The sequence below is a fragment of the Anoplopoma fimbria genome, chromosome 15 (genome assembly GCF_027596085.1).
Source record: "Anoplopoma fimbria isolate UVic2021 breed Golden Eagle Sablefish chromosome 15, Afim_UVic_2022, whole genome shotgun sequence".
NCBI lineage: Eukaryota > Metazoa > Chordata > Actinopteri > Perciformes > Anoplopomatidae > Anoplopoma > Anoplopoma fimbria.
Window position 1 is genome coordinate 16,697,574 of NC_072463.1, and position 69,880 is coordinate 16,767,453.

The 69,880-nt window shown below is 41.8% G+C and overlaps 6 protein-coding genes across 9 annotated transcripts; 2 read left to right on the top strand and 4 right to left on the bottom strand.

Moving 5' to 3' along the window:
* Nucleotides 1-3,943: 3,943 nt before the first annotated feature.
* ldlrap1b (low density lipoprotein receptor adaptor protein 1b) lies at nt 3,944-34,382 on the bottom strand. Of its 2 annotated transcripts, none has more exons than XM_054613807.1 (9): nt 34,146-34,382; nt 19,970-20,112; nt 18,876-18,988; nt 16,199-16,313; nt 14,991-15,063; nt 11,159-11,254; nt 8,101-8,195; nt 7,600-7,634; nt 3,944-5,245 (listed from the first exon to the last, which is right to left on the bottom strand). In XM_054613807.1, the coding sequence occupies exons 1-9, from the start codon at nt 34,228-34,230 to the stop codon at nt 5,107-5,109; spliced, it is 894 nt and encodes a 297-aa protein (XP_054469782.1). In that variant the 5' UTR covers nt 34,231-34,382; the 3' UTR covers nt 3,944-5,106. The 2 variants fall into 2 exon arrangements, with proteins under 2 accessions (XP_054469782.1, XP_054469781.1); XM_054613806.1 differs by having other exon boundaries at nt 8,062-8,195.
* Nucleotides 34,383-38,635: 4,253 nt separating this feature from the next.
* On the bottom strand, nt 38,636-51,400 carry maco1b (macoilin 1b). 2 transcript variants are annotated; one of them, XM_054613605.1, is made up of 11 exons: nt 51,098-51,400; nt 49,717-49,858; nt 48,111-48,237; nt 45,811-45,934; nt 45,117-45,295; nt 43,913-44,489; nt 42,642-42,800; nt 42,109-42,291; nt 41,848-41,968; nt 41,119-41,293; nt 38,636-40,999 (listed from the first exon to the last, which is right to left on the bottom strand). In XM_054613605.1, the coding sequence occupies exons 1-11, from the start codon at nt 51,175-51,177 to the stop codon at nt 40,797-40,799; spliced, it is 2,070 nt and encodes a 689-aa protein (XP_054469580.1). In that variant the 5' UTR covers nt 51,178-51,400; the 3' UTR covers nt 38,636-40,796. The 2 variants fall into 2 exon arrangements, with proteins under 2 accessions (XP_054469580.1, XP_054469579.1); XM_054613604.1 differs by having other exon boundaries at nt 43,913-44,492.
* Nucleotides 51,401-52,485: 1,085 nt separating this feature from the next.
* On the top strand, nt 52,486-55,560 carry rhd (Rh blood group, D antigen). The gene is made up of 10 exons (XM_054613335.1): nt 52,486-52,659; nt 53,004-53,190; nt 53,392-53,542; nt 53,662-53,809; nt 53,970-54,142; nt 54,330-54,467; nt 54,541-54,668; nt 54,759-54,838; nt 55,137-55,210; nt 55,406-55,560. Exons 1-10 carry the CDS (start codon nt 52,509-52,511, stop codon nt 55,430-55,432), a joined length of 1,257 nt encoding a protein of 418 aa, XP_054469310.1. The 5' UTR covers nt 52,486-52,508; the 3' UTR covers nt 55,433-55,560.
* An 83-nt stretch (nt 55,561-55,643) lies between these two features.
* Nucleotides 55,644-58,704, bottom strand: tmem50a (transmembrane protein 50A). Of its 2 annotated transcripts, XM_054613337.1 has the most exons (7): nt 58,598-58,704; nt 58,148-58,251; nt 57,863-57,975; nt 57,215-57,282; nt 56,873-56,965; nt 56,526-56,586; nt 55,645-56,416 (listed from the first exon to the last, which is right to left on the bottom strand). In XM_054613337.1, the coding sequence occupies exons 2-7, from the start codon at nt 58,247-58,249 to the stop codon at nt 56,371-56,373; spliced, it is 483 nt and encodes a 160-aa protein (XP_054469312.1). In that variant the 5' UTR covers nt 58,250-58,251; nt 58,598-58,704; the 3' UTR covers nt 55,645-56,370. The 2 variants fall into 2 exon arrangements, with proteins under 2 accessions (XP_054469311.1, XP_054469312.1); XM_054613336.1 differs by lacking the exon at nt 58,598-58,704 and having other exon boundaries at nt 55,644-56,416; nt 58,148-58,272.
* A 1,977-nt stretch (nt 58,705-60,681) lies between these two features.
* Nucleotides 60,682-62,587, bottom strand: mgst3b (microsomal glutathione S-transferase 3b). Its single transcript, XM_054614055.1, has 4 exons — nt 62,370-62,587; nt 61,921-62,043; nt 61,565-61,637; nt 60,682-61,012 (listed from the first exon to the last, which is right to left on the bottom strand). The coding sequence occupies exons 1-4, from the start codon at nt 62,493-62,495 to the stop codon at nt 60,912-60,914; spliced, it is 423 nt and encodes a 140-aa protein (XP_054470030.1). The 5' UTR covers nt 62,496-62,587; the 3' UTR covers nt 60,682-60,911.
* Nucleotides 62,588-63,725: 1,138 nt separating this feature from the next.
* Nucleotides 63,726-67,274, top strand: rsrp1 (arginine/serine-rich protein 1). Its single transcript, XM_054614028.1, has 5 exons — nt 63,726-63,980; nt 64,730-65,257; nt 65,351-65,517; nt 66,719-66,796; nt 66,937-67,274. The coding sequence occupies exons 2-5, from the start codon at nt 64,750-64,752 to the stop codon at nt 67,093-67,095; spliced, it is 912 nt and encodes a 303-aa protein (XP_054470003.1). The 5' UTR covers nt 63,726-63,980; nt 64,730-64,749; the 3' UTR covers nt 67,096-67,274.
* The last annotated feature ends 2,606 nt before the right edge of the window (nt 67,275-69,880 follow it).

Sequence of the window (69,880 nt, forward strand, 5' to 3'; positions counted from 1 at the left end):
TAAGTGGGTATACGCAAATCCTGGTGCGTTCCTAGTGGGCATACGGCGTATACCTGCGTATCACGTAGACTACACCACTGAAAACACGTATAACACAAACACCTCGTCTTCCATAGACGTTTTCTTGCCATATGACAGGTAAAATAATCAGAGCATATAATCAGAGAATATTAAAAAACAACAGCGTTAAATCATATTGATCTCTATGACACGGTTCTTTAGTAGTCCATGTCACGGCTTATTAGATCCGCACCGAGAGACTCCAACTTCAACCACTACTAAAGTCAGAAGTTATAAAAAAGTGATCAGACAAACGTTGAACATCTTTGCTTATTTTGATGAGCAGGTCACAGGTTTTTGGTTTTAATCAAATTAAGCTTTAAAAACTACTCACAGGCACAGAAGCAGCACACCGCGGGCTGCATCCTCTCCGCTGCTGCTGGTTTGTATCAGACAGCCGATGTGAGACGAGACAGTAGAGCGTTTAACAGCGTTTAACAGTGTTTAACAGTGTTTAACAGCGTTTAACAGCGTTTAACAGTGTTTAACAGTGTGATATGTGTGATATGTGTGATAGGATGTGATATGTGTGATAGGTGTGATAGGCTGTCTTCGCCCAACAGCTGAGATCGGCTCCACCCCCCACAGGGAACAGGTTACTGAAAATGAATGAATGACGTCTCCCATCAGGACCTGATGGGAGTTACGTTGTCAAGGTATTATAAATAATCATACGCAACGTGCGTAGTGTGCGTATTGAAAGAACCGGTACTGGACACATTACATAGGTGGAACTGTGGAGAAGTTTGTATTGTATCAAATACAAATCAAAGCTACTGGAGCATGTTCAGTCATTACGTTAACATAATGCAGTGTAAGAAATCAGGTTGGAATGGATTATTGCCGGTAAACACTGCTAAAGTCATTTAAACTGAGATGAAGTCATCCCATGTTTTTGTTTTGTTTTTTGTTCATTTTTGTGAAGTTTTCTGCTGGTGACCTTATTCCAATGACTCAGCTACAGAAGGGAATGGCTTTAAAATAATACAAATAATATTTGTATTGTTGTTAGAATAAAGCAGATATAATGCTTTTATAACACTTTGGCAATATTCCGTCCGAAAATATGAATTTCCCCTTGTTCACACACGTATTACTATCCAACACTGGCGTGTAATTTCTAACAATTCAATTAAGTTCAGTTCATATACTGAGATGTATCAAATTAGACACTGTTAAGGATAACATTAGAAGAATGACATAAATGGTAATTTAATAAGGATTAAAAGGAACATTTCTGATGACCCGCCTGCTCTTTCTTTTATAATCTTTTTTTTGAAGATTTTTTTACTTTCTTTTTAAGAAAACATAGAAGTGGAAATGTTTGAATATTCTCAGTAAGTCGTATTTTTTTCTTTTTTTATAGAATCAATTATATGAAGCCTAAGATGCTCCCCCAAGGTGCTTTGCAGCAGCCCACTGCTCCTAATGCTTAGGATGGGTTAAATGCAGAGCCCCAATTTCTATAAATGAAATAAATTACAGACATCGAGGGGCAATCTGTATTGTTGTGACCAGTCAATCAAATGTTATGATGTGTTAATGGTAAATTGCCTTAAAAATAAACTAAAAACATGTATTTAAGTCAAACTAATTAACTTTAGGTCCATGTTTTCCAAACTCCAGAGGACAGAAAACATGAGCACACCATGTTGGCTTATTCCTCAATACATGAGCAACAGGAGGTCCATTGCATCTCCACGGCCAGCAGATGGCAGTGCAGGATCACACATTGCAACAAAAATCTGTCCCACCTTCAACATAGAAATTGATTTCCTGCGAATCTAAGTTTAAAAGGCTTATTGAAGTTCACATAAATTTCAAAGGAACATAGCCTCACTCACCCATCACAGTATCCATCCTTGCAGGGTTTTTTTATTCGCTGGGGTCTTCAGTCTCTTGCCGTCGCCCCCAATACAATGGAGCTAAATGAAACCTGCAGTGATCACAGTATGGACGAATTACAACTTAAAAAACTCATAAACAGCAGCATCTCTATGAAAAGTCCTACAGAAAGTTGTCTCAGAGGGGTTTTCTGGTGCTCCAGTGGTTCATACCTTGATTTGCAGCTGGATTCTCCTTCATACATCTGGTGAGAGAGGGCACATGCAGATGTTTACAACTGTTCTAGTCCACCTCTGTTCGGGATTACTGTCCTGGAACAGAAAACATTTGAATACAAATAAATTTATCTCATTTTAAGTCATTCAAATCTTCAGTCAGCCCCATAGATTTACATGCTGTAGGACAGTGTATGTGAAACTATGTCCAAATAAATATGACCCATTTACTGGTGAACCCACAAAAGACAAGATGTCCATGGTATTTCTAATATGGTGATACTGTGACTCATGGCACTTTCGATTGTAGTGCCAAGTAGTTAAAACCACAAGTAATACAGGATTCGATGGAGGATTGAGGATTGCTTAGCTTCCGTGAACCTCCTGAAATGTCTCAACATCTGGAAACTGAACAGAGGATCACCAGCTGTCAGCCAATATATAGCTAGGAGTGGTCCAGTCGAGGAGACAACAGGCCACTGACGGGTCACCTGATGAGGGTGCAGAGTGAAGAAGATCCAGTTGAAGAGGTAATTAGTACTGTGTTTGGAATAAAGAAGATAAATTGAATAAAAGAACGCAACTTTTTGAGCTGATGTCAATAAACAAATTCACTTTTTTTCCTGCATGTAACACCATGACTGCCTGATTCTTTCAATTACAATATACAGTACCAGTCAAAAGTTTGGACACACCTTCTCATTCAACTACTTTGAAGAATCTAAAATATAAAACATATTCTGGTTTGTTGAGCATTTGTTTGTTTACCACATAATTCCATATGTGTTCCTTCATAGTTTGGATGTCTTCAATATTAATCTACAATGTAGAAAAAAATAAAGAAAGAAATAAAGAAAAACCATTGAATGAGAAGGTGTGTGCAAACTTTTGTCTGGTACTGTAATACTAATGAACCTTAAACTCTGCATTGTCTTTCGCCCCTACGTGAAGCATTTAAACAACAATAATAAACAAAATATAAACAAAAAAACCAACAACATGAACAGGCCTGGGTCACATCTGGTGGGAAATCCACTGGAGAGGGCTGCTGTTCTTCCAGCACAAACTGAGCTGAAGATTTCAGAGTTTGTCAATGGTAGAAGATAAAAATAAGAAAAATGTCTGTTTGAATTCTTCAGTGAAACCTAAGAGTTTTTTGTTTTTTTTACTGAAGAAGGAACATTTCCATCGCGGCAGGAAACAGAAAGGGTAGTTGTAATAATAGTGTACAGGTATGGATCCTTTCAACTAGAGCTGCTACTAACTATTTGTTTTCATTAACAATGGATCTGCCAATCGCAGTGCAAAGGCCACAGGTATCGATCCCAAATATCAAACAGGAAAAGCAGCAAACCCTCACACTGGAGAAGTTGGATAATACAACGTTTCACATTTCACTTGAAAAATGAATCGATCAATCGATTTTTGATTGTTTGAATACACTTGCTACAAAGCCAAAAAATGTATGTGTTGTTTTTTAAGTCTTGAGCAAATGTCAAAATCTTTTCTGTCAGACAGGCTTCTGTATGATATTCTCACATGCAACATGCTGAATGGATTTTGTGTGACGTTTTACATGGTGCGACACCACCAGTATAATGCTAGCAGCTTCAAACCAAAAGTGTCTGCTTGTCTAGATACACTTCAGAACAAACTTTGACTGCCAACATTTTTTGTTTCCAAGCTCACACACTGGTTGAATGGAGACTAAAGATGCATTAAAAAAATATCACACATAAACAGTTTTACTTTTATTGAATTTTATGTAAATTAATGAATTAAATTAAATTCATACATAAACAAATGCAAAAAAAAAAAAAAAAAAAAAAGAATACTGGGAAACCTCCTCAGAAACAAAACAAAAGTAAACAAGTCAATGCAACAATATAATTTAACATATAGTGGTAGAGTGCCGATAAAACAAATTCAAACCCTTGGACATCATGTTTCATCTTTTAAACGATGAATCACAGATGACAAATGCGACTAACGCTAGCTGACATCGAAGCCCAGTCCATGAGCCTGAGTGGAATTATGACTATTTGACGTTTCGCAGTTTTCCTACAATTTCCTACAAAAACAAAAGAAATCCACTGTGATTCAAAGTTAAAACAATGAAACATGAAAAGAGTGACTATAGGCACTGAATATAAGCTTGAATGATGGGTTTGATGCTTATTGACATTATATTCCCTTACATTAAATATGTGCTTTTAAAAGTGGATGAATGCTGAGTGCGAAAATAGATTTTGCATTAGAAAAAAAAGGGGGATTGTCATTTGGTTCTCATCCATATTTTTTTTTTCACACACTCTTACTAGAACATACACTCTTTTTTTTTTTCTTTTTTTTTTTTTAAAGCTTTTGTTGCTCAACCAAAGGCTGAATCTTTGCAGCACATAGGTAGTAACTTTGTTTAGTCCAATACTGGAACTGGTGCATTGGTGTCCTTCAACCAGTGACCTTTCCCTCTAATCCAGTTACATCTCTAGGTAAATAAAATATAACACAGCACCCTTGATGACCTTAACCTCATGTATCGACCTGTTTAAACCTCAACACATCACATTCCTCATAGCTCACTGTGTACATTAACATACTGTACATCCACACACACACACACACACGTTCTTTAAAGCAATGCACACAAGCACATACCACAGACACATTACTAACAGTGAATGGGTAGTCAGACACAAAAAAAGGAAGTAATACACTGACTGTAACAAACATTAAATGACTGCATGGTTTTTTATTTTAGAAAAGGGATTAATTGGTTTGTATTGCTTTGGCCTGTTCTGTGAGCAGCCTGCTCTTGTTGTCCTTTTCTGGTCGAGGAGATGCAGAAGCATCAGAGAGCCACTGGACTGGACCACCGAGAGGTATGACAGCAGGGAGACATCTGGGAAACCTGACTGATGTCTCAAAATAACGTCTGTTTCTCCTCATGTCCCCCCTCCCCGTTTCCCCCTTCCCTTAAGTTCCTTCAGAACATGTCTTTCTGTGTGGGGAAGTCCGTGTCCTCTTGTTCCCATTTGCCTGGGGACAGGCACTCTTCAGTGTTGAAGTCCTGAGGGTTTACCCCAATGTCCAGGACCTGGGGGTTAGTGCGAGACTCAGCGAGTCTGGAGGAACAGAGGAAAACACACATTTTATTAGCTGCTACGATGAAACTGGAGTAGTGATCAAAATTGCTGTTATGAATAATGACAATTCATTGAATTCAAAAAGTACAGCTTGTACACAAGGTACAGACATAAGGATGCATCTATTTGTTATGAAAATAATCATATTTAAAAAAAAATAAAAAACAAAACCACTGGTGAACTAATCATGGCAATCACATGACCGAACATACAACATTTTTAACACAATCGTGTTGGACCGACATGTGAGCACACGCCGTTTCCATTCATCCTGACATCACTCATGTGCAAAGCTGATGGATGTGAGGCGGAGACACATAAAAACACGTGTGATGAGAAGACGCGGACAGAGTGGCACACATCATCAGGTTCTGTGGCAGTGAAGCTGGTCTTATGAAGCTCAGGGATGGAGCAAACTGTGGGGTGACGATGAGGAGGTTTTTTTTTTTTGGGGGGTTTTTTCTCTAATTATAATCACACAAATCTTGTTAATGGTAGATGGCCGTAAAAAGAAAGTGTGAAATCTACATGAGTCTTAATCAATCTGATATCCGGACAGATGACAGTTGACTAGGGGAGAATGAGGTGGAAGTCACTAGATCCAGTGATTGACGTCGTTACCTGAGTAGGATTCAAAGCTATCCAGACTGCGGCTGGGGGGGTTGCAAAGGAAACATCACAAGTCAGGCAACAATTTAACTATCCTGGACAGCCTCATCATAAAGTAAGTAGATACATTTATGTGGCCACAGTGTGACTTTATGCTTTGACACTATCTGCCGGACAGAAAACATGAGCTGGCGTTTTTCTCACTATGATCAACCGGCACTTAAGAGGCTTTAACATCTACAACAGTGGATCCAGCAGATGGCAGTGCAGTCTCTCAAACAGCAATACAATCTGTCTCAACACATGAATTATCTGCAGCTCATTGCAAAAAGTAAAGTGGATAAAAGTGCTCATCTAAGGGAATTTAAATGACAGAATTAAAACTTTGGTGTTGCAGTAAGAGAGCAGATGTTGCTGCCTTTTACATGATTTTAGATTTTGTGAGAAGGAAGAGGAGTCCCTGGTGCTCGTGATGTTTACATGTACTTTGATACGTTTTAAAGATAGCTCATAAAGTAACTATATATGGTGAATGTGTTTCTCAAGCTTAACATTACATAAATCTGCTATTTTTATTTGAAATAACATTATGGAGGAGCTTCCTCAGAGGCACATATATGTTACACAACTAGCTCATTTCAATTCTCACACACAACTGTATGTGCCACACCTCGACTAATCAGTAATCATCCTTTTAACCATTGTTTTGTAATATTCTCATTCACAGAATCATGAATTCTCTCCTCCCTTTTTTACCCCAACATCACCCCGTACAATCAGGTTCTCATGGTGGACCAAGATGTCAACCTTGACCTCGGGCCAGGCTTGTGCTGGAATTTGGACCTTCAATTACAGAAATCTACATGAAGATGTGTCTGCGCTTTTGCTGGGAGCATCCTCATTAGTCGCAGAGTGGGAGATTAACGGCGTCAGGGTGTAATTACAGTGCGCGCAGAGACAAATAATCATCTGATAACGGGGCTAAAATGGCCTCTAAGCGCTTGATTACAGCGTCTGTGGAGCCCGTTCTCCCTTTCACTGGAATATTAGTGAGAGAATAAGAAGCCCACTGACCAATTAGCAGCGGGAATGAAAGGGCAGGGTCAAAAGGAAATGATTGCACTAATAAAGTGTCGAATTAGTCCAAAACAAATGGCTGTAAACGCTTTGCACCGTGCAGAGACACACCAGCTTATTGGAAAGTGCTGCTGATTCAGACTAAATTAAAAACATTCATCACAGTGGGCTCCTTTCAGATTAGTTTGTTGACGGCGTAGACAGAGTTTAAGGAATTCCAATAAGCGCAGACAAATGGACTTTCTTGTCAACCTTCAAATACTATGAGCTGATCTTTTTCCCCCAGAGTAATTCAGCTTGTGCTTTTATTCAACTGTAACACTCAAAAGAGTACTACACGGCAGAATAAGTTACTTTCCTGTGGCTTTGTGATATAAATACCAAGCAGGCTTTCAGAGCTCATACTAAAATCGGTGTGTGGGCCTGAGACGATGGTTAATGGCGCCTACAAAAGCAGCATACGTCAGTAAGCTCGTCTCCTGCCCATGGGAGAGCACCAGGGCTGAACCGCAAGCAGAGGGAGAGGCAGTGTTCATTGCGAGAGCAGCCAAAACCGCATGTGGCTATTTCCAGAACAGCTGCCCGTGTGGCTGTTTAGCTGAGCCCGGGGGCCTTTAGGGAAAACCCAAACCCACACTGGTTCTCACCTTGAGAAAGCCTCGTCCAGACCGTCCTCCAACTCCTGCCGCACAGAACATACAGGCATTGGTTAAAAATAAAGTTCACGTCTCTTGAGATGTCAAGTAAACAGAGCTTATTCATGACATGTTAATACATTAACAATACATTTACTCACACAGTCCCCTCTTGCCACTTTTCTCTAGCCTCACATAGTTTTAAGAGGTCAATCATGCTACTTGCAGCCCACACCCTCTTCAGCTATGTGACCATACGATAAGGCCGGTTCTGTTCAATAGGCTATTGTCTGACTCTGGGTAGCAGCTGTGCAACTGTAGACTCCTCTCCTTTCCATACAACAGGTACAGTTTATCACCAGGCACTTTGGCTAATTAATCAGTGTTCTCTGCATGGCATTCTTCTCTTCCCATCTTATCAATCCTGAACAGCTCAGGCTCGGCCTTGACTGACCAGCCTGACTCTTGTCTTACCCATACAGTATTGTTGTTCTCTGTTGCGTGATTATGCACCATAAAGGGGTCTGATTCCGTCTGCTTTGTTCCTGAGTGGACCAGCGCCACGTTGGCTCCCTCTGCCAAATCCAGAAGTTTTCCTGTGGCTACATCTGTAACACAAAACAAAACATGGATAAATTCAAAAAAAGGCAGAAAGAGTAGGATTTTCCTTAAAAAACTATTTATAAACCCTGCCCTCTGCATGTATTTTCTTATTTTTCTGTGTCCAGGACATTTCTGGGGATCAAACTGTGTTATAACGTAGCGACCAGCTGCCAGACAGTAAGCAAGCATCCAACAGGAAGCTAGGAAACAAATCTGGAGTCGACATTCACCCTCTGGCCAGCACCCTAAACCTACCCTCACTCAGGGAGAGTGCCTGTGAGGTGTAATTGAAACAACAAACCCCACTCATTCTGCCTTTAACCATTTGACAGGATTCTGTGATTATCACACACAGCATGCACTGATGATTCACTATTGGTTAAAGACTACTTTTTGTTATTATGCCTCTAATGGAGCTCACGGATGCAGCCATCTGTGGATTGTCACATATGATAAGTGAGCATGGAGTAACCTCCTGACTTGCACGTCCAACTAAGGTGACACCACTGATCTGTAATGAGATTGTTTTTAAATGGCTTTTCCTGATGACTAATGTGTGTCAATAATGTGTGTCAACATTCATTTCTGTCTAGTCTAGAGACTAATGTTATCCCTGTAGTGAAAGCTCAACGACTCTTCTTATGCTAGCACAACTTAACTCTACTATGCTGAAAGCTAAATTCCTTAAAATAAAGGTCTCCCTATTTTTTATGTTCCTCAAAAAAAAAGCTCACATACATGTGAGTCATTGTGCAATCCCCATTCCCTTCGACTTGTTCTCTCTGTCAACGCTGGCTCAGAGGCATTTTGAGTAATCTGCTGTTATGAAGAAGGTAATATTGTGAGGCTGTCATTCATGGGGAAAGAGATCAGGACTCATCTGGTGGTAAAACCCCTGAGTTAACAGCTTAGGTGTCTGCTCCCAGAGCCTCACTTCCACCATAACAAAACACCCAGCTGGCACATTTAACTACAGCTACACCATCAGTCAATTAATCGATTGAAAGGAAATTAAAGCAGCAACTATTTTGAGAACTGGTCAAATGATTCAGTATTTTTTTCAAGGAAAAATGACAAATATTTGGTGGTTTCAGCTTTTTTTCCCTTTTCTTTTTCATTTATGAGAGTTAATTTAATGTCTTTCCATTTTTTTTAACTGCTGGTCGGACTAAAAAAGAAATATCAAGACGTCACTTTGAGCATTTTATAGACTAAATGATGAATCACTTGGGAAAATAAACAGATAAAGCGATAATGAAAATGATTAGCTAGTTGCAGCCCTCCATTTAACCTCTTGAAGAGGAGAAGACTGAGATGGGCGATCATTATCAAGCAAGCACTTAGAAGTGACATTTGTATTTTGTAGCCACTGTGAGAGGCCCGGCGCAGGGAGAAAGAAGAGGCTATCATGTCTCATGAATAAAGCTGACTCACCTCTTATAACACCAGTGATCCCGAGAGTCTCTCTGACACAGTGGCGTGCCATCTGATCACACCAGAGTGAAGGGTACATTAGCGTAACCTTCTGATAGCTCTAAAGCTCTGCTGTCCCCAATCGCTGCTTTAGGGCTGGGCGCTGAAAAACCTCTGGCAGGACAGAAATGCTCAGCCTGTTTCAAAAGGCACTCAGAGGCTTCTACTCTGCCGTACAATTACACCAATTTGCTTTACAGAAATAAAGTGCGCTGGCAGCCAAACGACCTGGCGAAGGGTCAGTGGGATGATGTCGGTCCCAAAACGCACACTGAGCCTCTCTGTTCCCAGAATCTGTTTCCAAGTCCTACTTTGTTGACTCTTCTCACTAGGGATCATCCTTTAAACCCGTTTCGGCCATAAAATGCTACAGCCTCAAATAAAGTGTCAGTAAACGGATTAAGAGAGATCTCTCTCTGGCTGGAGGCCACCTAGCTGGGCACTGGGGGTAGTTCAGTACAAAGCTGATGTTTTCAGAGCTGCCTGCTAAAGAATAAATAAAAAACTGCCTCCGTTCGAAACTTTAACCTCCAGTGCCAAATGGATCGGAGTGCAGATGACGCTCACAAAGTGTGACAGGAAAAAGGCACGCACAAAAACAGAGTAACAAAGAGAAAGCGTGATGAGGAATAAGTGTACAGCCATTGTGCCGCTGGCAACAGGATGCTCCTCATCTCATTGTATCTCGGCTGTGGACAATACGTGGAGCTAATAATGCCTGAAGGTAATTTGTCTCACTGGAAGTCAACAGCGCGTTAAGAAGCCATGACGTGTGTCTTGAGTCCTGGAATCTTAGTAAATCTGATGGAACAATGGGGGGGTCACAGAAAACGTAGGCCTCTTTCATGCTCTTCGTACAAACAGGACTGTAATTGTGTTTCCAGAGTGAGACAGAATATGTCTGTTTGTCCATGAGCAGTCCTCTATTATGTGTTGTTTTTAATGGATCTACAACACGGCAAGGGGGGGCTTAATGATCATCATCGTCATTACCATCATACACCATCACCTAAAAATGTCATTTGCCGTTCATTGTAACGGTGCTAGCTCTAAACAATAACGGAGATTGTTGTCAGCTGAGTTGCAGCCTCAATGTAAGCCAACCCTGGACAAGTGGCTGAATACTCTTCTCATCTCCCCCCCGAGGCTACGATTACTGTGACAAAGAGGGCGTGTGGGGGGAGAGAGAGAGAGAGAGAGAGAGAGAGAGAGAGAGAGAGAGAGACGTGCTCTTTCAGCCATCAGCTGATTCTGCCAAAGAGCAGGATGGAGCGCTTCAGACGCTCATTTGTGCCCACTGCCATCAGACTGTATAACAACAGCGGAGACCACATTTTTTTTTTTTTTTATTCTTATTTCTGTTCTATCTTTATTTTGTTGTATAGTATGTGTATTTATTGTCTGTGTCTGTGTAGTTGAGCTGCTGCAACACTCGAATTTCCCCCATGGGGATCAATAAAGGAATATAATAATAATGATGAGTGACATGACTCACCTCCTGCCTTCAGGCTGCCCAGGCTGGCCGAGCTGTCCGACTGGGAGTTGCTGGCTCCTTCTCCGTCTGAACCCGACTTCACTCGCTTCTCTTTCTCTGTGGGGGGGGGGGGGGGACCAAACAAGATTCAGGATATTGTAACCACGGGGTGAGTTAATAGAGGACCTGTTTACTTTTCTAGCTGCTGAAACTGTCTCCCTAACCAAGCATATAATGAGTGTAAACAAATCAGCAGCAGTAAAATTGGCAGATAAGGTGAAAGCCATTACTCAAGCCATCTGCCAGCTGAAACCTAGAGGGCCTGGGCTTCAAAGATTGTAGCGCGCATACTTCATACGGCGGTTAATACAGTCACTGCAGCTTCTGAATTGAGTGGGCATGGCTTCTGGGTCAGATGGATAACAGGCTCTGCTCTCTCCAAACATCCTCACCTGCAGAGATGAAGGTTTTCCACAAAGGGCCCATCCCCACGGGCAACTGATAACAACGCTGACTGTATTTGATGCACAGCGCGGCTCTCTTAAAATCAGGCCGTGTTTCTCAGTTAGTTAAGAACTGGAACTGCACTCAAATTAGACACACTTGAGTCTAATCTATGAAGCCTCTCCATTAAAAAACATTAAATCTTCTCCTCCCCTTTCCAATTCACCTTACAACTTCACCCTTTGTTAGCTTAAGTATCTTACAACTATTCCTGAAATGTCACAGACTCAATATGACCACAGTACAATGTAATGGGGTATCTTCTTCTTTCAAATATTATAGCTGCACTATTATTTGAAATAGCCTGACTAAAAAAAATGATATAAGGGTCTATAAAGATGTTTTACCTGTTGTAATTAAGTTAGGTCCGCTCTCACCGAGGCCCCTTCCTCATCCTGCACATTATGAGGCACATGAGTGCCATTAAAAGTTTGATTCATTGCTTCTGATTAAACTTATTCTATACTTGGTTTGGAGTTAGTCATCACTGTTGTGCAGCGGTATTTTCCTCGTTCACGATACAGTGCAACATTGTGAGGATGTCAGTTTCTGCAGGGACAGCATGTTTACTTCCTGTTCATCACGCACAAAGTCAGTCTTATTCTCATAAAGTACCCTCTTCCCACAGAATATATCTGCTTAAATGATTAAATCTGCTGGCAACTTCCACTGGAGAAGAGATAGGGGTAAATTAATAAGTAAACAAAAAGGTAATAAAATGCTTTTAATCCTGGTCTGAAAAGTAGAATCCAAAATTGCGTCACCCTGAGAAATGATATCCTGCTTTGAGAGGCTTTATAAACACGGGCCCAGTCTACTCACAAACGCATACAAAAACATCCAACTGTGCCTTCTAGCTAGAATATCACCATTTCCCAGGATGTGAAGGTTAAGCGGATGCTCAAACAAATCACAAGGCCTTCTGAACAAGTGTGAATTCCCCGAGGGGCCAAGACGCTGACTCACTGTAACTCAAGCCTTCAATACCATGGCTATGGATTAAATGTCCATTCCTGTCTAACAAGCCCTGCTTACAGCAAGTGGGTGTTTTTATTTCATCATCATCCTTGATCTAAAAGAAAGAACATCCCATTTCCCATGAGCCCAGGTAGCTTAGTGATGGCAGAGTTACAAAACTTTCCCATGGGCACATGTTTTCCCCCATTGCCTCTCCAGTGCAGAGTTTTTCAGTCCCGCTAAACATGGAAGCAACTTTAAAAGATATGCCAGTTCAAAGCTAGCTGTAGTGTTTACAGTGAATATTCTATGAGCACAGATTTATGTACAGGGATGGGATAAACAGAGGGAATGTGTGTCAGGAATGTGTGGTGGGCTCTGCACCACATGGGTGGTGGAGGAGATTTTTGTAAGAAGCAGAAGCAGCACACTAGACAGACATACAGTAGATACCCCCCTCTCTTCCTGCACGGATCCTCGGGGGTCTTGTAACTTTAATGAAACAGACTCAAAAGGATTTCTTTCCCACTCTCTCCCTACCTCCCTTTCTTTCTTCTCTGCCACAGAAGAACACCAATACTTCTTTTTGAAACGCACTAGAAGAGAGCCACTCGGCAAATTAAACGGCTTATTAGGAGAGGTGAAGAAAAAGGGTGAGAGGAGGAAAGCACAAGCTAGACTATGAATTAAAAATAAAGAAATGTGGGAGACAAAATGTAAAAGGTGAAAGAGTGAGGAGGCAGCTGATTTAATATTCAAGTCTAAAAAGATACAAACATCCAAGTAAGGAGGCGCGAGGCTAGGAGCCCGTGGCCTTGATGTTGGGGGGGGAAATGGAAATGTGCCCACATTAAAACATTCGCACTCAAACCACAGCAGAAGAAGAAGGGGAGACAAATGTGGGGTAAATAAAAAGAGGCTGCTATACAGTGCGGGTGTGTGTGTGTGTGTCTCTAAAGGACTGAATAAATAAGCTTGCCTTGGCGTGAGACAGGATCAATGGCAGTGACACTGAATCTGTCAGGGGGTTGATCTCCCACTGGCACACACTCACAATCATTTTCCTTTCTCTCTAACACGCTCCCCACCCCAACAGCCCCTCCTTCACCCCGCCTTTCATGCTCGCTTGCCCTCTTCTCCTCATCCCCCATCCCCCTCTTCTTCTTCTTCTTCCCCCGTCTCCCTCCTTATAATAAGCAGAAGCGAGCGCCGCGAAGGGGGGGAGAGAGAAAAAGAAAATAACTCGACTGGGATGGATGGGGTTGGGTGGGGTCAAGGTGCCAGGTGCAAAACAAGACAAGACAGCAACAAAGGATAATCACAAAATTCAAAAGGGTGATTACATGGCCACACACACACACACACACACACACACACACACACACACACACACACACACACACACACACACACACACACACACACACACACACACACACACACACACACACACACACACACACACACACACACACACACACACACACACACACACACACACACACACACACACACACACACACACACACACACACACACGGAGCGATGGAGAAGATTGTAGGGGGTTGCGATGCACAAACCGACATTATGTGGCAAGAGCTGCTCATTTACTCTGGAGTCACACATGCAGTAAATTACACGCGTGTTCTGCTGAGCTGTACAAAAGGATGCGTGTGACACCACCCTTACACAGCACTTTGATTGCTCGCTGTGTGCGAGTTGGCGCCTGAACAAGCACTGTCTGCTCATCTCCTCAGTGCGGGCTACTATTTAAAAAGAGGTTGAATGCTTTCCAAGTTTGACATAAAATGGACAAAAGAGGTAATGGAACATTGTAAGCAGTAAATATGAAACATATGCAGGGAAAATCACAAGTCCGTAAGACTTTAAAAAGGTAACTGAGAAGATTTACCTCCAGTCAGCTCACCTCTGCCCTACTCTAACCTTAACTCCTCCCCACCACTCCGCATGTCGATACCTAGATGAGTCTTTAACCACGAATGAGCTGTCTGTAATAAAGAGGCGTCACCAAACCGAAAAAAGGTCTCTCTGCTCTACGGGTGATGATTTAACCACTGTGTGGGGGGAAACTGGTTCAATCAATGAGGACATTACTCTACTGTATGAGTTTGTTTGTTTGTCACATGACCCCGGTAGAGGGTGTCAAGGCCATGACCAGGAAGACGCAATCAAATTTATGTTTCTACGTTGCTCAGGGAAACTTCAGGATTAAATACAGGGGCATTGTTTGGCCATTAAGAAGGAAGATAAAGGATGTGTACAGTAAATGGGGAGGATGACAACAGCAGGGGGGGAGGTGAAGGAATAAGAGAGGAGGATTTTCCCTCATCCGTCACACTCCCGTGGACCTCGTGGGGGCGACCATGCGTACCTTCTTTGGCAGCCTGCCAGAATTCAAACGCCACTCTGAAAGCCTGGGCCACTGTTAGGGTGACCGCCTGGGCCTGTTGGAGGGAAGCAGAGAGACCAAGGGTGAGACAGGGGGAGAGTGTGAAAGAATGAGAAATACTCATTGGATCTCATCCACATGAGGGGGGGGAAAAAAACAGGAAGTGACCACCGACAGAAGAGGCTCGTTCAGAGACACTTGAGCAGGAGGAAGAGAAACCCGAGGGCTCCATGACAAGTTGTTTATGTAACTGGGAGGATACGTGGCCTTTTGGCCAGAACTAAATTGGTGAGGGGAAGGAAAAGGAGGGAGTGGCTGCAAACCTCCAGGGATGGAGAGAATGCTAGAGAGGGATGGCAGCCTCTCCGCCCTTCATGTTCTCTCTCTCCGCGTCTTCCTCCTTCACTTATTACTTGGGCATTCGCATACATACACGTTTAAAAAAACAAAAAACAGTGGAGGTGCAGTTGTTCTGAGTTGGTCTCCTTGCATCTTACTGTATCTGCATAAAGCGCTTTCCCAGGATTGCCGGGAGCAAAAGCTGAATGGAATACCTGAATGCAGAATCCTGCACCATAAAGAATCGACTGCCTGCATTTGCAGCTAAAGCCTGCAGGTTATTTCACTATACAGTTATGTTTATATAAAAACTGGCATTAATGCCATTGATTTTGGCCAATTTGTTGAAAATATCAACATCACTCTAGGTCTATATTCTGAATATGAAGCCGTCATCAGCAGCTGAATAGCTTAGTTATGCAATAAGACTGGAAACCGAAGGAAAGAGATAGCATGGCTATTTCCTTTGCTGAGAAAACCACCTACCAAAACCTCTATAGCTCACTAATTTACATGTCATTTGTGTTTCTTTATTCTGTACAAAAAATGAAATGTAATTACAACAAGTTGTGGTTTTATGAAGGGGATATATGCAGGAAGATTTCTTGGTCAGGCTGGTAACTGTCAATAACAATAAGTGATATTATAGATTTTGACTTGCAGATTTAGTTGACTTCGGACAGAGCTAGGCCAACTCTTTTCCCATTACATCGTATATTTTGATTCTATTAGTTGCAAACTCTTAGTGTACACTTACAGAAGGGGCGCATGTGAAACTGAACTTACTGGATAAACAGCCTACAGTGGAAAACAGTTTTGCAACACGTACTTGCACAGACTCATTTACGTACCATTTTTCTCTTCGTGCAGAGGAAGGCATGACACTCCAGAGTCTCATTGTGCTGGCTCTGGACGATGTAGGCAAACACTTTGTCGTGCATCTTGTCCGCCGTGCAATACGATATTCTGAAGAAAAAAAACACAGAAGCACACGCTTTAAAACTCAGTGTGCAACTTCATCTACACTAAACCCCTTAAGCTGATCCAGCAATCTGACTAAAACTGTTCAATCTAGCATTTCTCTAAACTGCTATGAAAAAAAAAAAAAAAAAAAAAAAAAATCCCCACCGTTCTTGAATCCAGCTGCGCTCACAATCTCGCTACTCTGCAACTGATTAAATACACACCCCAGCTGTGTGCAGGTACAGAGCTGAACAATGTCATGTATTTGAACTGAACATGTGTGCAGACATCTGTACTGTTTTGCCAACTGCCGTTCCTTTCTGCTTTCTTCAAACACGTTATTACATCACACTCCCACTGTGTCCACCTGCTTTACAACCATGGCACATTTTTAATTGGGTCTGGTCTCTGTAAGGTACATAAAACGAATCATACAGACAGAGGTGACTGTTCCTGTCTTGTTCTGCACTGAGCTTTGTCTGTGTCGCATGTGAGGAAGGCATCAGTCTGGCTTGTCCGTCTCAGGTGTAGAGTAGAGATTGGATTTAAGGCTGTAATGCTCCAGAAATAGCTTTTCTCCACTATCTGATCATCAGGTTATTACCCTATTACCAAAGTGACGGTAACACTGTCAAATTTGGGAGCCAGAACCAAAACGATGGAGGAAGGCAATAATGAATGTCAGCCATCTGTCCTTCCTTTCCACTCCAAGCATCAACGCTGTGCTCAGACTTCACTGTGGGGGAGCCACACAGTCGGTTAACTAATGAGTAAGGAATATAAGGTGTGGATATAATAAATTAATAAATAAAAGCAAGGGAGAAAAGAAGTTTGGAGAGGCTCAAGAATTGCAGCTGCAGTCTGCTCAACACAAGATTTATGGGGAAATGTTTTGGAGGAAGAGCGTGAAAATTAGGTGTCTGGGCAAATCCATTTCTTTTATTGGCCGTCCATCTTCTCAGCAGATGTGCTGGGGAGGAGAGCTCCAGTGGGGTGCGAGAGACAACCAGCTGCTTTATGTCTCCACACCATCCTGAGGTCACAGCTGGACCCAACTTAGGGAGTCAGGCTTTTAATTGCTGTAGTATTTACCTCATGTTCTTCAAATGAGAGGATACGTTCATGCATTTCACTGATATCTGTGATGAAGACGTGTAGTGAAAGATACAGGTGTTGCAGCTGCAGCTGCAACACCTGTATCTTTCAAGTAGTTTCGGTATTTTTTTCTCAGAGCAGAAACTCAGTCAAATCTGTACACACAGACAGGATACACAGATTTGATATCATCTTGCATTGCAAGTAAATATCCATGAATATGCTCAGAAATGTTAAAAAAAAAAAAGGCACTTTTAATTCCAGAACTTTTGAAGCTTTCTTCAAAATCAACTAATTCAGCCATAGTTATCTGCAAATCCATGTGCATATTGCAAACAGTATTTGATAATGGCTCATTTGTAATTGATGCTAACCAACTGTGGAACATTGTCAGACTTTGAAGGCCCAATTAATCAATAGACTGAAAATGTATCAGCAATTTTGATGAGCAACTAATCATTCAAGTCATTTTTTTCAAGCAAAAATGCCAAAGATCTCTGTTTCCTGCCTTTTAAAATGCCAAGATTAGGTACAGCTACTAGATTAGCTAAATAATTGTTGGTGAAGACCAAAACAATCAATATGAACGAGGATTTACAGAACTGTGAGGAGCACCAATCATCAGACCCTAACTGTCATTGAATGTGATGTTGACCATGTATAAAACAGTTGTTTAAAAACAGCCCAGCAGCGTGGAGCCCAGATTTGTAATATAGCTTAATCCCGTATACCTGAGAAATGAACTCGATCCGGATGATTCTGAAATGCACAGCCAGGAAGCAGTTGTTCAAAATTATTCAGCATCAGCCTATTCATGCTTGGGGAAAATGATGAAAAGTCCCACCCCTCCTTGATATGTAGACTCATAAATGTGGAATTTGAGAAAAGGTGATTCAAGCTTGGATCATAAGCTCGAGGCCAATGGAGATTGGGCAGCTTTAAGTGTGCAGGCTGTGGCAGGCAAGTGAGATCTGTAGGCATTTACTAGAGAGAACATGTGTGTGTGTGTGTGTGTGTGTGTGTGTGTGTGTGTGTGTGTGTGTGTGTGTGTGTGTGTGAGAGAGTCAAGATCAGACATACAGCTGTTGTCCCAGGAGAGCTGAGATTGATGAGACACACTGATGATGGACAGAGTACTCTCTCACACACACACACACACACCAGGACACACACACACACACATGACACACACACACACATGGACACACACACACACACACACACACACACACACACACACACACACACACACAAACACACATACAGAAGCACACTGAACAACACCTGCTCTCACACTTTAATCCGTCCCATGATGGATTAGAGCAAATAACAACTTTTGTTTTATTGTGGATGATAAGGACAAGCTCAGGGTGAGAGTGTTTCATAACTGGAGCAGCCCGACTGAGTCAGGGACACGGAATGTGTTAGAAAAAGTGGAGAAAGAGTCAAAACAGCTGGGAGAGGACTGACCTGTATATGGAGATGTTTTCTATCAGCTGGTTGGAGGCACTGTCGTAAAGGATGATTCCTCGCGGGGAGACCGTTAATGTGACTTTCTGGAGTTTTTTCCCACTGGCTTTGGCCTGGAAGGAGGAGGAGAAGGAGAAAGAAAGGTTGGAGGCCACAAAGAGAAAAGCGTGAGTGAGACAGATAAGTAGGGAAAAGCAGTCTGGCCAAGTGTCAACCTGTTGTACATATTTAAATGCTGTACATTTTTGATCAGACCAGCCAATCGGGTTTACATGGAATCCAGGCTATAGCTCAAAAGATGCCAATGCAAAAAACATGTTAAATCATTGGAGATATGATTCGAACCATAATTTGCAGATATGCTGGCTTGGCTGTATATTGCAATAAGCGAATTAACAAAGACATTGTCAAAACACACATATTTGAATAAAGATTCTGAAGAAACATTTGTGTTTGAGAAAGACTCTTCTTACACAGAGTAAATTACAACATTTCCAACTCTAGCGTGACAAAATATTACTTCACATCAAGTGTAACTATTAAGTAATATGATCCCATTCAGCAGCCCAACATCTTTTTTTAAAAAAGGGACACCAAGGGCAGCCAACAGATTAGGCCCAATCAGAGCCTCAGCCCTCCCTCTCCATACATCACCGTGTCCCGAGTCCCACCATTCTGCCGCCGTTAACTTCATTATCCACGGAGCTGCCAGATCCAATAACATTAAGCCCTTTCTACCATGATAAAGCTGGCTGAGCCATATATGGAGCAACACTGTCTAAACTAATTGCATCCTCTTCGAAATGTCAGCCTGGGCCTCGGGGGAAGTTAGGCAGCCAACCAGTCACTTTTCACCGAGGTGTCATTCAGGTCATAAACAGGAGAAAAATACTGGATGACTCCAAGTGGTGGAGGAGGTGATGTGGGGACAGATGTTATATGTGCTTGAGCGAAACTCATTTTCTGGGAATAGTTTTCTGAATAGGAGTGTTTTGACAAGAGATTTTAGATTCCCGCCGTGTAAGATATTCAAGTTATGTTTGTGTGTGTGTGTCTTGCTTCCAGTAAGTGTGTAGGTGGGCGCCATCTCTCACCGTGGCCACTATCCTCTTCACAGCAGCCGCAGACAGCTCCTCTCCCTTGGGCTTCTCAACCATGGTGACCCCCAGGTACTTGAGCTGGAACACCATGCCCTCCAGAAGGGTCTCCCTCGTGTCCGTCCAGTTCTCTGGAAGCTCTGTGGATGACAGACATGCATCGGTGACACTTCTGCTCATCAACAACCCCGCTGCTTGTTCTGTACAGCGGGCTGAGGGATACTCTGTCAGACATGTGTCGGCGCAGCACAGCATTGTCTCAGCTGTATTAGATACAGCAGCAGCCAAACCGTGTCCTCATTATGGGTGTGTGCAACCAGCACATGGTTTTAGCTATTCTTCTTGGCAGGCAAGCAATGGCATGAGCTCTATTGGATTGTTTACTCCACTGGCTAAAATTGATTAGAAATAGTTTGCATATTGTTAGTTAAAAGGGTCATCTGAGCTGTAGTACTGATACTATGGACTGTATTGTAAAGTGATATTAACTCCATAAATGACCACTCTCTGCTTGATGTATGAAAATATTAAATGACAGAGAATATTGTGATATATTCAATAATAAGACAATAAAGCCTTTAGATTTGTTTGTTTGGTTCATGATGTACAAAGTAAGCAGGGGTTTATGCCAAGGTTGGAAATTAGCACTATTTACCAGTTAAAATGCAAAAAAGAAAGTAAAACTATAAACCTGGTATTTTATTTCCGCGTAATTATGAATCCCTCTGCTTTTTTTTGGCAAGATCAGCCCTGTGTAGCTGTTTAAGGCAGAGGCTATTGCTTGTGGTTAGACATTGGCCTTGAGTAGTTTGGGTCTGGATAGCTAATGGCGCAGGGCGGGGCTTACCGAGAAAAGGACTCAGCTTCATAATGATTCATTATTTCTGTGACATTAATACACAACACTTGCTGCAGCTGCTTCACAATTAAAGTATTCTAGGGAATTATTGTGAAGCAAGGGGTAGTGTTTAGATGAAATGTTGAGTCATAGTCATTGCTGGTACCTCCCTGTAATTTAGGATTTGTGAGGTTACTGTTTTTCACAGAGGATTTTCTGCTTTACAAATGTGACCTGGTTAGCTAAAGGGATGCAGGTGCTTTTTAACAATTTAACCTAAAACCACTACAGACTCTTCAATCACCACACAAAATGTAAGAAAAAGAAAAATGTTTTTTGGAATAAACACGTTTTCATGGCTTTACACTAGGTGTCAAACACAGGTTCAAGATATGGAACTGGTCCCTCATGACCGTCTTCCAGAACTCATTCACAATCCTGCCAACGAACTCATTCATAAAAGATGATCTCCTCCAGCGTACGAGACGATGACACTTATTCAGGACTCAATATTGTACATTTTGTCTTTGGAATGAAACTCCAAGGCTGTTGTTTTTATTTCTTTTATCGGAGGAATCGCTTGGCGAGCTGCTCGAGGCGACATACTTCTCTTCATATTATATCTGAATGAAGATAGCCGGAGGTGCCTGGTCACAGAGATGGAGCAGTGAAAGAGGAAAGAAGAAAGAGGAACAACTTGTGAGAACCAGCCTTCTATATTACACTAAGTCATTAAGACTTAGACTATGTTGTAATTCTGCTGACAGTCCGCAATAGATCTTAAGCAATCAGCAGCTTTCAAATCTTGGAAAATCTTAGAGTGAGAGTTCACACAAATAGGCAACAAAATGCCTCTTCAGTATTCAGCCGTTTGCTCCGACAATAAACACGCTAACTTCTCCTTACTCAGCTCATAAAAGGTTTATGGACTTGCCACCATGAGGTGTGTGAGAGTGAGTAAGGGGAAAAGAGATCCATTTGTCCCCTCTAAAAAGGTCCATCAGAAAACGACATCATCACACCCTTCCCTCGTCGGTGGTCCGAATGTCACCCAGTATCTTCAGGGGGATCTAAACGGAGTCCTGTGCCACCATGTTTCTGTCAAAAGAGATGTGCAGCTGGCTATAAAGGGTAAAAAGGGTTCTGCTCATGTGCTTTATAACTCTGGCGTGTGTTGTTGGCTCTCTAAGGAGAATAAGATCATTGAATGAATAGTTTAGCCTTCTATTGTGCATTTACTTATACTAAAGTCACTGAGAAAGGCAGAAAACTTCGCCAAAATGTTAATGATGGCTTAATATTCTAAGGAATTTCTTAAGCAAAAATGTAAACAAACAAAAAAACCACTGGTTCCGGCTTCTCAAGTGTTAAAATTTGCTGTTTTTTCTAAGTCTTACATGATAGCATGGAAACTGAATATCAAGCAAGATATTTAGGCGTGTCAACTTGTGAAACTGAGAAATTGTGATGGACATTTTTGTCTATTTCCTGAAAATTCAAAGACCAATTGAAAACAACCAGCAGATTAATTGATAATGAAAATGTAAAAACCTGCATATATTTCTAGAGCTTTAAAAAAGGAAATATTATTATTGATTAGCATTTCCAGTTGATATTGTTAAAAAAAAGAAAAAAGTACAATAAAAGACTTACTTCAAGATGTTGGAACCACACAATACTATTCATCTGCTAAACAGTCAGTAGTCAGCCCAGTAAGTGAACTATTTTTAAAGTTATTTGAATTCATTTTTACTTTGTGAACACTATCACTTGGCTCAGGAGCCAATATCTTTTGGGGAGCCAGTTGGAAACTGTGGCAGAGGTTAACCTATAATATTTATTTTCTTCTCCAGCCAAACCAAACCAACCGTGAGTGGTTCTGGAGAAGGGCTTATAATCGTCTAAATGCAACTCTAACCCAAACCATACTTAAGTAATGGGTGAGCCTGAAGTGAACACCCGCTCTAGAGTCAAGGTCTTTGAGCTCCTGAGTGTGGGGAACACATCAGGCTGACATACTTTGCTGATCCTGTGGTTACATTAGAGCCTGGATAAGTAGCACCCTCGCTGTAATATAACCTGCGGCGAGGAATCATTAGCTCCTATTCACGACCTAAATCAAGTTACCGAGCGGTCTACGAGTGTCCATTACGAGGTGTAGCCACTTAAGACTGCAGACAGCTACGATAATGCCTGCTCAACCTAAGTTAGCTTTTCTAACCTTTAGTGCTTGCTCCTGTTTGTAAAAGCAAACTTGACTCCAGAGTTTACAAAAGGCAACACTGCCGACAAGCCCCCTTCACTGAATTTCAACAATAAGTAAGAAGTGCTTTGAAAATACTCTGAGCGATTCAAAGGCTGAGGAGAGATTTCATTGACATAATACACTCGGCTGCAGCTGCGGGCTTGTGCTGGTCCAGCGGAGATGTTGTACTTGAACTGCCCATACTAATGCTTGCAGGAGGAAAGTCTCTGGGGATGACCATCAGTTAACCCCGACTGCAGAGTCTTAGGAACCCCCATCCCGAGAGATCCTGAGGAAGCTACTGTAAGAATATACAATGCAAATGATGGGATATCTTCATCCTGCCTTCAAAATACACGAGGAGACGACTATTATGACAAAAAAAGCCAAATGTTAGTGAGCATTGAAACAACAGCTTTCTTCCAAAAAAAGGACAGTTCAAATGAGCATAGCTATTTTTAGACCGGTGCATATACCCAGAGTGCTGCTTTGAACGGAATAATAATCCATTTTCATATTGGTCACATTTGCATTCACACAACCAATCCCCACATCCCCCCCCAACATGCCCACCAGCCCCCAGCCCCCTTCACGGCAGCTCTCTGCAGCTGCGGTGCTGATTAGAGCAAACTTCAAAAGGCTTCTTGGCTACGCTGGAGCTGTGGCTGGTCAGAGAGCGCTGCTCGCCTGGGTGACACTGCCTGTATGTAAGCCAGGGAGAACTGGCGAAGGGAGCACGGATGTTTGCAGAGTGGAAGGGGGATAGGATTGGAGGAGGCAGGTAGAAGGCAGTGACTGCTTCACTGAGCGCAAGACGTGTGAGGGTTTGTTTAGCTAATTATCTTCAGAGTATAACGTGGATAATGAACTGGTGGGGTCTTATTCAGGTTCCTGCTCTGAAAGCCTTCACGGGGGCCACGTGGCTGCAACTAGAGCCTTTTGGAAAACGTGCTCACCCACCTCTAAACACACAAACCACTGCATAAATATTAACCATGCTACAACAGAGACGCTCATCCCATAAAAGAGAAATATGTTATGGAAGGAGAAACAGTGAACAGGAACAGAACAAACATCTGCTGTTTGACCGCCAAGTTATGGGGGATTGAAAAAATAAGAATTTATAACTCCTAGCAGCTGTCAACCTTGGATTAAGTCCCAGATGACACTAAACTCATCAGGGGGAAACTAGTCTAAATAAAGAGTTTCTTACATAAAAGCCCCTCAGTAAGAAATGTATCAATTGCCTTTGCTCTGTTGTTGGGCTTTAGTGTGAAAAAACACACTTCGGCCTTAAAGAAACCCTGAAACACACCTCCTATACAAGTTGTTAAGGTAAGGTTGGACACACAGGATATCAATATTCATGAATACGTATAATATTCACACTGCGGGCTTATTGAGCCTCATCGAGGATGCATTGAAGGCTGACTTATCTTCAAAGCAAGATACTGGGAGTTTTCTTGGCAGCCAGCAAGGCACCTCCATGTTGGATGGCTGGTTCACCTCCATCATCAGTGTTTTGTTAATATGATATAATACCTTTTTGTTAGATAAATGTTGGTCTCAGAGTCTTAAAATAATATTTTATAGTATTGCCCCCAAATTATTTTGTCCGAGGGGTCAAGTTAAGTTTTAGATTTTTTACGGCTCCAACAAACACTCAAGGGAAATGTCTCAGAAGGGAAAATTTGAACTAAAGTTATGTTTCATGTTAACCGCTCTAATCATAAGACATATCTCTGTTCAGGACAAGACGTCAGCAACTTTCAGGACGTCTCAAAAAGTTATTTTTCTTCCTTTGCATTAATGAAAGGTTTGTTTATTGGCTAGCTAGTTTTAACTGTCATCAATTGTGTAATGTGATAACAGTAAGTGTAGCAGAGTGCCATACTCAAAACCCTTGACAAAAAAAACAAACATTTGCAGCGTAATCAGCCTGTAATCACACAGCCAGTGTGACCTGCTCCCATCATCTCTGTCGCCTACTGCTGCAGACAAGTCTCAACGCCGGGCCAGGAGAAGACGAGTGGAACAAAGAAAGTACATGCAGATACTTCCTCGGTCTGCCGATCACCTAACATGAACTGTAGTACAAGTGTACAAACCTTTAGGATATCAATATCACAGTCAGACAAAGCAGACGAGGTTTCATAATACACCAAGATAACACAAGAGCGAGGTAATTTAAGGAATCATGTTGGGTTTCTTTGCAAAGAATGTGTCTGATGTCATTTTAGATTCTATTAAGTGTCACAATACGTTTAGCACACATTTCAAGTTCCTCAAACTTGTGGTATTTAAATTCTATAACCACTTCCAGGACAGTTGTTTGCAGCTCAAAAAACTAAAAGAAACTAGAAAGGAACTTGAAGAGCGTAGACCTCTGGCCAAGTTACTGAAAGAAAAAGAAATTGTGAATCTGACCCAAGACGTAATGGCTCCCTCCTTGGGATTTCATCTCATGAAACTTCTTGGGTGGGTGTAGCATGGCCCATGCTACATCTACAAATCGGGGAGTTGTTTTTTTCTCTAATACTGCTAACAAACAGACAAGAAACCAAACCGAAGACAACATCTTTGACGGTGGTAATTATTCAAGACTGGACATCGTCCATATCGTATCGTTTATTTAACCACTACCTCCGTTTTGCTAGACTTTTCGCTGATGTGGAAAAGGACAGTAGCATTAAATGCTAACTGTAGGCTTTACTGTCTATTGCCAACATCCAGGCAGGTTATTAGAGCCATTTGGGTTTAATGAACTACGGAGTAGAAATCCAGACAGACATCCAAGAATCATACCAGGCTGCATTTATCAGCCTCCTCTGATGGTTACACAACACTGCTGTGGAAGAAAACGCTTTAGAAAAGGCTTCATCCTCTTCTTTAAGATCCAATCATTTGAGTGTATGCAGAAGCCGGGACTTTTCATTAAGTTTTAATGAAGCTAAAACTACAGAGGCAGTTGCACCCTTTTGATGCAACAAGATATCTGGAGAAGGAAGACGGCACAGAGGTCTCGGGCATTACAATCAAAGGGATTTGAGGGCTGAGCCAGTGCAGCACGAGAGCATGAGAAGGGGGTGGCGTTGGGTATTTTGGTCAAAGTCATCACAAAGATGGAGCAGGCGATTTGGACACGGGAGGGTCAGAGGGAATCACTATCGCTCTCCCTGTCGACAGGCAGCAACAGTGACTTTAATGACCTGAATGATCTGCTCTTCCTGGCCCTGCCTCTGCTTTAAGAAGGGAAGACAACAGACGGACAGTCAGAGGGGGAGGGAGGGAGGGAGGGAGGGAGGGAGACAAGACGGGCGGATCTGCGACACGTTCACAAATGAGGAAAAAAGCAGATTAAAAACAAGAGGAAAAAAAAGGAAGTGAGGTGATCATGAAATAAAGTCAAATACCAGGAATATGCGAATGTTGGCAGCGAGTCAACATTCCCACTATATAAATTCACACAGCAAATGTAATGGACAATTAGGGGGATGCAACGGTTTAATCACCGTGGAAACAGTGGGAGTGCTCTGCTATGCTGTGCGTGCCGGCTAAATAATGTAGTTAATACTCTGGGGCTGGCAGAGAGGGAGATGTGCATGCAGCGACACTGGCATAAAAACACAAATCACCACAGCGCCATCCAGACAACTTACATGATTTATCAGTGCCATCTAGCTTCCTTCGAGTCAATGTTAATAGTATTTCTCTGCTCAAAAATGAATGAAAATTGCTTCTCTTAATAAAAGCCCAACATAAAGATAGAGACGGATAAAGGATGTAAACACCCACTCTTCCAATTTGAAGGTGCCAAATCCGAGCAGGTGTTGTGAGTTTGGTGCTACTCAAGACCTACGCAGAGATTAACCATCACATCACACAGTAGGCGTGGATGTACTAGCAGTTTCTGGGAAAATCCTTTCACATCCCTGTTATTGACATCATTCTACAAGTGATACCAGATGATGTCGGTGAAGCTATGAGTAGAGCTACATGAGTAAGCCACTGCACTGATTAAAAGGTTACAGAAGTTATATATTGAACAGAAACTGAATGAATGATTCTTTCTTGGGATTATAGGGAAGGGAAGGGAAGGGGAGGGGAACCAGCAGCAGCGTGGCCCAGCTTGGTTTAACAAACAGACACAAATAAAGACTATCAGGTCAACAGTGAAAGCCCCCACCACCACACTCCACAGCTCCAGCAGGCTCCACGAGTCGAGCCTGCTGCATCAACAATCCCCCCTTTGTCGAGGTTTGAAAGGAGCCTCTGAGCATTGAGAGCTCTCCGGGTGGTGTCGCATTGAATGAGTGACGGGAGAGAATCCAACGAATAAATCTGAGCCCTCTGGATCCCAAACTGTGAGTGATTGTTTCTGACTGGACACATTCCTGCCCACCTGCATACCTTTACTGAACGAGTTTAATGAATGCATCTGCTGCGGCGCTCCTGTTGTTCTTAAAACACATCTGCACGGTGGAAACATGCATTGAAACCTGCCAAACAAAGGGGCCTCAACTCTTGCTTTGGTTCAAGATGTGCGTCACTATGGGATGTTGGGAAAGGGTGTGTACTATGGCTGAACCTCATGTGGTCCTCTCAGAGGGTTTGGGTTAACTAAGGACAGAGGTAACATTATCTGTTCTCCAGAGAAGCTTTGTGGGTAATGTGCAATTCTCAACCTGAGCAAAATGGAATGGGAGCGGGGGGGGGGGGGGGCAAGCTTGAGATGTTCGGGTGCAAACTGCGTACCAACAATCTCTAGTTTTTACAGCAGCAGGACAGTATATTTGGAATAAACACAAAATGAACTATTGTGTTCATCGTAACAAACTAGTGCAAAGGTGTGGCTCAATGACTTATTTATAATACACAACAATGGAAGTCCATGGCACAGGGGAAAAAATGATCAGGCTTTGAATAGGATTCAAACACACACAAACACATACAGATATAAACTCTTTCCATGGAATTTTCTGACAATAACAAAATTTTTGAGTATAACCACTTGTGTTTGAAGACAAACCTCAATAGTTCCCAATATGTCATAACTGAACTGCAACTAGTCTCCAAAGCAAAATTTGCTCATTTAAGGCTCAGCTGACCTAGGCCTGTAGTAAGCTGACCCTCCTCTTATCTCACAGCAACAAGACACGTACGGGGGAAAAAAAGACCAATTCCAGCATTATTAGATTCCAATCAGGACACTTTGGGCTAATTTAGAAACTGCAGACTCAGAGGAGGAAAGATACCTGCAGGGATACACAGAGACACAGCACAGAGCTTGTGAAGAGAGAGCCTTGGACAACCTCTAACTATGCCGCAAAAAGGTTAAGTCCTACATTTATATTGAAGACTATTTTCTGTGGTTGAGTCTTGTGTAACTGTTGTTTTCTGTTCGGGCTGTTGATGTCAGTGCAGATCAGAGATGAGCACCGTCATCACCATTACGGGAAAAAGGCTGAGATGGAGCATTGTTAAGAGGGAGAGAGAGACTGAGTGTAAGTCAAAATGGGAAAAGTGTGTGTGTGTGTGTACACATGGGGAGATCGACACTGTCTGTCCCTGACTAGTACAAAGACTGATCCGGTTCTATTGTTCCCCTTCTTAACATCAGATCCTGTGGAAAGGATACAGGAAATGTTTAACATATTATTGGAAAAACCAGGTCAAAGCCTCTCTCTGCGTGAGATACACAAACAGCAATCGATACAAATGACCACAGAGACATAAACTACAGGCCAGTTCACTAAAGGAGCAATCGATACAAAGTAAGTAAGATGAACAGTCAGTGGGGATCATTTATGTCCAGCAGCCTGTGACCTCTTTTCTCCTCGTCCTTGGACACCAGGGTGCCTCTCTCATTTCATCTTCTACACATGCAGGCTTATGATATTCTTCGAAATCTATGCCAAGGATTCCAATGATCCAAAGGAGGTGTTGCAAGCATTAAATCCACTTATAGAAGGAAAGTGAGGAGAGGGAGAGGGAGGAGAAACGAGGAGTCCTGCCAGTCAGGGATTACAGTTGATGACCAGCTGAGGCCAGAATGTACTCTCAACAGGAGGCAGGGTTATGAAACTGATCCTAAAAAGCACCCTGTGCTAGTTTCTGTTGCAAACGACTGCTGCTGGGAGATAAGGATGCAAATGGATAGGTATATATATTTAGTCTATGCAAATGATCAACATGCCTGCACATAATATGTTCGTGTACATATATATTTATATAAAAGCAATAGCTCACGATAGGCTGTGGTATGTTGTGATTGTATTACATTACATTACATTACATTACAGTCATTTAGCAGACGCTTTTATCCAAAGCGACTTACAATCAGTAGTATATTACATATCATTCACCCATTCACCCATTCATGACAGGCTACCATGCAAGGTGCCACCATCAGACTCTAACTAACATTCATGCAACATCCAGTCCACACCGATGGCAAGCCTTCGGGAGCAACTTGGGGTTAAGTGTCTTGCCCAAGGACACATCGACTGCCAAAGCCGGGTATCGAACCACCGACCCTCTGATTGGAGAACTACCTTGCTCTCCACTACGCCACAGCCGCCCAGCTACAGCTGTTGTTCGGCTCTCTGGAGAGAGGTTTCACATAGAGGCAGGGGTCAGTGTTCTTCTGCCGAGTTTCTGATTGCTCATTCTAGGCAACATTGTCATAACTCATCTTTACGTCCATTAACCTTAACGGTTTCCATTTTGTAGCAGGTTTTGGCGGCTAACTTATCTGTAACCTTTTTCGTGTTGGCGGAAGTGATTCATCATGGTCATAGCAGTGGTGTGTGGGTATCATATCCTGGCTATGAACCAATCAGATTACTTGGTTTGAGCTGCCAGTTTGCCCACAGCAACAGAGTGGGATCCCCACAAAGAGGACCAAAGAGGACCACTGCACCAAACCAGTACAATGAAAATAAATAAATAAATAAAGCAATCCCTTGCTAGGACAGTTATGATTCTTTGTTTAGTCATATATTGCCGCAGGGGCTGATGAGTAACCTTCCCGTTGAACCAGTTTGTTACAAAGAACCGTGCAATGTGCCGCTGAGATTTTGCAGATTGTGCATGTTGCGTACCCTGAAATCTCCGCTCTGCGTCCTTCCTCCAATCATTTTTCATGCGTTTCTTTGCTGAGACGCGTTTCAACTTGGAATTTTGGCAGCCGTGGCAGACATATTTGGTGGAGGGGAGAAAGACAGGTCAATGAGCGGTAATGGAATCTTCCATTCATAAAAATAATAACCCTCCCCTGCATTCCTGGGGGATTTCATCTACAAGCTGAGCTCAGGGTGTGTCATGTGAAGTTTCATGAGATATCACAACCTCTGACAGGACACAACAGGGATGTTTGGACGTTTTGGTGCAAAAAAAAAAAAAAAAAGAGCAAGTCTTACCTGAATTACATGCTCACAGGCGTGGGGGGAGAAGAAGTTTCACCAACCACTTTGAGTTTCATTCAACCTACTGAACAAACACCCAAAAGACCTCCATTAACTTCAACATCTTGACTGACAAGTTAGAGAAAAGGAATGCTGGAGGTGCTCAACAATGTCTTGCTCATGTTTTAGGAGCTGTATAGCCATGGTCTTAACATGCCTACAATAGAATATAGTATTACTAACTCACTTGCTCAGAACAGATTAAAAACAAAAAGAATTTGGAATTGCTGGGGACACTGAATGACCAATAACTTATCTGTTTCCAGGCTGAGATAGCTGTCTAGATATACTAATTGGGATTTGTGGGCTTCTTCTGCGCTGTAAAAGTCTCAGATGGTATTTATTTGCCACCAGTATCTCTTCCTCCTGACAATGTAGCTGAAGAACTGTGAACTAGCACACTGACCATATGTCGACACATATGGCTGAAGGAGATTACATCAATTATTTCTTACCAGGAAGGTAACTGGTTAGCCACAGTGCAGACTTCCCTTCTGGCTTCACAGAATGCCCTAATCTTTCAAAGTAGTCCCTACTGTGAAACAAGTAAGGGAAATAAAAGATGCGATGTTCTGTCTATTCCTTTGAAAAAGAATAAAAATCTTAGTGGAAAGTTGTTTTTTCTCATTTTGTGTCTGCCATAAATGTGTATTTTTAATTCTAATTTGACTTTAGGAGCAATTAATGAAGTTTACACTGAAAGAAAAAGTTTGTTTACTCTGAAGTAATACCACACGGGAATAGATGTACATTTCTCTAATCGCCGGCAACTGAATGCAATATAGCACAGCGAATAACAGATGAAAATAGATTGCCTCACAAATTAATCATACCGCAATTTACCGCTCAACTTAGCCTGTGCCAGTTACTGGTGTGATGATAACAATTCTGATGTTTGAAGCATCATATTTTTCCTTGCTGTGTCAGCTGAAACAAGAGAACGGCAAACATCCATTTTCCCCCGGAGGATTAAAAAAAAACAGTGACAGAGCATGATTGTGCAGTCCTATCCACACGTGACTCCACACACAGAAGCTTACAGATACGGAAGATCCAAACAGGGCTATAAATCAGTAAGGGCTTTACAACTCCATAAAGGGAATCCTGCTGGAAGCAATCTTCATTACAACCTTGCAGCCCCCTTTTGGGTGACTTTGTGCAGGGGGCAGAGCACTGGCTGGCCAGAGGTGCAGTGGGGACTGGACAGTGCAGATCACATACACCGTCTATTCTATAAGAAATAAGATAGGCTACTTAGGGTAAAAAGCTACTTGAAGGCCTACCGAGTCAGTCATCAACAATTATGCCTGTTAAATTATAGTCACAGATATATAATTTAGCACCAACTCCTTCTGTTAGTGCAGTGACACTATCTAAATAATGTACGAAATGCAAATTAGTCAGCAGCTACACCAACTAGCATCTCCGGTGGCCACACACACACACGCACACACACACACACACACACACACACACACAATAATGATGGAGTCGCAGTGGTTTATGATGATACACCAATCATTAGCCATCTGCATGGGTGGACTGACATCCTCATATGTAGCTGCCTCAATATTGACAACCCCGCAGAAGACGGCTCCTTGACCGTGGACGTGGGAGGGAACTGTCTCACTTCAATGCAGACAGGGATTTTCTGCCTCCCACACTTTTCAGGCAGAGGGGGAAAAAAACAACACAGGACTTCATGACCTAAAAATATGGTTTATGGTACATATCATTTACAACCTCCCCTTAAAATGGGAACTATTCAGATGTAATGGAAGGGCAGCACACAGGATTGTTTTGTCAGCTCAGCAGACCGACAAAAAGGAACCGAACTGTTCAAAACCATGCAGGAAATGACATCGCCGTGACATTATTTCCTGCAAAAGCAAAACACAGTGCTCATGTTAGCCTACTTTAAATGTTGAAATGCTGTAGTCACTAAGAGAGACATGGGCCAGTTTTATGAAAACAATGCTTGAACCTACAATCCAACACTGACAGTGGGGGGAAAAGGAATGCAGTGCTGATGGATGCCAAAGAGAACACAGGCTGCTTTGACAAGGCCAAGTCCACACAGGAAAAGAACGAAAAGAAAGACAATCTTACTGGAGACATGCCGTAACATTATGTCTTAAATTATGGACCCAACCCAAGCCAGAAGTCACACTATTAAAAAGGAATTTTGTACTCTGTGATCTAAATGACAACAGTATCTGGATATATCTCATACAAAAAAACAGGCTCCACCACCAATTAAAGCAGAAGCTTACTGACACTACAAGATGAAACAAGTTGCCTTCTTATTCATGACTCTGCTGTTCACTATCTCACACAGCTAAGCATATAATTATTTCAACAAATTGAAAAAGGAACAACATGAACAGCGACTTGATCAAAGACAAAACAGGAAGCTCCAATAAATAAGCAATGTGGGCGAAGAAAAGATATAGATAGATATCTAAGTGTTGACAGTCACAGAACCAGCGCCTGTCTGACTGTCTGTCTGTCTGTCTGACTGACTGTCTGTCTGACTGACTGACTGTCTGTCTGACTGTCTGTCTGTGGCAGCAGCAGAGAGAGGGGAGGAGGTGACTATTGCAACAGATTGAATGCAGAGTCAAGGCAAAGCTCACAATCATCCAGGGCTCCCAGCAGCAGGGATTGATTGGTCATTAGTCCTCAGTGACCACTGTCTGGTCAGATGTGGAAGGACTGTGCACATTGTGCATCCCCCCCTAGAGAGGGGTGTACCAAAACAAAGCATCGATTGCACTGTGCACGTGTCACATGTTGCTGCCAACTGCTCTATTGTCTATGAAGCAGGGTGGGGGTGGGCAGGGGACATTCCCCCTTTGTGTGAAGCAAACATGAAAGGCTTTAGGCATGACCAGCCTATGGATCCTGCTCAGCCTGGGTTATGATTGCACAGAACATGGCAACTAAAACTCTCATTTGGCTTCCCCGACAATTCACCCCCTCTAATGTTTAGTCCTGCAACATCTCCTCACACAGCCTCCCCCTTTCTGTCTGTGTCTGTGTGTGTGTGTGTTTCTCATAGTATATCGCCTAGCAACAGTGCGTTGCTAGGATCGTACAGCCGTGCCAGCCAGTCGACCACTCATCTCCTCGTGCCTTCTCACTCCGGTGACTCCCTCGCGTGTCCCTCGTGTCCCCGCCAAACAGTCCACGTCACACCGTGTCTCAGCTCCGCGAGTCTCTGTTGTAAAATGTCACAACCCCCGAGTCAGTCCGTCGGGGCAGTGACGTGGCAGAGGATTTCACAAACTTGCAGCCCCGCACCGCCCGTGAGGCTGACCGCGACGCGGTGGCGGTGGCGGTGCGGGGAGCGCGTTCCTCTGCGCGTAAAAGCAGAAACGGCGTCAAACAGGAGTCCGTTTACGCGCTGCGAGGAGTGTCAAGTTCAAAACCATAATAAACCATTTCCGACTTGGAGTACTCTCTAAACTACCCGTGCCCCCCCACACACACACACACACACACACACACACACACACACACACACACACACGTACACACACGCACGGTCCGGTCTGCGTAAAGACGGGAGAGAGAGCAGCTAACGCCTCCGTGCCTCCGTGCATTGATTCGCTCCATACTCACTTTTATGTCTGCCCCCGGTCCACGACTGTTTGGCGATGCTGGGGCTCCGTATTATTGCCCTTCCTGCGGATTTCAAAGCGTCCATATCGTAGTCCAAAAGTGGGGCAAAGAGCCCGACGAGCGCGCGTCCGTCTGGTGTCCAAACCCTGCGCCTCGGCGTGTTAAACAAACAGCCTTCTGCACTTCAAACTTTTCTTCAGCTGTTTTTTTTTCTCTCTCCCCCCCTCTCTCTCTCTCTCTCTCTCTCTCTCTCTCTCTCCCTCTCTCTCTCCCCTCCGCGCGGATGGCTCTCAGTCGCTGGCGCACGATCATGTTCGTCCCCCTGGGCGGCGTTTTGTATGTAAATGAACCGGATAATGTGCGTGACGCGCGTTTGTGGAATCACGCGAGTGAGGCGGTCGCAGCGGCAGCAGAGCGGGGAGAGCGGGCGGTGTTGGTCCTGTTGAAACACGGCGCCGTGTCACTCCCACCGGGGGGTTTGGCAGTCACGTCACGGGCTCCGGTGAGACCTCTGATGTTTAATTCAGCCACAAGGCTTCTTCTTCACTGTGGTGTCAGTGCTGGTGGGCTAATGTCATGAGCAGACGGAGGTTGGCGGATTTACTACAGCTTTACAGCTTTATGTTGCAGCTCAATCCATGTTACGCATCATATTATCACTGTATGTATATATAATATTTCAGTTATTGTGGATTTTCTTTTACTGTTATATTATTTATTATTGCTTATTTATAATTTTTATTTTTTATTTGTTTTTATTTGTTTTTTATTTCATTTTATTTGATCTTGTTTTTCTTTTCTTTTTTTTCTATGCTGCTGTAATCCTGTTAATGTCCCCACTGCGGGACTCATAAAGGATTATCTTATCTTATCTTATTAAAAACGATATTATTCTCCACAATCATTTGTGTCGTCTGCAAGATGCTCTGATATTGATATGTTATTTCCTACCCCCCCAATATTCTGCCTTGATGCTCTGAAAGCACATAAGTGAAAAAGCTGCAGGGGTGGAGAAACTGTGAGGGAGACACACTGTCAGTGAATCATTTTAAAAATATGAAAGCCAGGGAGTCCCTGCTGGACATGTGGAGGAGAAGGGTTTCCTGATGAAAGAAACATGAGGTCAGGGAGATCTAGACTGTCAACAAAGATGCCTCATTTCTCAGTTCTGAAGAGGAAACCCTGCTATTTAGCCAGGAGCAATATATGCCACATTGATCTTTTGTTGTGCATGATAAAAAAAATACATGTCGAATGGCCAAAAGGACCAGATACAGCCAACTAACAACGATCCGACGGTTGAAAATCCTCAGAGATCAAGATGACCCTTTGTGACCTTTTAAGGCCCCACTTTCAGCAGTGTCATGAGTTTTGAGATAATGTAAGGGAAATTTGTTTAGTTTGAAAGGCCAATCAATTTAGCAAGCACAATCATACCCCCACCCCTGATGACGACAGGGAATACAGAGAACTGAACCAGGACTTCATAGGATGGAGCCAGCGGAACCGCCTCCAGATCAACTCTGGTAAAACCAAAGAGCTGGTGGTGGACTTCCACCGGGGTAAACACTGTCCTCCGGAACCAGTGAACATCCAGGGACAGGACATTGAGATTGTGAAATCTTACAAGTACCTGAGTGTTCACTTAAACAATAAACTGGACTGGATTGATCACACTAACGCACTTTATAAAAAGGGTCAGAGCAGACTGTATCTGCTGAGGAGACTGAGGTCCTTTGGAGTGCAGGGAGCACTCCTGAGGACCTTCTTTGACTCTGTGGTGGCATCAGCCATTTTTTATGCAGTGGTCTGCTGGAGCAGCAGCATCTCGACAGCCGACAGGAAGAGACTGTGCAGCTCCTTCAGCCACCAGCTGCTTCACCCCCGGTGTGTGAAGGAGAGATACCGCAGGTCCTTCCTTCCTGCTGCTGTCAGGCTGCACGACCAGCTCTGCTCCCAGCAGACCACATGACACTAATACACTAATACACTAATACATTAATACACTGTGCAATACAACATTTATAATAATAATAATAATTTCTGTCTGTATATATATTTTTACTGTGGATCTCTGCTGTTCTTACTGTTTTTATTGCTCATTTATAATACTTATTTTGATCTTGTTTTTTATTTATTTTACTATGTCTCTTGTTTTGCACTATCCTCTTTGCTGCTGTAATCCTGTAAATTTCCCAGCTGCGGGACTAATAAAGGATTATCTTATCTTATTTAGTTAACATTTAAATTTATACAAGGTTGCTGTTGATGGTTGAAAGTTATTCTTGTGTTGAGACGGCATTAAGCCTTTTGTTAAGTGATCCTTATCCTCAAACTAAGATATCAAAAGATATTATTTGGGTGATAAACCTTTGTATTGTATTGGGTTAACATTTAAAATGACACCAACCCCAATTCCTATAATGAATTCCATTGAGCTTCAATCATCACACTCTAAATGAGTCACATTGAGGAGAATGGCTTTCAAAAAAAATCTTGCTGTTCCAGATTTCATAGGAGATGACAGGCTCAGATACAAGAATGCAACAGGCTAACACGTCCTCAAGGACATTTCTGCAACACCACCACCAGCTTTAATTTGAAGCTCAGTTAGCATTTACCTAGTATTGACTTTATTCTGCACAAAAAATTGCCTCCAGGGGAAAAATATCACCACATCGGTGTAGCAGCGTAAACCAAACCATCCCTCTGTACTCAGGCAGGTGCATTCCTTTTGTTAGCAGCTACAGCCATGCTTCAGTGAGAGGCGAGAGACAAAAGAGTGCAGCCTTCTGCTGGTAAATCTGCCAGTTCCTGGAGCATGCAAGACATACCTTTGACTTTTACAGCAGCAACAACACAGGTAATAGGCACGGTAGGTGTGTTTGGGATGAAAAATCTGCTGGAGGACAGAAGATAGATGGGCTATTAAGTAAGTATATAGATAAACACATTGATTCACCCACATTCAAAGTGTATATCCGCCAAGAACATTGCTCTTGGTCCTTATGTTAATTGAGTAGGTCAAGAGAAACATGAGGGCTATACCTGAAATGTCTCATTTATGGCTTCCTCTCTCCAAACAGCTGGATTTACTGTAGATTAGTGAGGTCTAATGGCATCTCGAGTACAGCTGTGCCAAACGCAGACTGCTAGAAAAGACCTATTATAATCTGTTAATTCCACATGCTGGACTCTGCCAAACAGAGCGGTGCCAAATTGTGACAAGGAGAGCGATAAACTACTGAGGATTGAGTGTCAAACAGATTTATGGCCAAGCTACGCACCGGTTGTATGCAGAGATGATGAGCGCGGACCTTTACCCACGTTTGTCTCACTGCACAGGTTAATGGAGCGTATTTGGGGAAGCCTGGCATGTGACAGAATGCTGAGCAGAGGGCTTCTTTCATGCATTGAAAGTCAATGCCCTTGGCACAGAGATTCTTTATCTGCCTTCCAAAATTTCCAAGCGCATTGGATGAATGAATTATCATTCCAATCAAAATGCATGGCAGCCCATAATTTGCTCTCATTTAATGGTGCCACCACTGACTGAAATCTAAAGCCCAGAGGTCAGCAGAGCAGAGTAATCATGTCCAAATTTGAAAAGTAGACAAAGAGCCGAGTGGAGAAAGAGGTGCTTAAATATTAAATATTATTTACATGGTGCATATTGCTGACTTTATTTACCAACCCGAAGCTGCTGGTTTATTTAGTGGGAGTTCCACTGGTCACTGTGTTTTGACTAGCGGCGATTTGTGGTTAGCATGAACAAATTATTCATAAATTCCTTTTGTCAGAGCTAAATGGGATTTTCTGGTCTTAAAAAGAGGGATTTAGTGGCTCTTGACAGAATTAAAAAACAGCGTCTGTGGGGACAGAGATTATCTCTCCCTACCCAAAGTATATGGGAGAACACTGCCTCCTAGTGGCAACAGCAATAGTGCATCTAAATTCAAATACCTAAAGTAGGATTATTAATTTTATGAACCTTTGTTTGGGCAAATTACTCATCACAAATTATAATAGAACCCATATTTACTGTTTAATTCCAGCCATAATAATGTAGTGGTAATTCATTTCAGCTAAATTATGTAAAATGAGGAAAAATGGTATTTGCTTTCAAGTGGCCATTACAACAAAATGAAATTGATGGGCTGACAGTTTTTGATAAGCCATACATGCAGGTTTAGGGACATATTCATAAAAAGAATGGTCACAATTGAAGCAACAGAGACTGAGATAGTACTCAAGCTCCAAAAACACTGGATCCTATACGTCCCATAATGCAACTCAAAAGCATCTTTTAGAATACACCCTGCCTCCTAAATTCCCACTTCTTTTAAATGCAGAAACTTCAGTTTGTGAGGCAGGCTCTGCGTTAAGACAAAGATGAAGTTACCCTGAAGACAATAGTTTGGAAAGCAAATAAATGTAACTTAATGTGTAAAAATCAACAACAGCAACAAGCAGAAAAAAGTCAATTTGCAAGAAAAAAATGTTTTATTCCTTGTAAACCTCACAGAGCGAGAGCACAGCCAAGGTCAGACCTGGGGAGAACAGAGCAGTGACTGTGGGCATAGAAAACAAAAAAACCAACAAAACACTTCTCTCTACTCTCAACAATCAGTTGAGCAAACAACTGACTAAACTGTAATTTCACAACATTTCTTTTTCCCCTCAGGAGCCAATGAAAGCAATCTGAGCGGGGAAAAAAAGCGTCTCCATATACAGCTGGTGAAAACCACACGCACAACGATGACCATTTCAGATGATGGTGAAACCACATCAGACTTAAGCGATTTTTCTCCCTGCAGGAAAAGAACAATACTACCAGAAACAGGAGGAAGGAAAACTGCTTTAAAAACAGCCACTTCCCCAACAGTTGCAAATACTGTAACATTCACAAAAAAAGAAATGTGACTTTCTAGTCCCTTACTTTTAACTACACAGTCTACTACAAACAGGTGACCGCTTTCTCTACCTGCTTAACAGAAACTTTCATGAAGTGATATTCAACTGGGTATTTTTGAAAAACACATCAGCCAATGTATTTGCAGTACATTCTTGAACACTTTACTAGAGAAACTAGCATTCCCAGTCTTGGCACACGAACTGAAGTGGAGGATCAATTAAGTAAAAATCATGAATCAGCCATATTAAAAGTTGGCATTTCCAAAGCTTTGTTTTCATTGCACAGTCCATCTTTACAGTTTTCCCTTTCCAACAGCAAGTGTTTCCTACAGTGCAACTTTAAATTGTGAAATCAAAAAGAATAAAAAGGGGGCAGCAGCTAAACCGAGGGATTTGGGGTTTAACAGCAGTAGAGATGAGCTTCTGTGGGTGGACATGTGACGAGCTGGAATCCTGTAAATGGTAGACTCTGTGGTGGCTAACATCATGTCCCCATACTGAACAGGCAAACGGGAGTATAATTAATTAAGTGCAGTCTAATATATCCCTTAAATGTGACTTAAGTAAGGAGCAAAGCTGCCCTCAAGTGGACGCGATGGATCAGCTTCCCTACCAGTTTGGTAGTTAGTAGGGAGCCCAAAATCAGCACCTGAAGGCAACTTTGTCCCTGTATACTAGGCGAGGTCAAATTCTTATCCTTTCCAGCTTAGCCAGATGTTTCACAACTAATTTATAAGGGTTGGGCCGTATCTCATTACTCACTTTATGTCCTCAACTGAAGGCACTGTGATCACGACAACCAATGAAAGTCTTTACCGAGTACTGAATACACACACGCTTCTGTTACTGCACTATTTCCTCAACTCAAAAACTCGGCGGGGGAAGAAACCAAACTGAAGCTGAAAATTAGGAGCTGCTTTGGTTCATATCCTTTTAAGGTCTATGTTTCTGCTTATAACACGATATCTTTTCCAACTTGTTGCAAATCAACACTTCCAGCCTGTTGAAATCAACACTTGAATCTTAAAGAGTGAACAAATAGAACCACACAATACACTTTCAAAAAAAATATTTACCACCGTACCCCCAAAGCAGCCGAGAGCAGGGTTCATTCGGTGCCTTAAAAAAAAAAAAAAATTACGTAACAAGGGTGAGAGTCTGTGCCAGCTTTGCACTACATTCCTCAGGTTGTACAGATGTCGCCATACTATCTTGGGAGAAAATAATCTGTCAAAGAAATTTAGATACAAGTCAGGCTGTATGACTGTATGATAAAAAGAGAACTCTGTTTTCCAAGGTATAGGAGGCAAAAAGAATAAATCAAGCTTAAATAAGAATGAAGCTATTCCCCAGGAGCCATAGAGCAGGTAACTGGATTGCAGATGGTTGCATTGGTGGTGGTAAGGGAGAGCAACACCCTTGAGATGAAGATACACACCCGAATCTGTGAGGTTTCACTAGACACTTAAGAGAAGAAAAAAAAAAAACTGCAACTTCCTAGTTGACATGTGATGTCCGTTTAAAGTTTTTTTTGTCTTTTGTTTTAACTACAACAAATAACAGTCACACAATACAACATCCTTCTGACCTGGCAAAGGAGAAAAAATAAAAACCAGAGAAAAACAACGTTCTCAGCAGCCAACGTGCCGAGCAGATTGGAAGGTGTTGGGTCTGCAGGAAAAAATTTTAAATAAAAATGCCGGGAGGATGGAGGCTGGAGAGGGCGGGACGAAGCGTTCACTTTTTGAGTGGCTGGTAAACGGAGGCGTTGGGGTCTAGGCCGGAGGGATTGGTGTCCATGAACTTGGAGGAGTAGTGGGGGGCCACGGGGGACATGTTGCTGGTGTCGGCTGTGTAGGAGATGCTGGGCATGACGGCCATCACTTCGGCTATCTTCTGCTTCAGATCTTTTATCTCCTGGTCCTTCTGCAGGATCTGACCTGAAATCAGACACAAACAGGTCGGTATGAGCACACATACACAGGTTTTTTTGGGATTGAACCGTATTTTCAAAGTATCACGTGTGAATAAATATTGGGAGCACGGATATCAGTCTGACCTTGTGCAATCTCCAGCTGTCTCTTGGCGTCTCCCAGCGCAGAGAAGAGGTCCAGTTTGATCCTGGTCTCTGCACTCAGACTGTTCTCCAGGTGCTGGGTCTTGTCCTGCATGGCTGACAGCGCCGACATCAGCACCTCTGTGTCTTTTTCATTCTCCTTATATTTATGAAGCTCCTGCGAGATGAAAGAGAACAGATACAGTTATGTTAAAGTCAGAGTCTGTGTTTGGATGCTTTAGCAAACTGGTGACAGCAAAGGGACAGAGCAAATTTGATTCATTTTTATAACTGATGTGTGCAGAATTTCATTCAGTGCTGCATGAAAAACGAATGATGAAGAATCCCTGGTATTAGCTTGCTCTGGGGCCCTAGAAATGGGACAGGCCTCTGAGAAATGCTCCATCACTTCTGTCTTTTGTGAAGCTTTTTCACACTTTTGGGAACTTTCTCACTAGCTACTTGATGCACCGACAAAAGCAGAACTGGCGATCTACACAAGACTGCGATAGGTTCCAGGAATCCAAACGTTCATGAATTGCTGAGCAGAAGCAAAGAGCTTCTGAATAAAGTGTAACCCCACTACTGCACCAAACAAAAAGCACTACACGTGACCAAATGAACAAAGAAACAAGTGCATTAAAACACAATAATAATTGAAAAACGTTACTGCACCTGATGCTGACCGTTCATATAAACACTTACATTTATTTTATAAAAATATAACCTTACCTGAACTTTCAATTCAAGCTCTCTGATCTGGTCCTCCTTTAGCTTGATGTCCATTGTTAGCTTCTTACACTCTGTTTCTAATTCAGTGATTCGCCGCCGCAGCGTGTCTGTGCACTCCCCTCTGAAAAACGGGGTAAAAAAAAAAATTTATATTGGCTTTATTATAATAAACAGATGACAGCTTAAAGAAACAAGCAACAAGTCAGAGGTCAAATGTTTATGGAAAACTACATTTCAAATGTATGTCAGATGTGCACCTACCTGGATGCTGCTGCTAGTGCTACGGCTCTGGCTGCTGTCGCCTCCTCTAACTTCTTTCGCTTCTTTTCGTCTGCGAGCTGTTTCTCGGCGTTGGCTCGAGCCTCCTGCTCTGCTTTGAGCCTCTTCTCCAGTTGGCCCACTGACTGTTTGTCCTTTTGCTTTGCCTGCACAGCATTATGGAGCCTGCAAGTGCACGGACACACATGGGATAAAACGGCAAATGAACAAGTAAATACAGGGTGTCAGGATCAGTATTTCTTACCATGGCTGTATGTATCCATGACTTTTTATTTGAGCAGTCCATACAAATGGTGATTTAAAAAAAAAAAAAAAAAAAAAAAAAAGCCTTCCCCACTCTGAGGAACTTCTCTAGCAGACATGTCCAAGTTAAAAATGCACTTGTGTTTAAAGTTATATTATATCTCTCTCTACAGCCTTGAGCATCCCGATGTCCCAGTTATTAGTGATCCAAAATCAAAAAAGGATCACCAGTGTGACTTTTCTTTAATACAACGAATACAAGCCCCACTCACTTGTTCTGCAGCAGCTCATTCTCCTGGCGCAGTTGGCCCAGCTCAGTGCGTATGGTGCGCTCAGCGCTGCCCAGCGAGCCTATCTGGCTGCGCAGGTCCTGCTCAACCTGCCGGCTGGCCTGCAGGTCCGCCTTCAACTTTTTAACATCCTGCTCCAATCTGTCCCGGGTGGAAGAGGGAACAGAGGAGAGGCACATTGACATGCTGCTTCTATGGCATTCAACATGATTTATATACTGAAGTTTCATAAACAGTACATCAACACATGTAGGCTGTTGAGGATACATCAATCCAGATATTGTGGCCTAATGGTCCAACCATGTATTAATTATTGCTGCAGCCAAAGCAGGTTCATATTCAATCTATACAGGTTTATAAATAAAATAACCACGAAAACTACACATTTGCTGTATGCTTCTCAGTGTTGCATAAATGGTGTTGGCCTACATTCTGAATTGAAAGTGGGAAAAGAAAGCTTCATAACCATTTTCATGTCTACCACTAGGAGGACAGAATATCCTAAGTCCTAGTCAAACTGTCTGCATTATTTGTGAGAGCCTTGAGAGAAGACTCCCTTAAAACATGATCTGTTATTAAATAAAAATTCTAGTTGTTGTGCCTGTGAGTCAAATTGACAATTCAGTGATCAAACTGATCAGAATAGAGCATGATTCAGGACATTTTTGATGGATCTGTTTAGGCTAGGCAACCTGGTGCACTCCATAAAAAAAGACCGGAACCATTTAGTTTTGTGAGTGAAGCATAACAATCAATACATAAAAATAAAAAAAACCAAGGCTGCCAAAGAGTTTCAGGTAATGATTTGCCAGAGTAAAGCAGCAAGCTATCCAAACCCAAAAAGCACATCTCATGCCATGAAATTTCTGCTATAAGATGAAAGGCTTTGAACTTTAGTATTCTGTTTGTGCTGGAGATGAGAGGTTGCCCAAACCCCGTTCACAGCTTTTATGCCAAAACAGATCTACAGTGACACTGTTGACCAGAGATATTATACTAAATACCATAAGGCTATATGACACTACAAAACATTATAAGAAACGATCAAACGTCAGCCTATGATGCAGGCTGTATTTTCCTAATGCAGTGCTCTTCAGTTGTGAAAGATTTGGAATACTTTACGAAATGCAATGTAGGTCGGGTTTAAGTGTGCACACTGCAACTGTATTACATGGGGGGGGAATCAATAAAGAATATGATTGTATTTGTCGTGATATCTGTATCAGGATCAAGGGAAATAATGCCCTTCTTACCTAACAAGTGCTTCTGGCTTACTCAGCTGGTTGTTGGGGATGCAGTTGTCTGTGGGATCCCTGTGGGAGCCACCCGTTGTCCCCTTCCCCACCGCTAACTTGTGCTTCTTCTCGTTCTTCCCAGAGGAAGAGGAGGATGATGATGGTGGTGGTGCAGAGGAGGGCACGCTACCGTTGGTAGCACTGTGGCCGCGGGGCGAGGAGTTGAGCGTCGCGGCGTTGCTGCTCGCATTTTTGTAGTTTTTGGAGGAGGACGAGGACGAGGAGGAGCAAGAGGAATTGTTGTCCTCTTTGAGCAACAGGTTCTCTGTGCTGCCCAGCTCTGTGGTCAGTCTCTTGTTGTTCATATGGTTCTCCATATACTCCATCTCTTGGAGTTTAGAGTCCGTTGATGATGGCAGGATGCTGTTGCTGTTGTGCTGCTTTTTAGCCTCCCCGCCGCCCCTTCCTTCTTTCCCTTTTTCCCTATACTCTAACTCCGGCAGTGATGCCGATGTCTTTTTATTGGCTGGGGCGCCATTCTGTGACACTGGAGGTGTGTCTACTTCAGATATTCCTTTAGCTGCTGCTGCTGCTGCTGCTGATGTGTGAATAAAGAGGGAAGTGAAGGGTATACATATTATTTATGAATCATGACTTTTTTTTGGATTAGTTGGCCAATGAAAAATCCTTTGCTGGCTGCAATTATGAAAATTAATTCCACTAATGCCTTGCTCTACGAGCTCCATTCAAATCTTTGCCTAATCAAACCCAATGAGCAGAGCCTCTTGATCATTATGTGCATGGTGTGTTTGTTTAAACTGCTGGGCAGGTACATCTTCAACCACAGACTTTGGCTAGGGAGGGAAATGCTGCAAATGTACGTTGGACAACATTGCAAATTTCCCCGCTGCGGGACTAATAAAGGATTATCTTATCTTATTCATGACAAACCAACATAAACTTGATAAAAGCCTAGTTGTGATCTAAAAAAAAGTACCATTTCCAGGGTCAAATCACATGAAACAAAAAAAAAACCCCACTATATGCCAATTTGAGGAAATTGTTTAACGAATCAAATAATGTGATTTTATTGTTCAGTCCTAGTAGATGGTGTATGTGAGTTTCACATTTCCTGACATACATTCATTCATATATATATATATATATATATATATATATATATATATATATATATATATACACACACGTGTTTGAATCTCACCGTCTTCTGCTTCTCGCTCTTGCCTCTGAAGCATCTGTTGCTCTGGAGGCAGCGCCTGTTGCAGAAGCTGCATGTAAAACTCATTCTCCTTCTGTACCTCCTTCTGCTTCCGTAGGCGCATCTTATAGCTCACGTAGCTCTTGAAGCCGAAGCCCAGCGTGACCACTGGGTAGCCAATGCTATAGAGATGGACACAAGAAGTACACTCGTATAAGTCTACTGTTGGGTCACATATCAAAAAAGTACCGATTCTATAAACACTACTACAAAAATACACTTGAGTTATCAATTATTTAGAATTCTTTATTACCAGCCATGAAAGCATTGCTGGTATTGAAATCTTTAAGCAAACATACAGTTTTCTGTGGCGCAAAAAAAATGTGTTTGACCATGGCACAGCAAATGTCTCCACACTTCCTACTAGTACAATAAAGCACGAGCCTTAAACTGATTTATCATGAAAATTAGGAAACGTAAGAAAAAGAGAGGCATGAGGCCCACCACATAATCAATCATGTGACATCATTGACTTTATGTAGTATGAAGATATGAATGAAGCGGTGTGAAAGTTCTGATTAGTAAATGTAATGCTGTCTCCACATTATTCCTCTCCACCATGCTGACATGCCTTTCAGTCGTAACGTGCCTGTCAAGGACAGCGTTCTAGCTGGTTAAAACAGGAACAGTGGCTCACCAGTGTGCAGCAAAAGGACGACACAAGTCCACGTGGAAATTCTTCACGTCTTTGAATCTGATGGCTGCCTCTATGTACACAAAGAGTATCCATAGAGACACTGTGGGGAGACAGACACCTCTCTCTGAAAAACAAAATGCAGGACAAAGATGTTATAAATGGCCATTGAACATCACTATGAGTACTACCTGAGTGCAGTTTTTGGCACTCATTGCTATGGACATTGCGTCCATAGCAATGAGTGCCAAAAACTGGGAAAGTTGGCACTGAGTGCTTGGTCATTGTTTACTTATTCTTTCATTAAACATTGCTTAAATCACTATTTTATAGTGTAGTCAGATAAAGCTCTTTAATGTCCGTCTGTGTTACAACAACGCATCTGAGCATATCAATGTCACAGAAAACCTTTTGAGGAAAAATGGACACTCAGTCCTGCTTTCAAGCAAAAACAGCTGACCACCAGATGATGTGGCAACCAATTTCAGTGTCCCAAACAAACTTTATAGAACACAGCCATTGTAGGGTCTTAATGGACTCTGTCATCCCCGTGCTGTGAGCCCATGCCGTGCTCTTGATCACATCTAGCAGATCGCGCTTGTTGTCTTATATGATTTATATTTTTGTCTGCGGTCTAAGGGTGAATAGTCCAGCCATCCAAAATACCACTCTCGCCAGTGTACTGAAATTTGCCAACAATGTGAGATGTCTTCCGATAAAACAGCAACTGTTGTTGTCACGGGAGAGTAAAGACCTGGGGTCTCGTTCCTTAAACACTTCTTAGGATCCACTCGTAAGTACGAAGGAGGAAATGAACGTACGGTAAAAAAGATTGTGATTTATAAAACCTTGCCTGCCAGTGCGCAATACATTTGTCTAAATCCCAAATCAACCTTTTCATGTCAAATCTAAACGTTGCTTTACACAATCCTTATGTGCAGGTGGTGAAGATTTGCCAGGTGAGGTAACAGGAGAAGGTGTGTGACCGTCACCGTGGTTACACCTCTGCTGCAGTGAGCTCTGGTACTTGCTTTGGATAGCCGTTTCCAGTTTGTCTGTGTACAGTGTGATTTATCAGTTCCATCCGTGCCAATTGAATAAATGAATAAAGTTGTATTCACTGTGATTTTACTCACAAGTACTTCATGAAGATTAAAATCATAGAGAGCAGAGAGCGCTGATAAATATTAAGCGAAATTTGATTTTCAGGTTTGAGTTGGTTTATATCTTATACAATTGAAAGGTGGTAATGGAGTAGTTTCAGCTCACCAGTACAAGCACAAATGGTTTAAATGTTTAAATGATTATGATAAAGAGGATCTATAAGTGATGTGAAATGAATTAAATGTGTGGGAAGAATCATGATTATGTCTTATGATGCCGCTAATAGTTCATTTCCGCATTCTAGCTTTAATTCACCACCTCAACCGCGTCGCCAATTCCCTGTGTCTCCAAAATGTTAGTAGGCATGGCTCAGCTATTCTATACAGGTGTGCACATTCTCCCGTCAAGTTTGTATTTTATAGATCACAACTTTTGCGAGGGGAGGGGCGTACGCCTCTTTCAGGCCCACCCCTGATCAACACAGGCCTGTGTAGACCATCATTCTAAAGCAAACCTTTAACTTCTCTACACCGTTCATAAGTCTTTATGGTAGCACCATTACCTCTGAACACACTGGATGGTAAGGACACAGACACTACCCATAGTCTCCCTGGCTGCAATAAACGGAAAGACATTTTCACCGACAGGCTGAGGAGTGCTAAGAGATATTAATACGACATTGAATATCACTTTCTGGAGGGGTCAGAAAGTGACTGGGAACCACTCTGTGTTGCTCCCTCCCCCAACTGGCACTAGGACTTCCATCTGACACCCAGCCTTCAGTCAACGCAGGGGCATACGGCTAAATCAGACGGACAACTAATCCGCAGAGTGCAGCTCACTTACACACCATGCAAAATTCTAAGAAGCAAGTCTCTTTGTAAATAACATAACTGCACAACACTTTTCACAAGTGGTTTTCCCCGAAACAATAAGTGGAACAACAACAACACTAAATATAGCAAGTTCTAACAATGTGTGTGGTCTATTACTTAACAGAATTATCTATCTTAATAGACCATCTTGAATATACACAGAACTTCCTTCCTTCTTCTTTGTATTGCTTTTTTGCATTGTTAAACAGAACTAATGTAGAGACAAATGAGACCGTTGTTGGAGCAGAAGCCAAGTTAATCACAGGCATTATCCAGTGTTAATACTAACAAATATCAAGACACCTAAGCATTGGAGGGCCTTACCTGTGTGCCAAACATACTGCACCCATACATAAGTACTGGCAGCGAAGAACAGCCATTGCACTGGGATGAATAGGAGGCAAATGATGTCCGAGGTAAACGCCACACACACAAAGAATACTGAGAAGGCCTGTAGGAGAGATGAGACGTGGTTATGATAATGATAAACCAGAAATATATGCAGCAAGGAAAAATGCAGGTTGTTGTTTGTACCCATTCATGTTTCATGCATACAACCTAAAACATTGCCTTGAAAAGAAAAATGTTTCCAGGGTAACAACCAGCCTTAAGATGTTAGACATCAGTTCACAGAAGGGTTGGCTACCATATCTTCCATCCATTATAATGGGAGTGATCTAAGTCAGGGTGATTAAAAACTATACCACATTATTGAATTATATCACCATGAATGGTCTGCGTATATTACATTTTTGTTTCTCTTTTTCCGCATATCTGTGAGAAACAGACACACCAACAAACAAACACCTACACAATGCATTTCAATGAGAACAAGCTGTACAGCATCAATAATGGACCCACTGCAAATTGAAACTATGATAGTTTAACATTAGCATACTAAATATAGATAACAGGAACACCAATGACCTGCGTGCCTGATCAGATCGGTCAGATTAGAGTTCTGATGCTATGAGGCAGCAAACACGGTAAAGACAGGAAAGAGCCCTACTGTACACGCATGATCTGATCTGAAATGTGCTGTCCATTGTACACCTGCACCAGCAGGCTCTGCCTAAAATATTTACAGCTGCTCTTTCCTGTTAATTCATCCCTGGTGAATTCAAGTCGTACCTTTGCCTTTTGTTTGGGATTGGCTGTCTCAGAAGCAATGTTACAATCTTGTGGGTTATTCTATGGCTCTGAGGGGATACAGTCAGAGTCCTGAGTCTACACTATCACTACCACTGATTATGTTTAGGCCTACGTGCATGCAAGAAGTCACATTATTGGGAGAAATCAGATAGGACAAGACATCTTTGAATCAAAGCTTACATATGTTCATTTCATATCTGTTACATAATGCTACGGCAATAAGTCATTTACATTTAGATGGAAGCATTTTGACAGATAATGCAGTGAAACTACAGATTGTGTAGTGTGAGACACTGTTTGCAGGTGTCTGTATTTTACGAATAAATACTTGTAGCAATTGACAAACATTGGTAGGCCTTTTTTATCTTTCAGGTTTAGCCTGATTTTGGATCCTATACTTTGGATACAAAGTAGCTCCACTTGGGGTATGAATGTTTCCTTTTATCTCACCACACTGCTATGTAGCTTCTGTGAACCGCTTCTGTTAAACGCTTCTTGTTAACGTGACATTAAGAAATCATGTTACCGCAGAAGGGCAACAATGACTTGGTTACTTAAATTCACATGAAAATGCAGTGACTGTGACAGCAGCACTATGGTGCTGATAATTTAAGTCCATATTTATAGCACTTCTGTACTTGCATGTTTACGTGAAACATCTATAACTTGAGTGTTGAACAGCATAAAAATTTTAAAAAAAAAATAATGTCTATGCTCTTTCTTGACCTTTATGAAATCATAATAAAAAGAATTACAAAAAAAACACACAGCCACTCACCAGCCCCTGGTATCTAAAGGAGTCGTATACACTCCGGATGAAGAGCCAGAATGGCCAGAGGTACTCAAACCTGAACTCGAGTACAAAGTCTGCCAGCAGCACCAGTGCCCACACCACCAGGAACTTCAGGTATAGGAAGGTACTGAAAATGATAAGAAACATTGGATCACATGAAATGTTTCGGAACACAAATACACTACAACATCGAAGAGTGTACTTTACATCGGCAATGGGATTTTTTTGTTAACACGAATGGGAGTCATATTTAGCCAGAACATATTTAACAGTAAATATGTGGCAAATCATCACTAAGTCAATGCATTGAACGAGATTCTGCTTTAATGTAAGTGTGTGTGTGTGTGTGTGTGTGTGTGTGTGTGTGTGTGTGTGTGTGTGTGTGTGTGTGTGTGTGAATCAAGTGAAGGTTGCATGTCTGGCGCCTGTTGCTGACAGATGAAATGCCTGTGTGCATTGCACTTATTATAAGAGGCTGATGTTAGAAAATGTAACTGCATACATACAGAACAAGTTCACGGAAATGTAAGAGACTCGTTAAGACATTCTTGAAAAGGTCCATGTAGTTACTCGACGTGTGCTTCTGTGATTAAGCTTTGAATATTTGGACTTGGCAACCCATGCTGAACTCAGTAAATACTTTTGTGGGCATTACATTTACTCACAGAATGTGTTCATGTTTTGGTTTTTTCTTAGTGACATCATTCCACTCAAGTTAAACATCATAGATACATTGGATTTCTTCTTGTTAGAACACTGAGACCCAGAAAGTGACACAGCAGGGGTGTCCTCTGACCTCACAGCAGGGGTGTTTGCTGCTCAATAATTCAAAGAACTGCCCCAAATCTCTACAGGTCTGGATGCCACGTGTGAAACCAGGGACCTTTAACGTTTGGTCCATCAGGGGAAGTCACAACTGTTACCTGTCAGGTGTGACTGTGAAGGACAGCTTTGAAGTCAGACTGCAGTCCACTCATGTTTACACCCTGGTGAGGTTAGAAACAACCAGACAAAGCTGGTGTGTTGTGTTGGCTAGCTAACACAAGCCAACACAAGCTAAGCATGTGTGAACCAACGTGGTTGAACAGTGGATTTAATAACCCCATAAATACATCCTATCCACACAGCCCCGTGGCCAGGAGAGACACCTGGTGACATGCATCAAAACAGGCTGTGTTTGGGGCCTAGCGCTGCGGCTAGCTTAGCCGCTAACGCAGCCTGCTAATACACACCCACAACACACACTGAGCTAGGCTAGCTGGGCTAACAGGCTGGTCCTGTGGTGTCCGCGGGGCCGTGGGGACGCGTCGCCCCGGCTCAGTGCCCCCGTGGGGAGCAGCCCTCCGCCGGGCTCCTCGTGGGTTACCTGCCGTAGATGCCCTCGGTGATCCGGTTCCGTTTCGCCGGCCGTCGGAGCTTGCTGCAGTCCGCATTGCGCCGCTTCATCCTCCCCCCCTTGGCTTTGGCCCTCGAGCAACCACTGCAGTGTTATCCAGTGTTGGTGTGTGTGTGTGCGGACAGATGTGATACATGAAGAGCCTGCTGTGTGTGTCTGTGTTGTTATTATCCCCCCGCTGCAAACAAAGAAATAAATAAAGCACTCTCTGCTCGGGACCTCCTCCTCTGCTGTCAGCGCAGACTCAGTACGACAGCACAGCCAGCGCGGTGACGCAGACGCTGCCTGTGCAACGTCATCACGTCGGACCAATCAGATGTCTGTTTAGCAATCGGTCATCGCTGATTGACCAATGAGCGCATCGCGGGGGCGGGTTTTGCCTTTGCTTTATTATTAACAGAAACTATTACATTACATTACATTACAGTCATTTAGCAGACGCTTTTATCCAAAGAGACTTACAATAAGTGTATTCAACATAGGTGTTCAAGAGAACTACTAGTCACCAGAAGTCATAAGTGCATCTCCTTTCTTAAACAAGCATCTAAGAGCATAAACCAGAGCAAAAGTACAATTGCATTTTTTTTCCTTTGTTTTCTTGTTGTTTATAATGTATTTTTATTATAAATCATATCTTGTAAAAATGCTTTTTCAACAATATTTCATACCATATGTATTTTCTTTTTGTATTCGTTATAGTATTGTGATTTTTTTAAATATTATATAGGTGGAGGCTTCAAATAAGCCCAGTGGGCTTTCTGCCTCTTCCTGTACTGTAATATAATTTATTAATAATGTTTTTTATATTTTTCAATTGTGCAAATAAACTAAACTAAACTAAACTAAACTAAACTAAACAGTGCAGAAACAAACTAATACGAATACAATAAGTGCAACAAACTAATACGAATACAATAAGTGCTAAGTGGAAGGCTCAGGGTAGTACTTCTTGAGTATATTCAATTAGCCAGTTAATGCTTACTGTCTAGATGTTGTCTAAATATGGTAGCCTACTATTAAAGGCTTATAATGCTGCATTTTATTCTGGCCCTCTTCATGGAAAGAGTGCTTCATTTGTGTTGTTTTAAGGGGCTGCATTGTTGCTGTCTGGCTGATATGACTAAAGAGTTTTTCCTTAAGCATCGAAATAAATGTCCCTGATGACCAGTCATTAACTGGGTCGAGGCCTTTGAATCAACCCACTCCACCGAGTTGTAAAATGTTAACGATACTGACTGATATCAGGCAAAATGAGTCAGCCAAGAATGACGAGTTTGTGCCAAGCAGCTGATGAATACGAAAAGATGTGCATGTGTTTTGGGTGGCGCCCTGCTCGAAGCGCTGCATCAGTTGGAGGAGAAGTGCGCAGGGAACGTCTCCAATGGCTCCTCAGTACGCACCGAGTCTGCGATCCCGTCTGGCACCTTTGCTTATTTTTCTGCAGACAGGCTTCATCGTCATTTTTGCCCTTTACGTTGAGATCGACAGCAGTACAAAAGCAGATGGGACTACTTTCAGCAGCTTTTACCCAGGTAGGCATAAGTAGTTAGATTGGCATAAGTAGTTAGATTGTAAAGGGGGTCAGGTGGTGAGACAATGGGGGTTGAAAGGTGAATAACTCATCAATGAAACATCATTTTGAACTTATTTTGGTTCTTTTAAAAGCTAAACATTAGTAGAATCAATGAGTAAGGGGAGGGGCGGCAGTTGTTAGGCAGTGATAAGATCAAACTGTTTTTGGTTCTTTAGTAAAGGATGCCTTGGGTTGTCTTTTGAAAAAAAAACTGGAATGACTATAGTATAGAACTTTATTGTGATTCAAGTATCTGACAGTTGTTGTTTTTTTAAAGCCTTTACTATTTCCTTTCTTTTGCAGAGTTCCAGGATGTGAATGTGATGGTGATTCTAGGTTTTGGCTTCTTGTGCACTTTTCTAGTGCGATATGGTTTCAGTGCCTCTGGATTTAACCTCCTTGTAGCCGTCATGGCCACCCAATGGGCTATCATACTCAATGGATTTGAGTCCTGGTATTACAGTGGAAAGATCAGGGCAAATTTGAGAAGGTACGTCACCGGCTGAGGCAATCATTTTCCCACTATAATTTTCTGTCACACATCTGTTTGAACAAATGATCTCTACTGAATCAATTTGTCCCAGTATCTACAGCTTGTATAGCAAAAAAAAAAAAATACACCTAATGTATTAAACAACAATAAAACTCATAAATTGATTTTTTTAAGTCAATGGTCAATGTTTTGATACAGCTTAGTGGTTGCTGAGATGTGCGCAGCCTCTGCCCTCATTTCAATTGGAGCCGTGCAGGGGAAGACCAACCTTGTCCAACTCGTTCTCATCGCCCTGCTGGAGGTGTCAGGGTTCGTCCTGAATAAATGGGTCCTCCAGACTCTGCTAAAGGTGAGCAACTTTCAACCGTGGGTTTCACCTTTACATCAGTTCTTCAGGGCATGTACATTCCCTTCATACATAATGCAGTATGTAGAAAATTTGCTTAGTATGATGTTTTCTTACTCTAGGTCCCGGCGGTGAACTGCATCATGCTGCTTCACATCTTCGGCGCTTTCTTTGGACTCACGCTGACCTGGTTCCTGTTTCGGAAAGGATCCCTGCAGCCATTTGAAAAAGAGAAGTTTGACCACCAAACAGGATTATTCTCCATGCTGGGTAAGGCGTAGGCTCTGTTTTTCTGATGTTGCTGCTAGATTGGGTTTTGTTGGTTGGATTAGCAAATGGGATTGCTCAACTGGAGATTTAAGATCAAACCCTGCATGTGTAAGAATCCACTCTAAAGAGGAATCTGAATCCGATGTTCTCTGTTCTCCAGGGTCTGTGTTTCTCTGGATGTTTTGGCCCAGTTTTAATTCAGTCCTTGTGGACAGTGGCTCTCCTGGGAGGAAGCTGGGGGCCGTGTGCAGCACCTACCTGGCCCTGGCTGTCAGTGCTGTAACAGCAGCTGCTATGTCTGTGCTCTCCAGCCCCAAGGGAAAACTCAGCCCGGTATTGTAACACTTGATATGTTGACACCACATGATGCTCTTCCAAAAACAGAGTCATAATTGGCTGTAGTGATTTTTTTTATCTGTTTAAGTACCACGTGACTCAAAAGAAAATCGTATCAATCTGTGAGCTTATTACCAATAAGATCTACTTTATAATGGGGCGTATTTCTCAACTCTTCTGTCAGATCCATTTGCAGTCATGCATCTTTGCTGGTGGCGTTGCTGTTGGGGTTTCCATGTCAGCAGTTCATCAGCCGTGGGAAGCAATGACAATCGGATTCACCGCTGCTGTTGTCTCAACCATTGGAATGCGATATCTCAAGGTTACGATCACCACGTACCCTTTACGGAATAAAGTCTGTACATAACAGCTCATCATAAATCCTTATTTTCCAGATGCACATGCTGCTTGCATTTGAGTGCCATGACACCTGTGCTGTCCTGAGCACACACGGACTCCCTGGTGTACTGGGATGGCTAGCACATCTCCTCCTCCAGATCAAAGCCAGTGATGATCCCACAACGTAAGAACGCAACTGTCTTTCGATTGCATCGCAGCAAAAACAAAAACAAAAGGTGCAACACCCTGTTTAACTGGTCCTTTTATTTCGTAGGGCTACCCGGTTCGCTGTATTTCACATTTGTACTCTCCTCATCACCATCACTCTCAGTCTGTCCATGGGAATCATAACAGGTAAGTCTCCTCTCTAGTAAGGCTTCCATTATTTACAGTCTGGCACAATCAATCTAGAAGACAGAAGGTCCATTCTTAATTATTCAGACGCAACAGAATGAAATCAGCAGTGAAATGTGACCGAACACATAAATTACTTTAGGTTTTCAGTATTTTAGTGAAATGCAGAGGTCACCTCTTTTCTATAGTGTGTAACAATAAACAGGTTGACAACCACAGGTGTATATCTACACTGTATTATGAGATAGACTTGCCATTTGTAAGCTTTCCTAATTTTTTTTAATGTCATTGTTTGAAGGGCTCCTACTCAAGTGGAAATTCTGGAGAACGCCTCAAGACAAGAAATGTTTTGATGACCAGGCTTTTTGGGAGGTAAGCAGTAAAGACTTCATCTTCTTACATCAAATATCTAGCTGAACATAATTCTATATCTGCTCGAAAAGATCAATTATAGAGATTGACAATGATACTAAACAGTAATGGACTTGATATTGTATTGTGCTATGCCGTACTTGAAAAGGTAAAATCTTAAATTAACACTGGCCAAAATATTTTCATGTTTTGCAGTTTCCCCATCTTATCGTGCACAAGTAAGAGGACGAAGTAAGAAGTGGACCAAGTGTGATCCCGGAAGAACAAACTATTTTTGGTGGTCATTCATGTCAATGTATAGAATTTCATACAGTTTATCCTACTTACATGTAAAGTAGTTATTAATAGTAGATGTTTTTTATGTGTGAAAGATTGGGATACAAAAATTAAAATCAAAATCGAGCTGGAACAGTGGAAGCATGAATGCAAGACTCATTTTCTGCCAGGTATGTCTCTGTTTAATGCTGCCATGGTCGTCAGAAACTGACCTCATGGTTTGGATGTTACACAAGCAGATGGGTTGCAGTGAAAAACAAATATTCCAGTACATTTATAACAAGCTACAATTGTCAAACCTTTGTTTACATCATGTCAGCAGTGTTAGCTAATTAGCCGTCAACAATAAATCTGGATGACTGCAAAGGGTCAGAGCTGACATATTGTTATCTTAGGAAACACACAAACAACCCTATATGGTTACTTTCAGTAAATGTGTACAGTATTATGAAATATTGCCCTCAATGATATTTTGTACCATAATAATTTATGCTGTTTCCATTTAAAAGACTGTTCAAATTGAAGGATGCTATAAAAGTAAATACACCCAAAGAAAAAGTGGACAGTTCAGAGACGTAAAGCTTCCAAAATACGTTTTGTTATACATACGTTTTAAACGATTATAACATGGCTACAGAGTCTGAGTGCAAATAGACACATTAAAATATGATGTGCCACATTTGAAAATATTCAAAACTTTTGAGGAAACTATGAAAACTTGTGCTTAGTTATGATCTAGCCATTATACAGCAAACAATATAAATTAAACATGTTAATTTGAAAGCTAAAAAAGGTGTTTATATAAAGTGAATAACCACTAAAGCATCTTGTTTCATACAATATAGAAAGCAGAGTGTACAAACAGTGGACATGACGACAGTCCGTTACTGCCACAGATCCTCCGTACGTCCAAACTTGAACACCAATCCCCTGATCAGAGTACAGGAAGATAGTATAAGAAAAATATTTCCACAAAACACCTTTGCTGAGGTGAAAGCATGAGTTTGATGTAAGACGCTGCTGAGGAGCACCAACTTACCCGAAGAAAATGAATGCATTTTGGAAGAAAATGGCAATGCCAGGGTACACGACAGGCTTTTCTGCAAGAAACAACAGATTTACACCTTTCAAAACGAGGCTGCCTTTATAATTTGACAGAGTAGCACATTTAATAAATGAAGAGCTGTTAGTGGTGGGACTGTACAACATTTTGCTTGGTTTATAAAAATACATGTAAATTAAGTTAAGGCATCATTCTCTTTTATCTCTGCAACTTTCAAAACACACACTTCTAAGTTGCTCAATACTGTGAAACGCCTCACAAAGTCACACCCCAAAACTGATTACTGTCAGTCAGTGCAAGTTGCCAGAAAGAAACGGACTTACGAGGCACTACGAATCCTCCAAACAGAATCCACATAGAGGCAATGAGGGAGCCAAAAGCCAGCATGAAGCCGATGAAGAGCCACACTCGAGCGCCTGCAAAACAGAGATAAGAAAGGGTGCGTTATTAGGTCACGCCACACAGCGATTTTATATGGGCTTGTTTTTTATTACATGTATATCATAGTGGTGAAACAAGAAAACCGTCTCAAATAAGAAACCAGATGTGGCGGTATTAAAATATCAAGTGAAGAAACCATCATTATAAATGGGAAAAATGATACGTTTGTGGGGAAGTATCTATACAGCGGTATAGAAAATGTCCTCATATCCCATCATACACACCTGTCTGTCCAATGCAGCCTTCACTGTAGCTGTCTCCTCTCACTTGGCCATTTGAAACAGCATTTATCCTGGATGTGTCCAATGAGATTATAAAAAAACAATAATTACACACATATCCGAAGCTACTTTTACCTGATTGCCTATGTTGACAGACCCCATGGTAATAACTGGATACGATAAGTTTGTCTGTTCCTTAGACTGTAAGAAGATATAAGCATTTTGAAGGCCTCAACTCAGAAACTGGAGCAAGTAACGAGCTGGGAAATAGCAACATAAGCAAAACATTACCATCACCAGGTCCTTTACTTGGTGTTTCAGAAGCTTTCAGCCCCTTACCATGGCCCTTGAGTTGCTTAGTTGTCATGGAGACGGTTAGGTTGGTGAAAGATTGAAAAAGGCCAGCCACATCTGACACCAGAGACCATTCTTGAACAGAGACGGGGGGGTAACGACAACCTACCTCCCCAACATACGGCCACCAGCTCTCACATGACTCCACACTCAGGTCACATGATAACAACTACAGCATCGCTGAGAAAGGCCTGGAGATGGGGCTTAAAGCTAAAGAAACACCAAATAATTGAAACTTGTGAGGCGACTGTTTTGTCAAACGTTTTCCTGTGTGCAGAAACAGTGTGCGCGTCTTACATGAGAAAGGCCACTGTCGCGATGACCCCACAGGTGTGATAGGCGTGATGAAACAGGCCATCATCAGGATACTTCACTGCGGCATCGATGATGATCCACCAACCAGTGAAGAACTGCAACAAGAGGAGGACAAAAGGTGTAATACATCTGAATCATGGTCACTTAAATCATGAGCCCACAGCTCTGCATGCAGTCATACTAATGAATAACTAGAGGCAAACACACACCAGGAAGACAAATCAGTGCATGTGTATCTGCCTGTATCCAACACAATCAGGGTCATACCAGAACTCCAGCAGCCACAGATGCAATGGTGTTTCTTCTCTCTCCCCAGTCCACATTGCACTCGCAGTCTCCGCACCGGATCCCGTCCAGGAAGCCTGACATGTCTGAGAGAAAGGGCGTCACGTTATAATCTCTGTGTGGATGATGCTCGTTCAACAATCACATGCTATGGACACATTATAGCACCAGGACACACGCCTACGGGGCGGGGGAGGCTCACAGTTGCTACAGACAGTGGGTGAACACAGGCCTGTGTGGGCTCGTTGGATCCTTTTGTTCATCGCTTTGGCACAAGCAAACATTTCCTTGAAGGTTTATTTTTTTTTGCTACGAAGTTGCTAAAAAATAACATCTTTACTGAAAACACCACAGCAGGGCCGAGCTGGAAAGCAGGCCTCGTGAGAATGACTGTGCTGTAACGTGAATGTCACTGTTTACAGGGTTTCTTACCTTTTTATTTTCGTTTTCTCCCCTCGATAAGCCCGACTTTGCTTCCGATAGAGCTCAGTCACGCACATGCGCAGTTCGTTCTCACTGCTGGAGGAGGGAGGCGCTGCTGCATTCACGTGTTGTGGAGAAAATGGGAAGTTGTGCAACATTACAAGGGAATAAATTAAGATAAACTAAAATAATCCTTTATTAGTCCCGCAGCGGGGAAATGTACAGGATTACAGCAGCAGAGATATAGTGAAACAAGGTACATAGTAGAAAAAACAAACAAGTATTTTAGATAAGTAAGTAAGAAAAATGAAAAAATCCACAATAACTAAAAAAAAAAAATAGATCTTATAAATACAGACAGGATAAGATAAGATAAGATAAGATAAGATCACATAAAATAATCCTTTATTAGTCCCGCAGCGGGGAAATGTACAGGATTACAGCAGCATAGGTTATAGTGCAAACAAGAGACATAGTAAAATAAAAACAAGATAAAATAAAATAAAAAACAAGTATTATAAATAAGCAATAAAAACAGTAAAGAATCCACAATAACTGAAATATTATATGTACAGACAGAAAAATAATATATATATATATATATATAATAATAATTATAGTTATAGTTATAGTATTGCACAGGTTTTCAAGTGTTTTGTTTGGTGGTCTACTGGGTCTACTGGGATTTCATTCCTGCTGACAGCAGCAGGAATGAAGGACTTGCAGTACCTCTCCTTCACACACCGGGGGTGAAGCAGCCGGTGGCTGAAGGAGCTGCACAGAGCTGCCAGGGCGTCCTGCATGGGGTGGGAGAGGTTGTCCATCAGGGATGCTAGCTTGGCCATCATCCTCCTGTCTCCCACCACCTCCACCGTATCCAGTGGACACACCAGCACACTGCTGGCCTTCCTGACAAGTTTATTGAGTCTGAATGAGCCTCTCAAAAAGTACCCGGCCTATTTGGTATGTAGGGATAACATAACGTTCATTTGCTTAAATTTGTAAAGATGTTACGTACAAATGAGCGCATGAGCGTGGGCAGTATCACCTGTAGTTCATACTAACAGTGATGAAAAGAAAACAATATAGACTACAATGCACATGTTGGTCCATGTTATAGAATACAGTACTCGATATATGGCTTACACTTCTCCTTATACATCCATGTTGCTACATATGTAACAACCAAACGATCTGAAGACGACTTTGTGGTTATTTCCAAAGAAAATGACAGCACACTGGTCATTTAAGGGTACTAACTATGACATATACTTTCATAGGAATAAATGCTGAAAATAAGTAGTTAAGTACTTATAAGTACTTTATAAGTAATACATCAACACATGTCTTAGCAGAAATACAAATCAATAAATACTTATATTTAATTTCCTTGCATTTAGGCTTATTTGCATTTGACTGGCTTCGGTGGGCTGCACGGTGGTGTAGTGGTTAGCACTGTCGCCTCACAGCAAGAGGGGCCTGGGTTCAATTCCCGGGCCAGACAACCTTCTGTGTGGAGTTTGCATGTTCTCCCTGTGTCAGCGTGGGTTCTCCGGCTTCCTCCCACAGTCCAAAGACATGCAGGTTAGGTTAATTGATGACTCTGAAATTGCCCGTAGGTGTGAATGTGAGTGTGAATGGTTGTCTGTCTATATATGTCAGCCCTGTGATAGGCTGGCGACCTGTCCAGGGTGTACCCTGCCTTCGCCCATTGACAGCTGAGATCGGCTCCAGCACCCCCGCGACCCTTAACTGGATAAGCGGTTATGGAAGATGGATGGATGGATGGCTTCGGTGGTGTGTGTGCAGAGCAGCTTAATACTTGTTTAAAACAAACAGAAGAGAAAAGTTTACACTTTAGTTATCTCAGAGAAAACAACCTCCTAGAGACAATCAACAAAACATTTTCTTAGATCTATTAATGCTTGGCAAGACAACTTGTAGATGTTCTTGAAGCCATTTGCTGTATAATCTACTCTGAGACATCATGTGTGAATCACATGGGGCCTTCAAGCATGCTGAAGGCCCTTTCATTATTCACAAAATGTAATGCCTGCAACTGTGACCAATGAACCAGAGGAAATCCCTTCGGGTTGTAGTATCAATCAGGGTGTAGTTAACTTTATTGATGATCACATGGAGACATTCACAACAAATAGATGCAATCAAAAGTTATCAAGTAGCAAATTTGTGGTCCACAAAAATATGTTTAGCATCATAGTTTGAAATCAGTATACAAATAATTATACAGCTACTTTATAGTTGATGAATTTAAAAATGACATGCAAGACAATATGAATGAGTAAACAATATGACAATCGTCTTAAAGGACTCCAAGCAATTGCAGGGCTACAGCTATGGACAGAAAGATGACGCCAAAGTATCCAATGTAGCCATAGGCACCATTCATCCTCTTGGCCGGATCTGGAATAAAACGTAAAAGATAACAATGCTTACTTTCACCAAAGCAGAATTACATGAAACAACAAATCAATACTTAATATTTTCACAAGGTGATACCTGACACTGACATTTTAATTGGGTGACAATACATTAAATGACTATGACTGTTCTAAAACCACTTACTTTGAACAATTACCGTAATTCGGTCCTTAGCCTTGCATTACTTTTTTTTTTTATTATCTTTTGCTCAAGGCTATATTCTGTAAATGATTAAACAAAACTAGGTGAGGAGCAACAAAAATACTCTGGCAATCACTGTCACCTCTGTGGCTACTAGCAGTGCAGTGCTAGATTGTGTTTTAATCCTCAAACTGAATAACTTTGACCCATATAATATTATATTACATCAACGTATAGGCTACATATAAATAATATTGGTGGTCTGTATTTTAAATTAATTCTGTCAGCATAGAGATGTTTTGAAATGAACTATTAAACTATTAGACAGATGAAAAGAGTGGTTGAACTTGGTTTAGGGCCTTTCACATTACATTAACACAATGTCAGTCTTACCTCCTGTGTAGTAGCCCCACGCATAGGAAAACCTGCTGGTCACCCAAATAGCTCCCAGCACAGATGCTGATAACTATGATTATAAAAACAAAGAAAACAATAATTACATACAGGAAATGCAGGGATGATCCAGTTTGATGAAAAAAAATAAAAAATGCTTAATCACTCTGACTCAGGATCATTTATGCCAAAGATCATGAGGATTGATTGCCCCTCCTTTTTAGGAACTGGTATTGCGTGTGGTTACAATTTTAGTAGTCTTAAATAATTGACCTTCAAGCTCTAATAGTCAAGGATGAACACGCACAAAGCAATCCGTTGTTAAGTATGATTAAGTGTGTGAAAAAGATACATACCGGGTACACAAGAGCTGCAATGGTCTGGAAGACGAGCCACTGAGCGTACACCTCCAGGGTGTTCTGGTGAGCTCTCTGGATACAGTTGAACACCTGCTCCTTGTCACTGTACATAGTGGGATACTGCAGAGTAGAGCAGAGGAAAACACGTTATAATAGCCAGAAAAACTAAAGAAAAACACGTTATAATAGCCAGAAAAACTAAAGAAAAACACATGTTATAATAGCCAGAAAAACTAAAGAAAAACACATGTTATAATAGCCAGAAAAACTAAAGAAAAACACATGTTATAATAGCCAGAAAAACTAAAGAAAAACACATGTTATAATAGCCAGAAAAACTAAAGAAAAACACATGTTATAATATCCAGAAAAACTAAAGAAAAACACATGCAATAATGAGTATTCAGTATTAATACCACGTGTGCTTATTTAAAAAGCAAAACTACCTTGACGTCGTACTTCTTCCTGGCAGACCCAACTTTGACTGCTAGATACCCGAGCATAATCCAGCTGTAGAGGTAGGTAAATATGGCATAGCCAAAGTTGGCCGGCAGCACAGTCAACACGTCCATGTCTGCTCGATATATCTGCCTCTGCTCCAAGCTTTCAGAAGAGACGGTGGCCTGCACGGAACACGTTCTGCGACTTCGTATCCGAGAGGAGTGGAAGGAGGACGCAACCAAGTAAACAGAAGGCGAGATTACATGAAGTATCGCGAGATCGCCTCCCGGCCGATGTCATAACCTGTATAAAGGGCAATGCCTTCATAATGGTAATAATAATTCGTTTTATACGGTGTTTGCTTGCACATAGACAGTTTGATGAATTTATTTTTAATTTAATTGTATAGGTGCATTACTAAAACAACGACTTTATATAAAATAGGCATGAGTTAACTAAACACAGTATAGGGTCATCACTTGTGTACATATTACTCCTTTCTATACTTTACCTGTATTTTTTTCCAGCTTTGTTGTGTAATTTGTTGTGTACCTTGTCTGTGTTAGTGGGCCAACATTAAGAGAGTGACATTTCTTGTGTTCACATACTTTCTGAATTTAAATGTAATATGTTTTTTTTTTTGCGTAAACATAACAAGGAATTTGACTAGTCCACAGAAACAGACAAATAAACAAAAACAAGAGTTTAAAAAAGAAGAAAGGATAAGGATAAACATTTAACTATTATGTACACATGAAATACAAATTGCAAAAGTATATATACAGTACCAGTCAAAAGTTTGTTCACACCTTCTCATTCAACTACTTTGAAGAATCTAAAATATGAAACATATTCTGGTTTGTTGAGCATTTGTTTGTTTACCACATCATTCCATATGTGTTCCTTCATAGTTTGGATGTCTTCAATATTAATCTACAATGTAGAAAAAAAATAAAAATTAAAATAAAGAAAAACCATTGAATGAGAAGGTGTGTCCAAACTTTTGACTGGTACTGTATGAACATAAAACACAAAAAACAAGATAAATGAAATGGAGATAAAAACTTTTATTGTCAAAACACACTGTGGTGTTATTATTATATATATATATATATATATATATATATATATATATATATATATATATATATATATATATATATATAGATAGATAGTATATAGATAGTTTTTGTATATTTGTTTTGGGGGACACGTTGTGAGTCTATAGTCTGATATAGGTTACATTCCTCAGCTGGATGCCAACCGCAGTAAAACAGTAGAAGAAGAAGAAGAAGAAGAAGAACAGGAACACGTGACACGTGACTGGAACACGTGACTGGAATTTTCCACAGGCTACCGTTGCTCCGCCTCCCAGCCAAGCGTCGTCTCTTCATAGGAGTGAAGCCAACGGTCGGGTCAACGTCGACAAACAGCCAACGGTCGAACTTTCGCTAACATTCAGCTACAGACGAACAACCGTTCTCACATTCCGAGCTTTACCCGTTGGTCATCGCCTCGTTATACGTTACCGTAAGTGACTCACTGGCTCTAACGTGCGCGTGTAACCGTTTACATCGACGTCTCCGGAACAAAGGCTTCAAGCGACAGTCGAGCGGGTAAGAACTGCACCGTCAGCTGGGAGGCTGGAGTTAACGTTTAATGCATCGTTAATACGTGTATGTACATGTGGTGTTATGAAATGTGAGGTTGAGGGTATGTTAAATATGTTTTTCATGATAAACAATAAATTGCAAATGGCGTCGTTAGGCCTAGTGAACATTCTCTGGTGAAGCCTTCTTCAACGTGCGTCATTTTAGAACCGTCTATAGGCCCCGCCCCTCCCCCTCCAGGGGGGCGGGGCCTACGTGCTGTGTTACACAACAGCAGCCATGTTTACACGTAGACTGGATGTTATCAAGGCACTTTTTTATATATTTATATTATAATTTATATTATATTTTATAATTTATATTATATTTTTATAATTTATATTTTATAATTTATATATTTATATTATAATTTATATATTTATATTATATTTTATAATTTATATTATATTTTTATATTTATATTATAATTTATATTATATTTTATATATTTATATTATAATTTATATATTATATTTATATAATGTACTCTAGATATAATATTTCAGTTACTGTGGGTTCTTCACTGGTTTTTTTTATTGCTCATTTGCTTAATTATAATACTTATTTTTGATCTTGTTTTTATTTTACTATGTCTCTCCTCTATGCTGCTGTAATCCTGTAAATGTCCCTGCTGCGGGACTAATAAAGGATTATCTTATGTTATCTTACTCTGGCTTTTTGTGTTTTACTGATTGTTGTACTTTGTCTCATTTCAGCTTGTGGCAAACGCACCACCATGACTAAGGGAGACGACTCTTACACGGAAATCGCTCACGTCCGTCAGGGTGACGTAGTCGACGTCCTCTTAGACCAGACCAGCTCGGCCTCGATTCGCTCCCGTTCACGATCCAGAAGCAGCGGGGGCAAAAACAGGCGCTCCCTGGGCTCTGGCCACAAGGGGCGCAGCGGCCACAGGAGACGTCGTAGGTCTTCCTCGTCTTCATCCAACAGCCGATCCTCTTCTCAGACCCGGTCCCGCTCTCACCCCCGTTGCCACAGACCTTCCTCCCGTTGCCGCTGTGACAACCATCGCAGGGCTCGCCGCAGTCGCCGATCCCCACAACCACGGCGCCACAGGGCCCCATCAGGCTCCCCGTCCCCCTCCAGGCGACGCAACGGGTCATCCAGCCGTCGGAGCCGGCACAGGACGGTTGTGAGCAGGTCTTCCACATCCCCGCCCAGAACCCACAGCAGCAGCTCAAGGTCCGGATCTTCAGAGCCTTCTGTCAACTTGAGTTTTGATGGTGAGTAGATTTGATGGGGCGGATAGTCAATACCCTAGAGGAAAATGTTGAATTGCACAAGTTATTAATTTTGCATTTATTTTTTGTGTTCAGGAAAACCAATCCAGGCTGCAGGCGACAATGCTGCCACAATCCTAGGAGTGGAGAAGCTGGAACTTCCTGAGAGTGTTGAACCAATCCAGTCAGAGCAGGTGTCAGAGTCCCAACAGACGTTGCGAGAGAGATGGGTGAGACAAGACCCTGAAAAGACTCCGTCAGAGGTGGGTGTCTGAGAGTTACTGTCTGCTTCACATTGAACACAATACACACTTAAGTTAAGGCTGTCTCACAGAATCTTATTAAAGGCGCAGAAGTTTTATTTCCCATCTTGGACTACGTGTTAATACAAGGTAAGGTGTGTTGAGAATTTCTTTCAATTGATCCTATCTGTCACTTAATTTGATCAAAGTTACACTTTGCCTGATCTACCGTATCTTTGTTGCAATGTCTGTAGGTGTATTGATTAGCTTTAGGACTATGCTGTGTTGACTTTCCTGTGTCTTGTGTTAACCTTTAGACCCCTGAGGGAATATACATACTCTCTGTATTTATTCCTGTCTTCATAGATAACATGACAGTGGTCTCCTTCACTCATCGGCACCTGGGATTAAAGGGCTGTCATGTGACTTAGGTGACAACAATACGTGTTTGCGTGAAAGATTATCTGATAACTCTTGCAATGTTCACAAAGTCTAAGTAAGCTAGAGGTTTGCAATAAAAAACACATATGCATATTATCAGACATGATGCACACAGTCAATACAAATGCTAATTCCTCACATAGATGCTTCATGGGCAATTCAGATATTGTATTACACTGACTCCACTTCATAAAGATAGTCAGTAGAATTTTGACATTCCAAATGTATTTATGCTTGCAGTTGAAACGGGTCGTTGTTATTTAGCAGAATCCTTCACTCGCTGATGGAGCAAAGGCGTGTGGACTGCATTATAGTGACTATCCCTGTCAAGAGAGCTAAAAAAAGACGAAGAACACCTCTCCGTATTCCAAAGATAAGTTGGTTCACCAGCCGTGTGCTGAGGGCTGGGAAACCTACGTCACCATCATTCTGCCACTGTAGACAGAGAAGACATCCTATTTTTTTTTTTTTTTTTTTTTTTTTTTTTTTTACTATGATACTTTTCTTTTCTTTTTGCATTTTGTTGTTTTATTCTGTTTCAATGTCTGTCCTTGTAAGAAGATTTTAAATGGTGGAGCGAAGTCTTTGACAGCATTGGGATGGGTGGGGGGGTGTTTGTGTGGAACTAACAAATAAATAATTCACTATGCAATAGAAGTGCTTTACAATATTAGCAATGGGAACTATAATGTATGAGAACTTCACAACTGTCAAAGCTCAAACTACCATCAGTTATACACACATATCTCACTAGATCTTCTTTCTTGTTTTTTTGAAACAGAGCAGTGATGCGGAGACTGATGATATTTTCAGCCGAAGGATGTCCCCAAAAAGGAAAATAATCTCTTTCAGCATTAATGTAAGTGAATTGAATAGCAGATTCTTATGCTTTTTCTTATACTGTTGATGTTAAGAGCCAAAGCCAAACTCTGCTTTACATCACCCTGAGCCTATATTGATGTGTCCTAATGTTTACTCTCCTAATCTTGTCCCCTTTAGAACACCGTGTTAAAACCAACAATGACAGCATCATCGGGTGCTAAGGTAACTTCCAGAGTGGACAGCTATGAAAGCAGGAGGCCCTATGGCCACTGGATGCCAGTCAAAGCACGTCACACCTCCAGTGCACGCAAACACACACTCGCCATGTCACACTAGTGTGGCAGAGTACGTGGACGCTGTAAAAACTGTAGATATTTTGTACATATGTACATTTCATGGTGGACATTTTATTTCAGATGAAAGAGTTGTGTGAGAAGAAGTGAAGATATCGATCAGGTGGGATTATTTGGTTTTTCCCTTTGTTGTATATTGTGCTTCAATAAAGATTTATTTGATTAAAAAGTGTCTGTTCTGTAACTAGTTTCACAAATCAATGAACTGTACTCGGTGACTGCATCTTTAGCCTTGAATAACTATCTAGGGAAGTTATTGAGGTTTCTAACATGGACTAAAATACATGTAGAAAAATTAGAAATGACCTCTGTTTAATAGTGACAAGGTTAATTATACATACAGTAATACACCTTAATACTTACAGTTACTAGACTAAAGTTATGGGCTGCCTAGATATCACATTCAGGTAAATGAGTACATAAACATCCTTTTTTTAGTAGAAAATGATGTAGGATATGTCAGTGTCATGCTAAAGTGTTTGTGATATCTTAATTTAAAATCCCCAAAAGTACTAAATCATTAAGTACATGTAAATAATGAAATAAATCCTGGCCGACCTCCATTTTGGTGCTTTGATTTCAGGGTCCTAATTCACTGTCACTCACTGACACTAGAATAGAGCGGAGCCATCATCAGTGTTATTAGTAGGACTAACTAACACCTGTGGTTTTTACTACCATGAGGAGTCAAAACGTCTGCTGGGATTGAGTCAGGGGAAACAAAAGTGACTACACAGATTAGAAAGATAAAGACAGAGTGGCACATTTGGCCTTTTTCACCAGTTACTCGTCTGCCACATTTCTTAAGTTTGTTATCGTCCAGCCTGAGTGTTTGTCAATGGATCAGAAGCCGCTGCATTCTTTATGTTGACCACACGGTGTCAGTATTATCACATTTTCTATTTGTTTTGTCTTTGTCTCACTTTGTCATTAGGGATGGGTAATGTTTTAGACCCAGGTTGACGTGAATCACCGCCAACATCTTTGATTTACATATGGACAAAATGTTACAAAATGGATACTCTTGTTGAGGTATCATGGAAGACCTTTTGGACATGTCACAGTAGGAAAAGCACAGGTGTTAAAAAATAAACTTAACGATGGCTGAATGGTCTGCAGGGTACTGGTATAGTTCATCATTGTTTTGCTGACTGGGACACTTGAAGGCAACAGAGCAGTCGTTAACGTTATTAGTAACACCTGTGCCTTACATCTGCTGTGTAAAACACCTGTAACAATGTAGCAATCACTAGGATGCACAGCTGCACTCACAAAACATTTTTTTTTTCTGCTGATGGGACTCAGTTGATGGATGATGATCTGTCAACTTACATATGATTTGTACATGTTCCTTTTTGAGTTATATATATATATATATTGCTGTTATGGAGGCTGTGCTACTCGCCCTACAGGGTGTGTGTACTCACATAGACTGGATCTCAGCCAGTGTTAAATATACTGGTTTATTATTGCCAGACGGTAATTTATCTATCGGGTAAGATCTATTAAGTGGGTAATAAATTTGAATGTCAGGCCTGATATTTAGATGCTTGTCACAATCTGCTGTAATGAAAAGGTTAAAATCACAGAGTTTTTAATTATGCCTGACTCCCAGACTGTGTGTCTCCTGCTGTAAACTGACCTGTAATCCTGATTAATTACTTTGATAGGAGATAAGACATGCAAAAACACAGAGCAGTGAGTCTTAGTGGAACCGGATCAGAGGGTAGCGAACCGTTTTGCTTGACACACATCAAGATTATTGATATGCACACAAAGCGTAGTCGCCTCTGGTTTGACAAGACCGACTTGTAATGTAACACAGTCATCCTCAAAGGACTCATGGAGTGACTCATGGAGAATCGGTGACTCTTCAACACTGGCAGGCCTCTGCTTCTATGGAAAAACTCCCCTATTAACACTCATTATTTATCTGGGCATTTTCCTACGCTTACTGGGCTTAAATCATACCCATTTCTGCTTTACATGGAACACTTTAAACAGGCAGTTGGCATAGAAAGAATCAAAGGTGTCAGATTATCTGTGAGACACAGCAGTGGATTTATGCAGTGTTATTCCTTGTACGAGTCCCAGCCAACGTCCTCAGGCTAATCAGATAAGACTACAAAAATATCACAATCATGCATCTGAACATTAAATCCACTCCCTAGAAGCTCTAGAGCAGAGTCGGGTATCAAAGCCATCATCCAAAGCCTTCATAAGTAAAAAAAAAAAAACAACTTGTGTCATGGCGCCTTTGCACACTATCCTTTATAGGGATCCCATAAATTTATTCTGAGAGGTTCAACTGTATTGATTCATGCAGATTAGATGGAGCTGATATGTATACAATGGTATGTTTGATTCAGTTAAGTGCTGGTGTGACTGCACAAGCCGATGACTGTAGGAGAGGGTGAGGGTGGGGGGGGCACACCGCCCCTAGATTCACACTGACAGGAGCTGAGCAATGGGAGACTTGCATGGGAACCTGTTGTTGTTCTGTATCTCTTCTCCAGTCACAAGGCTCTCCTGCTCATGTCTCAGCTCGGGGCGAGTTAGTTAGACTGAGATGTCGACGATAATGAATAAATTGAATTGCCCATTTGTTGGTCCTTATCTCTCCGTGCACCTACACTAAAACGTGTTTTTGGCTGGCATCTTCGGCTAAATGTGCCCTGGAGGTTCGATGGTACTTAAGGGTAGTTTATTCTCACGCTCACAGTGTCTCCCACCGTGAGACCTCACGCAGTAGGCCCACAGAAAAAACA

Coding starts and splice junctions, on each gene's coding strand:
- ldlrap1b (XM_054613806.1), bottom strand. CDS start 34,230: ATGGACGCTTTGAAATCCGCAGGAAGGGCAATAATACGGAGCCCCAGC. Junction 18,989..19,969: donor TGAAGAGGATAGTGGCCACG/GTGAGAGATGGC, acceptor TCCTCCTTCCAG/GCCAAAGCCAGTGGGAAAAA. Junction 15,064..16,198: donor TCTGCACGAAGAGAAAAATG/GTACGTAAATGA, acceptor TCCCTCCAACAG/GCCCAGGCGGTCACCCTAAC.
- maco1b (XM_054613604.1), bottom strand. CDS start 51,177: ATGAAGCGGCGCAATGCGGACTGCAGCAAGCTCCGACGGCCGGCGAAA. Junction 49,859..51,097: donor ACCGAGGGCATCTACGGCAG/GTAACCCACGAG, acceptor TATCATTTTCAG/TACCTTCCTATACCTGAAGT. Junction 41,969..42,108: donor GCACTAGCAGCAGCATCCAG/GTAGGTGCACAT, acceptor CCCGTTTTTCAG/AGGGGAGTGCACAGACACGC.
- rhd (XM_054613335.1), top strand. CDS start 52,509: ATGGCTCCTCAGTACGCACCGAGTCTGCGATCCCGTCTGGCACCTTTG. Junction 53,191..53,391: donor ATCAGGGCAAATTTGAGAAG/GTACGTCACCGG, acceptor GTTTTGATACAG/CTTAGTGGTTGCTGAGATGT. Junction 54,839..55,136: donor GTCCATGGGAATCATAACAG/GTAAGTCTCCTC, acceptor CATTGTTTGAAG/GGCTCCTACTCAAGTGGAAA.
- tmem50a (XM_054613336.1), bottom strand. CDS start 58,249: ATGTCAGGCTTCCTGGACGGGATCCGGTGCGGAGACTGCGAGTGCAAT. Junction 56,587..56,872: donor TGGAGGATTCGTAGTGCCTC/GTAAGTCCGTTT, acceptor TGTTTCTTGCAG/AAAAGCCTGTCGTGTACCCT. Junction 56,417..56,525: donor AATGCATTCATTTTCTTCGG/GTAAGTTGGTGC, acceptor TACTCTGATCAG/GGGATTGGTGTTCAAGTTTG.
- mgst3b (XM_054614055.1), bottom strand. CDS start 62,495: ATGGACGTGTTGACTGTGCTGCCGGCCAACTTTGGCTATGCCATATTT. Junction 62,044..62,369: donor GGAAGAAGTACGACGTCAAG/GTAGTTTTGCTT, acceptor TCTACTCTGCAG/TATCCCACTATGTACAGTGA. Junction 61,638..61,920: donor TTGCAGCTCTTGTGTACCCG/GTATGTATCTTT, acceptor TTATAATCATAG/TTATCAGCATCTGTGCTGGG.
- rsrp1 (XM_054614028.1), top strand. CDS start 64,750: ATGACTAAGGGAGACGACTCTTACACGGAAATCGCTCACGTCCGTCAG. Junction 65,518..66,718: donor CTGAAAAGACTCCGTCAGAG/GTGGGTGTCTGA, acceptor TTTTTGAAACAG/AGCAGTGATGCGGAGACTGA. Junction 66,797..66,936: donor TAATCTCTTTCAGCATTAAT/GTAAGTGAATTG, acceptor TGTCCCCTTTAG/AACACCGTGTTAAAACCAAC.